At 38.9% G+C, this 72,089-nt stretch overlaps 1 protein-coding gene across 3 annotated transcripts; it reads left to right on the top strand.

Annotated features, from left to right (window-relative positions):
- The first annotated feature begins 18,264 nt into the window (after positions 1 to 18,264).
- On the top strand, positions 18,265 to 50,599 carry TIPARP (TCDD inducible poly(ADP-ribose) polymerase). Of its 3 annotated transcripts, none has more exons than XM_025377197.1 (6): positions 18,265 to 18,719; positions 21,602 to 22,559; positions 37,954 to 38,122; positions 40,060 to 40,220; positions 47,573 to 47,851; positions 48,529 to 50,599. In XM_025377197.1, the coding sequence occupies exons 2-6, from the start codon at positions 21,643 to 21,645 to the stop codon at positions 48,974 to 48,976; spliced, it is 1,974 nt and encodes a 657-aa protein (XP_025232982.1). In that variant the 5' UTR covers positions 18,265 to 18,719; positions 21,602 to 21,642; the 3' UTR covers positions 48,977 to 50,599. The 3 variants fall into 3 exon arrangements, with proteins under 3 accessions (XP_025232982.1, XP_025232983.1, XP_025232984.1); XM_025377198.1 differs by lacking the exon at positions 18,265 to 18,719 and adding an exon at positions 18,768 to 19,297; XM_025377199.1 differs by lacking the exon at positions 18,265 to 18,719 and adding an exon at positions 20,575 to 20,599.
- The last annotated feature ends 21,490 nt before the right edge of the window (positions 50,600 to 72,089 follow it).

Here is a 72,089-nt window from a genome sequence, read left to right as displayed (position 1 = left end):
AGGCTTATTTTCCTTTTTTCAAAATAACTTTAGCATACACCTACTCAAATAAGCTACCAATCTCATATGAACTGACTCATTTGTCAATAATAAATGCAGACGCCAGTGTGGGGGCTGACTACTCCATCAAGAACATATAAAGTATATTGTGTTTTTAGCTTAAGCATGTTGGGAAGCAGTAGACTTTTCTTTTTCTTGTTGTTCTAATGGCATCATCCACTGATTCGAACATGGTTTCTCTGACCTGAGAGAGACTGTAAGTTCATTGCAAAGGGGACAAAAACACAACATGGGCCGAATGTAGGAGAGATGATTTATGGCACACCAAGAAAGAAATATCTCAACTTTATTGTATTAGTTTCCCAGGGCCTCTGTAACAAAGTATCAGAAACTGGGTGACTTAAAACAATACAAATGTACCATCTCAGTGTTGTGGAAGACAGAAGTCAACATTAAGGTGTCAGCAGGGCCATGGTTTTTCTTAAACCTATCAAGGAATCCTTCTTTCTCCCTTCATAGCTTCTGGTGGTTTGGCCTTCCTTGGTTTACAGCCGCATAACTCTAATCTCTGCCTTCATTATCACATGGCATTCTCACTGTATGTCTCTGTGTCTGCATGTGGCCATCTTCTTATAAGGCCAATTATATTGTATTAGGGACCCATCTTAACTGATTACATATATTTCCAAATTATCACGACTCTATTTCCAAATAAGGTCATATTTGGAGGTACTAAAGGTTAGGACTTCAATAGATCTTTTTCAGGGGAGATACAGTTCAATCCACAACACTCATATTCACAAAAAGAAAAAAAAATGAAAAAGAACAGTTATCGATAATGGGTTGAGAGGCTAGTTGTCCCTATTACTGTTCTTAGACTAAAGAAGGACTACTCCTTCTTTACCCTCATGTAATAAAAAGAAAAAATTGCTTCCTGGGAACTCCTGCTCTTTGGCTAAATTGCTCTGTCTTCCTTTCTTCGGGTAGATATGGTTGTATACTTATTGATCACTTACTACTCACCACTAAATATTGGGTAGAGGTTCTCAAATGTTGTTGTATATTTCATACTACCTGAGAACTTGTTGAAAATATACAGAAGCCCAGGCCCTATCCTACTTCAATAAGCCTGGGCCCCTCTATCTTCTAATGGCTCTCTAGGTGGATTCTAATACACTCTAAAGTTTAAGAACCACTGACTTTGGGCTTGCAGTCTTTAAACCCCAACTTTTGCCAGCATCGTGGAAGAATTCATTATCTACAAAGATGACTCAGCCATCACCAAGTCTTCTCATACCTTGACTTCTTCACCCTCAATGACCTTCTAGTCCACTCCATCAGGGCCAGCTACATACACAGCCACATTCTGGACCTTGTTATCATTATTTTACTAACCTGATGCAATCAGTATTATAGTGAATGAACTGAATTTTATAGAGTAGAACGATAATACAAGTTTGGGTTTTTTTTTTTTTTTGGTCTAAATCACTCTATTAGTCCATTCTTGCATTGCTATAAAGAAATACCAGAGACTGGGTAATTTGTAAAGCAAAGAGGTTTGATTGGCTTATGGTTCCGCAGGCTGTATAGACAGGATAGCAGCTTCTGCTTCTGGGGAGGCCTCAGGAAGCTTTCAGTCATGGAGGAAGGCAAAGGGAGAGCAGACATCTCACACGGTAGGAACAGGAGCAAGAGTGGGGAGGTGCTATGCACTTTCAAACAACCAGATCTCACGAGAACTCACTATCTTGAGAATAGCATCAAGGGCAGTGGTGCTAAACCATTCATGAGAAACCACTGCCATGATCCAATCACCTCCCACCAGGCCCCACCACCGACATTGGGGATTGCAACTGAACATGAAATTGGGGTGGGGACACAGATCTAAACCATATCCATCACGCTTTTCCAACTCCTCTATAGGCTAGTTGTTTTTTTGTTTGTTTGTTTTCTTTGTTCCTAGTGCAGACTTACTTTCCTGGCTTCTTTCAGGTCATAAAAATTCTCCTGGTAACTCAGCCACAAGAATGGTCTCAGTTCAGTAATTAAAATGTTCAATAAAATTTGAATGACACTCATAAAGTTTGAGCCTCCCCACCCCCATCTTGTTGCTGCAGCAGACTGGAAAACCTGAGGGGGTGGGGAGAAGGGATGAAAATACAGATGGCTGCTTCTTCCCTCTCCCTACTCTCTGTCCACCCACACCCACCTTCTTAACCCCCCAATTAACTACCTCTGTGTCCTTCAAGGGTTGGATCAGGAAAAGGGAGGAGAGGTCATCAAGGTCCCACTTGGTAGGCAGAGACACAGTCACCTATGGAAGCCTCTTGGCATGGCAGAATCCTGTTGCTCACTCTTTCCTTCACTGGGTATTTTTGTGAATTTCAGGGAGATCTTCCCTTTGGAACATCCAACTATTCTCCCATTGTGAAGGCAATGACTCTCCTCAGGCTCGCCCCCTACAATTCTCTCCTTAGCCCCTGGCCACTCCCTTCCCTGTGGTCACATACCCCCTCCAGCCAGTTTTGGCATCTGAGGTTGCCCCAGGCAAGCTTCTCCACAGGCCCACATCTGGCTCAGGAGAAACAGTCACCCACCCTTGCCTCACTGCTTGTGGATGCGCAGTTTGCTCCCAGTGCCCCTGCCCACTTCTCCCCTTTCCTCCCCACCTTCTCTAACCTGGATGATTTGCACAGAGCTACTTGTACCAGTCCTTAATGCTCTTCAAACTCCAGAGGCACATTTAAACCTCTTCAGGTGATTTCGATACAGTATCCTTATTTGAGCTAAGGAGACAGGGATACCACTACCTTTCCCCGTGAGAGAGGGAAAGAAACACCCAAGGCACTCCAACAATTCTCCAAAGAAAACAGGTCTCTCAATTTCTCAATTTGAATACTTGTACACATTACAGGTGGTTAAGGAATTAAGGGTCACACAACCACACTGACCCTCCCTTGGCAAACGTCGCCAAGTGATATAGCTCCTCATTTTGGCACCTACTGTTTTCCTTTAAGGTTTTAGGGTCTCAGTCAAAACTAAAAGAGAAAGGGCCCCAATTGAACATCCTGTTCACACAGCACATTGCTCCCCAATTTAGGAAATGATCAGCTTGCTTATTAAACGCTTCTCACTAGGACTACTACAATGGCCTCAAGGAGATCCTTCTTAATTCATGGTCCCCTCTATTTTCTCCCTCATCACTAAGCCCTCTCCTACGACCTACGACTAATTCCCTCCCAGGTTAGATTTCATGGTACATACTTTCAGTAATCTCCTTGCCAATACCTTAAATTCTCTTGTCTATCTTTTCCTCACATCCATCTGAAAAAATCTCAATCCTGGATGAACTCAACAGCTCACACTCTCCATGCCTGCGCCAAGGCAGCCGAGCCACTGGCAGCTGAAGTAAGAAACACAAAAGGGCAGACTGATAGAACTATAATTTTAAGGTGAGCAACTCTGGGCCCTCCACACTGCCAACAATGCTGTTATAGTTCTTTGGCCAGCAGGCTCTCTTATTCTGTGCAAGAGTCATCTCAAGTCTTCCACGCTGTCTTCAACCTCTAATCCCCTACTGTGCTGTCCATGCTCAGAAGATGCCTCACCTTTTATTTCTTGGAGACTACAAAATTAAATAACTTCTTCTCCCTAACAAATACACTATCCAACCTATACCTTCACCCATCCTATTCTCTCTCCTTCCTGTTAAAATAGAGATGGTCTTAGTGCAAGACCAACTCCTCTGTTTCTTGTTTGGATCCCATCCCCTCCCACCTTCTTAAGAAGGATACACCATTAACTATCTCTTCTCCTAGCTTCAACCTCTCTCTTCTGGATTCTTATTAGTATCTAAAGATAGTAAAGTCTCCCCCTCTTAACACATCTGTACACTTAGAATTACTTCATATATGAAAGTTATTTAACCATCCATATTACCCTATGAAGTAGATATTCTTTTAGCCCTAATTTTTAAGAGAAACATATTAGATAACAAGAGATATTCCATAACTTGTCTAAGATCACATGGCTGATAATTAAAGTGAGATTCAAATCCAGGTGGTTTGATTCCATAGGATTTTCTAGTCTCTGGATTCCCTGTTTGTCTGTTTTTATTATCTATTCTTTCTCTAGATTTTCTATTGCATTGTCTTATCTCCTTATGATCTGCTTCCTTCCCACTCTCCCACCCCTAACTTTTATTAAGATAAATTTGAAAGTGACAGAAAAGCTGCAAGAATAATACAATGGGCTATCTATATACCCTTTGTCTAGATTCACACACATAACTATGTATATATGCACATACATATATATACACAAAGGCAGTTACCCAGTGACATGATTCAAATTTCAGTGACTATGCTTACTAAATGTAATTACACAAAGTACAAACTTCACTGCAAGAACTTCAGTCTGCCAATCACTATGTAATTAACAAATGTGCATCATGATCAGTGACAGCGACCAATCATTCACTGCTTTCAAAATCTGTCAGCAATTGATCACTGCACATATGTTTTTCAGTTCATGCACAGACAGCAAGACATGAAATTGTGTTACTTCTTTGTCTCCCAGTGATAAACTCACATAATATTTTATAAAAATAGATATTAAAGGTTGGGCACAGTGGCTCATGCCTGTACTCCCAGCACTTTGGGAGGCCGAGGCAGGTGGATCACAAGGTCAGGAGTTCAAGACCAGCCTGGCCAACATGGTAAAACCCCCTGTCTCTACTAAAATTACAAAAAAAAAAAAAAATTATCTGGGCATGGTGGTGCCTGCCTGTAATGCCAGCTACTCAGGAGGCTGAGGCAGGAGAAATGCTTGAACTGGGACCAGGTAGGCAGAGGTAGCAGTGAGCACCACTGCACTCCAGCCTGGGCTACAGAGCAAGACTCCGTCTCAAAAAAACAAAACAAAACAAAACAAAACAAAATAGATATTAAAAAGAGGAAATTGGCCAAGGAAAATGAAAGTGAAGGAAAAACATGAGAAGCAGTAACATTGGAAGTGAAATTCAAATCAAACATAGAGTTAAAGAAAAGATAGTTGGCTATGGCAATGTTGACACTGTGATCATTAGAAAGACTAAAGGTATGCAGTCAGGGGAACTTAGTAAAGGTGAAATTCTTGACATTAATGAAGACAGTGGCTGTGACAAAAAAGGATGAAGATGTCCCAGAGGAAGTGACATTGCCAAAAAACTTCACAAAAAAAGTAGGTAGTTTGATAGAATTAGAAAATCTCTTTAGAAACATTTCACAACAGTGAAAATGCAAAGGATAAAATAATGCAAGCTAATCCAAACTTAGAAAGGAATATGATTTGTGAAAGTGGAGAAAAGATGCTTCATCCATAAGATAAGTTATATAATCAGAAGCAGCAGCACTGTTCAAATTATTCTTGGTAAGTTTCTTGTTGTTGATGTTGTTTGTTTGTTTGTTTGTTTGTTTGTTTTTGAGACAGGGTCTTGCTCTGCCACGCAGGCTGGAATGCAGTGGCATGATCATGGCTCACTGCAACCTCTGCCTCTTGGGCGCAAGCCATCTTCCCACCTCAGCTTCCTGAGTAGCTGGGACTACAGGCACACACCACCACGCCTGGCTAATTTTTTTATTATTTTTAGAGACACAGTATTTCACCAGGTTGCCCAGGTTGGTCTCAAACTCCTGAGCTCAAGCAAACCGCCTACCTTGGCCTCCCAAAGTGCTGGGATTACAGGTGTGAGCCAGCACGCCTGGCCTTTGGTAAGTTTTAACAAAGAAATAAAACACTTTAATCCTCAATATTTCTAATGTTTTAAATTACAGTGCACTAAATACAAGTTAGTTTTGCTTTTTTTTTTTTTAATAACAATTTTCTGCATTTACGACTGACCATAAGAGTGTTCTTAATGTTTTGGTTAACATTTTTAAAGGTGACAGAACAATTGTGATTTTCCCCATTGATTATTAAGATCACTTTGTAGTTTCAGCTTGCATGGTCATTTTTATAATCTTGTACTACCGTATCTTTTTACAGTCCTGCAAAATGAAGACTGCATGCATATGTACAGATACAGATATTACAGAACCATTTGAAAGTCCTCTACATATAAAATGATGTTTCATTTCCTACACATTTCAACATGTATCTCTTTTAAGAACAATGATATTCTCCTACATGATCACAATCTCTCTCTTATCGCACTCAAGAAATTTAACATTGATACCATAATATATCTAATATTCACTACATATGCAAATTTCTTCAACTGCCTAAATAACATCCTTTATAGCATTTTAAAACATCCCGTATCTATATTAGGTTTAGGCATAGCCTTTACTTTCCTTTCATCTAGAAGAGTTCCATTGCCTTTTCTTCCCCCTCTCATGACATCGATAGTTTTTAAAGAGTTCTGTAGAATGTCTTACTATTTGGATTTGTCTAATGCTTGGGTTTAAATTAAATATTTTGGCAACAACACTACATAGATGATGGTTTGTCCTCCTTTATTCATTAATATCAGAAGGCTTGTAATGTTCATTAGTCCCATCAGTATTCATTTTTAAGCTTGATCATTTGGTTAAGGTGGTATGTGTTGGATTTCTCTACTGTCAGATTATCTCTTTATGTTATTAATGAGTAATGTATAAGAAGATACTTGGAAACTATGACTATTTTCCAACCTCTCACCTAGTGGCATTAGTATCCATTGATTATCCTTTCATTGTCAATGAAGAGCCATTCCCGGCTCTTCAGTATACCTCATATACTATTATTATTACTTTTGTAATTGCAAAATGGTGATTTTCCAATTCTGTCAATCTGTCCACATTTATTAGCTAGCATTCTTCTATAAAGAAAAGCTTTCCCTCTTTTTTTGTACCCCCTCTTGCTCCTTTTTTTTTTTTTTTTTAGAAAGAGTCAGGAGTTCAGTGGCTACTCCTGCAACCTCTGTCTCCAGGGTTCAAGCGATTCTCCTGCCTCAGTCTCCCAAGTGGCTGGAATTACAGGCACTTGCCACTATGCCCACCTAATTTTTGTGTTATAATAGAGACAGGGTTTCACCATGTTGGCCAGGCTGGTCTCAAACTCCCAGCCTCAAGTGATCCACCCATCACGGCTTTCCAAAGTGCTGGGATTACAGGCATGAGCCACTGTGCCAGGGCCCCCAACTTTTTCTGAGTATTTTTATAGGCTCATGGATTTTCTTTTTATCCACTATTTTTTAATGAATTACCATCATTATTCTTTTTATCATTCAAATTGCCCTATTTTGGCCTGTAGGAAGACCTTCAATTTGATTTCTTTGTCCTTTGACTTGTCCCACCAGTTTGTGAATGCTTTCTTGGTTATTTTTTATGAGTGCTAGATATTGCATTTGGATCATTGTAAAAATAGTTTGAGACCAAGAAGAATGTTATCTTTCTTCAAGGAATTTTTATATGTGCTTCTAGTAAGAGATTAAGGCCAGTAGCAATCCTACATCACCTTAATTCAATCCAGTTGGAAGGCCTGAGAGAATCCGAAGTGGGTGGTTCAACCCTCCAGGAAGGTTGGCCTATTTCTGGTTTACCCTTACTTTCACGTAGTCCTTTGGGTCCCAACCCAAAACCTGGCATCACTCCCCTTGACCTTCCTTGAACTTCAGTTTTATCTCCCTATCCTTGTTAGTCTGTCAAAATTTCTATTCAGCTTCTCAGACTCCTATTTGGAAAAGTGGTTCTAAATGCTCTACTCACATGTCTGAGTTTCCTTCTCCCAGGTATTATTCCAGATGTTGTCATGTTAACTCTCAGAGTAAATTTCAAAATATTTTGTCCAACTTTTGTGGTTTTACTTGGTAAGAGTGTTAGCCGAATTGCCTAATTCATTACTGGAAGTGAAAGTTCCCCTCATTACGGTTTTACTTTTAAAAATTAAAATATGATCATGGCATTTTCCTAATTAAAGCACTTCAATGACATCCATTTTTCTTCAGAATTCTTAATTAGGAGGCCTAAAAGTCTACATTTCCAAGTAATATCCAGCCACTCTCCTTCTCACTTTCTATTTTCCAGACACAGTGGTTCTCTTTGGCATGCCACAGCTTCACGATTCTGGCTTTGCACTTAACATTCTGTCCCCTGACCACCATTAGCTGCTCCCACCCGTATCCTTTTGATCTAGTTCATGCTTACTCCATCATCAGAGCCAACCAAATGTTTCTTCAGCAGGAAAGGCTTCTTTCAAAGCACTTATTAAAGTTTACGGTTGTAAGTTGATTTGAGTGGTTATTTGAGTTAATATGTCTTCTTCCATATGCAACATGAAGGCAGAGATCATGTCTGCTTTTCTCACCATTGTGTGCCCAGCAACTACTTGTAGCAGGCATTCAACAAAATAGAGGAATAAATAAAAATTATGTCAACCAACAAGTTCTTTTCTGGGTCACTTATCTGTGTAACCATACTATTTATTTTCACCAACTCCCTGTACCTAGGGTTCTGTCAATGCAGCTAACATTTCCTGCCTTTCAACTTTGAGGTCTGATAAAAAGTTTTGGTTTCCATTTCTCTAATGCTGACATTTACTTCATTTCAATAGAGAGTTATTTTTAACCAAAGTAACATTGTTTTTTGGTGACTTTGCAAAACTTTCAAACCAAGAGGTTATCTTTGTTTCAATGTAAACACACTGATAATTGAGAAAAAGTCATTCAGAGTCTTGATTTCTAATTTAGCTAACTCTTCAGAAAGTGAAAAATAAAAACCAAAGAGTCTCAGGCAGGTGATGAAGTAAAAATAATGCATACAGTAAATAATGCTGCAAGTGTTTTATTTGGCTTAGTATAGATTTTCCTGGTACCATAAATTTCCATCTGTTTTGCATTTGAAAATAAAAGACAGCTGCTTCTTTAAAGTCTGTAGGCAAGAAGCCAATAAATAATGGGAATGCTAATTGATACTATAAGTTTTTGTTTTAAGGCCAAATTTAGGCTTACATTACTAGGAACTTGCATGAGCCTGTACTGATATTTTATTTTCATATGCTTGGCCTGGCTATTTTTTCTTTCTAAAGAAAGAATATGTCACATAACACACAAATATCAACTGTTTGATTTCTTTAGCCTCAAAGTCATTTCTCAGTCAGCTTCCCAGAATGGGGTCATCAGGTCACAATTGGGTAATGGGAACTTTAAATTAGCTCATGTTTACAGGGATTACAGCTTCCTTCTGTAAGAGAAATATGATATGAGTGGACACACTACTGGGCAACACCTCACTCCCAGACTTCGTGAAAATAAATCTCCCTCCTCTGCAAGTGCAGAATATGGCCCACTGCTCCTCTTTTAAAAAACACACTTTTAAGACCTCTTAATTAACCTACATGTAAAATGGATGAATGAACATGTTTGCTACGTAAGTTTGGCAATGGGGACTTTCTTAGGTATGGTTGCAAGTGGCTCCAATGTCTCCCCTAAACTTTAGACTTAATTATGCAATTTCCCACTATCCCACTTAAATATCTAATATGTCTCAATCTTAACAAGTCCAAAACTACATTCTTGTTTCTCCCTGTTCCCCAAAATGTGTTCTTCCTACAATCTTCACCATCTAAGTGAAAGACAGATCCATTCTTCTAGTTGCTTAAACCAAAAACTGAGGACCCATTTTTGGCTCTTCAGTTTCCTTCATACACCAAATCCTCTCAGCTTTACCCTCAGCATGTGTCCAGAATCTAACCACCTCTCTCTATTATCATGATCCAGGCCACCACCATCCCTTGCTTGGTCTATTAACTAATCTTCCTGTGTTCACTCTTTCCATCCTCTCCACACAACACCAGAGTGATCCTTTTAAAAGGTAAATTATATAGATTTCTGTCTCAGGGTAAAATCCAAAGTCCTTACCATGGGCCTAGCCTAAAAGATCTTATGAAATCTGGCCTCTGGACATCCCTTTGACCTCATCAACAGTACTCTTGTTCATTCCACTCCCATCAAACTGGCTTCTGTGATTTCCCTCTAACATGCAAAGCTTGTCCCTACACATGCTATTCCATCTACCTGGAATGCTCTTTCCCTTATGCCTTCATTGTCCTCAGGCTTCTACTTAAATGTTTTCTTTCTGGGGAGGCCTTCTAGTAACAGCACATCATATTTTTGAAAACACTTCATTTCCTTTTCCACAGTACTCTCTAACACCTTATGTAGAGTGACCACATATCTTGTTTTTTCCACGAAAGTCCTGATTTCAGCTGTACTATATTGACATAATTGTGAATAATTATTCTCAAAGTGTCCTTTTTTGATAAAGTATGTGGTTGTCCTATCCTTATCATGTCGTTTTATTTTTACAGATTTCATCGCCACCTGATACCACCTGATACCACCTGTCTTCCTCTTATTAGAATGCTAAGAGTTGACCATTTATTTTATTCTCTACTGTATTCCTAGCACTTAGAAGTACCTAGAACACAAATGCTCAAGAGTATGTGTTGAATGAATAAGTGAAGTCATTGATTACATGACTTATGTCCAGTGCCCTACTGGGAACCAAAGAGGAGAAGACAAATACAACACAGTCCCTATTCAACGGATATCCTAGGGCCCATGAAATTTAAATATATATATATATTTATATATAGTAAATGTATATTTATTATTATTTACATAATAAATGTATTTATATAATATATATTATTTATATCTATTTCTTTAAAGTGGCTCAAGTGATTCTCATGTGCAGGCCAGTTTAAAAACCCAGGAGCTATCTACCTAGTGGAGGAGTCAGAGATAAAAGGCAGGTGAGCATCAGAATGATCTCTCTTTAGTGAATGGCTAGGATGTCCAGTCTGCCAAAATCACCATATTGAATTTGGACATCAACATGAAAACATATGCCGTGTACAGGAGACTGCGTAGTGAGGCTGCCAAGGAATATTAATGAATTCAATTTCTAAATTCTATTACTGTGCTGGGGGAAAACAAAACAAATAAACCAAAAACCTTCTTTACTATAAAAACAGAGTATTGGCTTTTCAGTGCCTGAATAGCAAAAATGGGAACTCTTCATGTCCCAGAATGTCTTTGACAGTATAAGAAATGGGGAGAGGAAAGCTTTCCCACAGAGAACTGTGTCTGGGGCTGGATGAAAATGAGCACTCAGTCACAATTTATTTGCTGTAGGAAAGAGATTTGCAACCAAACCCATGCACATAAACTCTAAGTATATCCTCAGGATAAATTCACACAAGTAGAAGTGCTGTTAACTCAGATGATCTCTGCACACGATTATCAAGATCTTTAATTGTAGTTGGGAATTCACTTATTTTTTAAATAGAGGTTTTAAATTTTTTTTTCTATTGGATTTTAGATGTACCCCAAGTAAAAAACAGCTGAGTCTCTTAACATTCTAAAGAATAATACTTCTAGCTACTTCAAGAAATCTGCTGATGGTAATCCTCTTCTCTGACAATATAGTTAGACTTAATTCATCATCTCTATGCAACTGTCCCTCGGTATTCTCAGGCACAAGGTCCCAGGAACTCCCAAGATACCAAAATCCATGGATGCTCAAGTCCCCTACAGAAAACGGTATAGTATTTGCATACCCTATGCACATCCTCCTATCTACTTCAAGTCATCTCTGGATTACTTATACTACTTAATAAAATGCTATGTAAATAGTTGTTATATTGTATTTTTATTTGCATTAATTTTTTTACTGTTTTCTTTCCTAAATATTTTTGATCTATGGTTGGATGAATCTGTGGATGTGGAGTGTGCAGATGCTGAGGGCTGACTGTATTTGGCCTTGCATGTAAATCTCTATTATGGCACTTACCATGCTAGTGTGTTTGTCTTCCTACTTGGCCACACCCATAAGCCACCTCCTCCCCACTCGCAAGTGTTTTAAAAGACTATGAGCTCTTAAAACAGTAGTGCCTAGAGAATTTTTGCAAAGTGCAGATTCTCCTGACCTGTTCTCTGAGATTCAGGAGGACTAGGGTGGGACTAGGGCATCTGCAGCAGGCTTTCCCAAGTGATTCTGGGTGGTCAGTTCACAGACTTCCCTACAAGAAACTGACAAATGGAGACTGTCTTAGTCACCATTGCATAACTACTACTAGATAAATGTGTGTTGAATCAATTGATTGAATGATCAGGAAAACATCTGGGGATTTCTCTGAGGAAATCATCTCATATAGAACTAAAGCTAGTTAGATGAGACAGTACTTTCAGTATGTGCTGTAAGAATTACTCAACAGGTCCAAAACTGAAGGGGATCGAAGAGAACACTTGACTATTAGGGATCTTGAGAAAACAAAACAGTCAAGCAGATGATTAGGCAATTTACAAATGCAAATCTTAGATAATCAGAATAGTTTGTGATCTTGCTTAAGCGTTTTAGAACTTGTCCTATTCACACTTTATCTGTTTCATTTCCTACTAGGCCTTGGAACCCTCACCTTTCCCAGACACAAGCACTCTGCTGCCTCGTCAGAGGCAGAGAAAAAAGTGAGTTTCAAGAGGGAGGAAACTATAACTGAGAGATATTTTTAAAACTTGGAAATGGTCTGCAAAGTGCATCACCTTGTGAAAATATGAATTTTAAGTTTACATTTATCAAAGCATGTTCATGACAGGCTCTAAACCAACCTACCTTTGAGGTTACCTTTAATTCATTAATTCCCTACCTTGCTGCCTGACATATTCCCTAGGAGCATTTTCTAATCTTCTCCCACCAACATCATATTTAAAACCTACTAGAAGTAAATAAATTACAGCCCAAATCTTATCTTGTTCTAGAATCCCACGAGTGCAGGGAAATAGGAAATCTTCCTTCGGGTAAGTTCCAGGAGTTAGTTCATTATAACAACATCAAGACATTATTTTTAATAATAAATTTTATATGTTTAAAAACAACAGTACGGCCGGGCGCGGTGGCTCACGCCTGTAATCTCAGCACTTTGGGAGGCCAAGGCGGGCGGATCACGAGGTCAGGAGATCGAGATCATCCTGGCGAACACGGTAAAACCCCGTCTCTACTAAAAATACAAAAAAAGTAGCTGGGCATGGTGGCGGGCACCTGTAGTCCCAGCTTCTAGGGAGGCTGAGGCAGGAGAATGGCGTGAACCCGGGAGGCGGTGGAGCTTGCAGTCAGCGGAGATCACGCCACTGCACTCCCGCCTGGGCGACACAGTGAGACTCCATCTCAAAAAACAAAAAACAAAAAACAAAAAACAGTACTTCAGTTGCCTAGATAATAATAGTTTCATTTTATTTATTTATTTATTTACTTACTTACTTATTTGTTTATTTAGACAGGGTCTTGCTCTGTTGCCCAGGCTGGATTGCAGTAATGCAACTATTTATTTATTTATTCATTGAGACAAGGTCTTGCTCTGTTACCCAGGCTGGATTGCAGTAATGTGGCCATGGCTCACTGCCACCTCCTCGGCTCATGTGATCTTCCTGCCTCAACTGCCTTGTAGCTGGGACTATAGGTGCATGCCACCATGCCTGGCTAATTTCTTTTTAAAAATTTTATTAGCCGGGCATGGTGGCTCACGCCTGTAATCCCAGCACTCTGGGTGGCCGAGGCGGGCGGATCATGAGGTCAGGAGATGGAGATCATCCTGGTTAACACGGTGAAACCCCGCCTCTGCTAAACAATTCAAAAAATTAGCTGGGCGTGGTGGCGGGCGCCTGTAGTTCCAGCTACTCTGGAGGCTGAGGCAGGAGAATGCTGTGAACCTGGGAGGCGGAGTTTGCAGTGAGCCGAGATGGCGCCACTGCACTCCAGCCTGGGTGACAGAGCAAGACTCTGTCTCAAAAAAAAAAAAAAAAATTGGTAGAGATGGGGTCCCACTGTTTTCCAGGCTGGTCATAAACCCCTAGCCTCAAGCAATCCTCCTTCCTTGGTCTCCCAAAGCACTGGGATTATAGTGCTTTGTGAGCCACTGCATCCAGCCTCTTTCACTTTAGATATATGAGATACATGCACATATGCAATTTTGAGTTAAAGAATAAATTACTCTTACATATACACTCATAGAAAACATTATAGCTTGGACTTAGCCCTCTTAGATAAGGAGTTGTCAGTCTGCCATTTACACAAGTTGGCTGTATTTCCCATATACAGCATGGGAAATACTGTATTTTAGTACAGCAAAGCTAAAAGACAAAGCCTTTGTTTTCAAATCTCGGGTTTTTCATTCTGCTCTGAGTCATGTTATTCACTGTTTCCTTATGTGGTAACAAAAAATGATTATCTTTCCACAAGAAGGATGTTAGGAAATTAACAATTATGAAAACAGAAAGCAATAGAATATTGGTATTTGTATTTACATTTGATAGCACTTACTGTTAATGAAAATGAAAACTGGAGGCCTTGGGTCACTTGAAATTCAAGTAAGAAGGAATGGCTTTTATATTAATAAACTGTTCATTGTAAGTACTCTACTGATAACTGATCAGTCATGCTAAAGGCAAATCCGGCAGATAAGAATGACAGAAATTATCAATAAAAGGAATTGGAAATTAAAATATTTCCATTCTATAAGCATATTTAAAGATAATTTGGCCAGGCGCAGTGGCTCATGCCTGTAGTCCTAGCACTTTGGGAGGTCCAGGCAGGTGGACTGCTTGAAGCCAGGAGTTTGAGACCAGCCTGGCCAACATGGTGAAACCCCGTCTCTATTAAAAATACAAAAATCAGCTGAGTATGGTGGCCCACACATGTAATCAAAGCTACTCAGGTGTCTGAGGCAGGAGAATCACTTGGACCTGGAGGTGGAGGTTGCAGTGAGTCAAGATTACGCCACTGCACTCTAGCCTAGGGGACAGAGCAAGATACTGTCTCAAAAAAAAGAAATTTAAAAAAAAAAAGGCAATTAAATAGCTTATTAAATAGCTTAGAGTCACATATAAAAAGTATACACATGCATATGCCATGTATACATATATATTGCATCTACATATGTGTCTTTTGTAGTTTTGAAGAGTGCTCAGGGAGGAACCACATCTTATTCATCTATGTGTACTTAAAATATTTAGTCCAGTTACTGGAATGCAGTAGATATGCAGTGAATAAGTTATGAAAAAAAGTGAATTGACATGTGCAATGAGAATGAACTAGATAAGCAAAGAATATAATTACTTGGAACATTAAACAGCTATTTGTTTAAAAGACAATATTAACATGGAAAGCTGTTTATGACATAATGTTAGGTAAAATATAGAAAAATACCTTGAATAAATAAGACAGATCATAACTATATCAAAGTGTTAAAATGAGATTTAGAGACAGGGTTTTGTTCTGTTACCCAGGCTGGAGTGCAATGGTGTGACCATAGCTCACTGCAGCCTTGACCTCTTGGGCTCAAGCAATCCCCCTTCCTCAGCTTCCAAGTAGCAGGGACTAGAGGTGCATGCCACCGTGCCCAGCTAATAAAAATTTTTTTTCCATAGAGATGGGGGTCTTACCATGTTGGCCAGGCTGCTCTGAAACTCCTGTCCTCAACTGATCCTCCTGCCTTAGCTTCCCAAAGTGCTGCGATTACAGGCATGAGCCACTGCGTGGCCAAAATGAGACTTTAAAAGGTTCAACTATGGGCATTGTTATTTCTTCTACTTCCTGTTTTTCTTTAATTAACATGTTTCTTAATCTTACAATAATTTGGTATATTTACAGAATTATCAGGAAATGTTACAGGAGTTGTATTTGTGACTGTTCTTCTATTTCTGACATACCAACTCACATTACTATCTAACTGGCAGAGCCTAGAAGAAGACTAGTTAGGAGACATGATAGTTTATTAGCTAAGAATGTGTTCATCTATACAGAACAGGCAAGTTTAATAAAATTGGGATTTACTTTTTAAACATATTAAGTCTAGAGGCAGCCAGTCTAGGATGGCTACAGCAGTTTCAAGATGTTATGAGTGACCCAGTTTCCTTCTATCTTTCTGCCCCAGCATCCTTAGTTTGTTGCTTCCATCTTTATATTTTCCACATCATATTCACCTTCATTTTTGTCATGAAACTCCATCTCCATCCTGTTATTATTCTAGAAGAAAGAACAAAAGGAAGAAATTCAAGGGGTGACTCTGTATTAGGAAAGGAAATGCTTTTCTAGAAATCTCAAGCATGTGTCTAGAAGTGTATCTCACAGCCATCCATAACTGCAAGGGATCTAGGGAAATGAATTTTTCAGGTAGGCACATTGTCATCCCTCTTTCAAAAAAAGATGGGCCACATCCAAGGTAGAGATTGTAGAGGATACCTTTTCTGGAGCAGTAAAACTTCAGCAGTCTGAGGAGCCTAAATCCAAGATTTTGAGTTCAGAGTTTGGTGCCATTTTTCCCTTTGAGGCAATTAACATTCAGAAAGCAGTAGTGGAGAGAGGCTGAGAAACTAGCCAGAGTTTTCAACTGCCTCAAGGGGAGTGGGTGTGGGATTGGGCGGGTAAAAATTTTGAGTTCAGGACCTAAGAAGAAAAGATTTTAAGTTGGAACTGGGTTATACCCTGGAAGTAACTTTTAATTATTCTCCGATTGGATTAAGGTGGTCTGTCCCTAATCTAAATGACTACCAATATGTCACACCTCCCAATATTCACAATCTTGTGTAGTTCCTTCCCACACTGACGCTGAGCTTGGCCATGTGACTTGCTTTGGCCAGTGACACATTAGTAAGCATGATAAAAGTAAAGGCTTGCACATTGAGGCTTGTCTTTTTGGAATGTCCCCTCTTGCAATCCTAAGATTATGATGCTGTGAGGAAGCCTAAATTAGCCATATGGAGAAGCCATGTAGAGAAAAACCAAGGTATATAGCTAACAGACTTCTTTCTGTTCCAGCATCCTTAGCTTGTGGCTTCCATCTCCATATTTTCCACATCATGTTCACGTTCATTTTTGTCATGAAACTCCATCTCCATCCTCAAGTCCCAAGACTTATGACCCTAGTTAAGCCATTCCAGCCAGGCCCCATTATGCCCACACTAATTGAAGCCCCAGACATTATGGAGCAGAAATGAACCACCTGTACTATGTCCTGACTGAATTCCTGTGCCAGAGAATTCAGAATCATGAGCAAATAAAAGAGCCATTGTTTTAAGTCATTATATTTTGGGGGTAGTTTGAACACAGCAATAAATAACTGAAGTACTACTAAAAGCATAACGAATGTATAACAACCTAATTGTTAGAAGGGAGTGGAATTAAAAATAATCTACAAGAAGGCACAAAAGGACAGAAAAGAAACAGAACAAACGAGAAAAATAGAAAGCCAAGAGTAATACGGTAAATTCAAATATGAGCTTCTAGGCAATTCTATGTGTGAGTAGTCACAGACCAAGATCTGTCTCAGTAAGATTTTAAATATAAAGTTTTTCATCTTTTACCTATTATCCTCTGAATTCCGCCCATATCATTTTCACCTTAGTTTAATGGCCCTGCCTTGATGCAATTTGAAATAAGCTGCTGAGGAGATAACACCCTTAATCTATTCATTGCTGGTGTGCTTACCCAGTCTGGTTTAGAACAGTTTAATAAAGGCTTAGAATCATAATGTCTATGATTATTACCTTTTAGCTCCTAGGTTTTACTGACTTCCATGTCTGGAATTACCAGCACTTTTGTTTTTTCACACATACGGATTATATGAACTAAATGTATTGTTTCTTCCTTCACTACTGAAAATCTATTCAATATATGGAGTTACACTTTAAAGTATTTTACAGCCCAGAAAATATGGCCATTCTGTATGTGCTGTGTATTTCAGAGGTGCTCTGCAAGCTCCATGAGGACAGGCATGAAGTCCAGGCTACATGATTGGTACGTAATAGACGCTCTGAGAGACATTTGCTGAATGAATAAATTAGTCACTACGGCGTTTGTGGGCTTTAAAACACAAGTAAATGAGCTTCTATCATCAAAACCTCAGAGCTAGGTTCCCCTTCTGCAAGGTGGCGTACAAGGCCCACGAAACAGTCGGCCGCCGCAGGTGCGCAGCCCGTCCGGCCTGTCCGGCGCGGGGCAGGCGACCTCGTCTGGTGGCAGTGGCGGAGGCAGCCGTTTTTTTCCTCACAGGGTGCGTCGACATCAGGGGCTGGAGGCGTCTGGGGAGGAGGCAAATAAACAAAGCCAACCGCACCGAAACGGGTCGTTCCGTTTCACATCCTCCCTCGGGTGCCTGGGTCTCCTCGGAACAAAGTGACCCACCATCTGTCCGCAGGCAGGTGGAGCCCGTCCCACGCGGCACACGCCTTCCTTTCTCACAGCCGCGTGGAGACGCGGACCCGCGGGGACACCGCCGGCGCAAGAAAGGACACGCCCCCTCGCGGGAACACAAGTCCACGGAACACAACCTGCGCGCCTCCCCTCGAACGAACGCGCACGCGCGCGCAGGGGGCGGGTCTTCTTCTCGGCACCCACTGAGCGCCCGGCCTCCTCACCCCACCCCACCGCGCTCCGGCCGCCCAGGCTCCGCCTCCGCGACGGGCCGTCGGGAGGAGGCGACCGGAAGCCACTTAAAGCAGAGATCGAGGTGACAGGCGAGCTGGCTGGACTCGGAGCGCGATCGAGGCTTTCTGCGTTCACGGCGGCGGAATGGCCCGTGCGCGGCTGGCCGCGTCGCCGCTCTGTGGTCCCTAGACGCCGACTCCCGCCTTCGGCGCTGACCTCCGGCGCGGACACTGCTTTCGACTCGGCTCCTGTCGTCCGTTCTCTCAGGGTCCCTTTCAGGTAAAGGGCTCCGGGAGGGCACTGAGGGGCTGAGGGACCCTAGCGGGGAGTGCGAGCGCCGGCCTCGCGGCTCCGGCCCCGCGCCGGGAGTGTGCCGGGCTCTCGCGGATCGGGTGATTGATTTTGAGACTGCCCTTTGTACCGAATTCACTCGGGTCCCGTCAGCATCATGATGGAATTGGTTACACTTCTTAGGCACTTACAGCTTCTGGCAGGTGTATACATCAGACCGAGGCGCCGAAGGATTTAGTTGGGGTCGCCGGCGCCTGCCCCTTCCCCGTTGGTCAGGGTGGGGGCGCGTCTATGCAGCCTCCCCCGCGGGCCGACCCCGGGTGCTCTGAGGCGCCGAGGAGCCCTTCCCAGAGCCGGGGGAGGGCACGGCGGCTGCGGGAGTCTTCCGGCTACCCCGCGTTTCGGGCTGCAGCCCAGAAGTTTGGAAGCTGTTTTCACGTTAACTTTGAGAGCGCGCAAGTCTTCGTCTTCCTCCCCGCCGCCGCGGGAAGCGCCAGCCGCGTTTCCCCGGCGCTTCGCAGCTCAGTTCTGCGAGCCCCCAAGACCCGCTGGACGCTCTTCGGGAGGTGGGCTGAGGGGATAAAAAAGAATTAAAGGCAGAAGGCGCTGCGAGTGGCCTCTCGGATGTAGGGAGGCCGGGGCGGGTCGTTGGTCCGAAGGAGGCTGGACAGGGGTTGGGGGGCGCCCAGGCGCCTGCTGAGGGGAAGGCGGGGGCGGGGACGCCCGGGAACACCCGGAATTGCAGAGCCGGGCGGCGCCTCAGCGGCGCTGCGCGGAGTTGGCGCGGCCCGGGACCAGGAGCTGAGCAAACCGCCGCGGCCGGCAGGAGGCGTCGCTCGGACCCGGGCTCGGCGCCGGGGTGTCGCGCGGCGGCGGGCGGGCAGGCTTTGGAGCGGCGGTTTCTTCCGAAAGTGCATTCGGCCGGGAGTGCTGGAGAACCCCGGCGTCACGAGGTGAGGGGTGTCGCGGGGTGTCGCGGTGTGTCGCCTGCCGCTGGAGACCGGAGGATGTGTCCTTCGCATCTTTATTTTTCTGTTATGAAAACTAATTGAGGAACTAGGTTCTAGTGGCTTTCCTCCTCCAGCCACTCCTCCAGTTCTCTGCTGCTTCCTCCCAGTTTTGTTTCCGAGTTTGATGAAGGGCAATAATAGGAAAAGTTGCGCGCGCGCTTGCAGACACACATATAAATAAAATCGATTTAGTGTCTCTTTTACCTTGATTGGGTTTGATAGGAGTGGTTAGAGTGTGTGCGCGTGGGGAAAGCGCAGTCCGGTTTGGTATGGTGGAGAGGGAATACCAATTCCCTCTGTGCCAATTGTGCCTTGAGGCAATAGCACCAAATGATGAATAATAACGCCTGGCTTGGCTGCTTTCCAGTTGATTTATGTCTCATGTCAGATCCCTTCTTCTTCGTGAAGCTTTCCCTAACAATGCCAGCTCACAGTGAACTCTCCTTTTTCTGCCTTTTCCTTTTGTACTTTTGTACATTTAACACTTTGTTATAAACTGTGCTTTGTATTTTACTTTTCTGAATGTGATGGACTTCTTACACATAGATTTATGACTCTCTCCAATTAGATTTTTAATATTCACTTTTGGGGACACTCAGTTTTATCTTTCGTTGCTGACCCACAAACACCAAAGAACTAAGCATTTGATATGTGCTTTTCTTAAGTAAGTCAGCCGACAAAATATATGTGGAACACCAGCTGTGTGCATTGTGGTAGCTAGGCACTTTACTGGGCACCTAGGATGCATATTTGATTAAGTCATGGGACCTTGCGTCACAGATCTCTCTCGGTTTATTGGACAAGAGAGAAGAGGATTAATTGCTCATCACCACTCCTTTCTCACCTGGCACAATCTCAGTAAATGTTTTCAAATTTCGGTTTTTTTCAAGGGGTCTGATTCTTGGAAGAAAGGACTTTTTTTGTCTCTTTCAGTAGTTGATTAGGAATCTGAAATTTGGTGCGTGTTTTATATTGTTGTTTTGTTTTTCTATAATATGCCTTCATTTGCCCTTTAAAAATGTATATATGTAATTTTTCTAAGGACGAGAAATATGCCATTTGCCCTTTAAAAATGTATATATGTAACTTTTCTAAGGACGAGAACTAGGAGGCTTTTTCTGTGTTACCAAGTTGTGCTTGTCTTCTGACACAGTGTGCAGTGGTTGCTGATGGGGCTTCGTTACTAAACACACCCTTATATTCCATCAGTAATGGTAATGTTTTTGGGGGTTGCAAAAGTAGACTCAACATTTTTGGATAGTATATTAGAGCTTTCTGAATATAGAAATGCTTAACAAACTCCTGGCTTTCTCCCATATAGTATTTCAGTTGAGAGCCCCTGTTTCTTGTGTATATTCTTATACCCTTAAATTCACTCACTGTTTAAGTTTGAAGTTTATCTTTCATTTGATGAACTTTTAAACTTTTTGTCAACTCATGAGATAGGTGATACATCAACAACTATGAAGAGAACCGCAAAGCTGAGGGGAAGTGTGGTTTCCCTGCTGTCATCATCTAGACACAGTTATTTCTACCTCCCATTTCCCACCCCACTCTAGCCTTATAGTAAAAATTCATAACCTGGCAGAATTTCAAACTCTTGTGTATTCAGCCCACAAATGCATGCCAGTGGCCTATTGAAAGACTCTTCTACTTTTACCTGCTGGGTGCTTTTGGATAGCCTTGGGTGCTTTGGAGCCTTAATTTCTCAATAAAATTTAACATTGACCTGTAAAAACTAAATATAGTATAAGAGGAATGGTTTCAGGGAATTAGGACAAAAACAAAACATTTTAGTGAATGAATGAAATCCACTTGCTGTCAGTTTGTAAATGAGCATCTTCCTTCCTTTCCTCGTAGAATTTTTAGACTCTGAGGAGCAGTTGGAACTAATCCACATCATGGAAATGGAAACCACCGAACCTGAGCCAGACTGTGTAGTGCAGCCTCCCTCTCCTCCTGATAACTTTTCATGCCAAATGAGACTCTCTGAGAAGATCACTCCATTGAAGACTTGTTTTAAGAAAAAGGATCAGAAAAGATTGGGAACTGGAACCCTGAGGTCTCTGAGGCCAATATTAAACACTCTTCTAGAATCTGGCTCGCTTGATGGGGTTTTTAGATCTAGGAACCAGAGTACAGATGAGAACAGCTTACATGAACCTATGATGAAGAAAGCCATGGAAATCAATTCATCATGCCCACCAGCAGAAAATAATATGTCTGTTCTGATACCTGATAGGACAAATGTTGGGGACCAGATACCGGAAGCCCATCCTTCCACTGAAGCTCCAGAACAAGTGGTTCCAATCCAAGATCATAGCTTTCCATCAGAAACCCTCAGTGGGACGGTGTCAGATTCTACAGCAGGTCACTTCCAGACTGATCTCTTGCACCCAGTTTCAAGTGATGTTCCTACTAGTCCTGACTGCTTAGACAAAGTCATAGATTATGTTCCAGGCATTTTCCAAGAAAACAGTTTTACAATCCAATACATTTTGGACACCAGTGATAAACTGAGTACTGAGCTCTTCCAGGACAAAAGTGAAGAGGCTTCCCTTGACCTCGTGTTTGAGCTCGTGAACCAATTGCAGTACCACACTCACCAAGAGAACGGAATTGAAATTTGCATGGACTTTCTGCAAGGCACTTGTATTTATGGCAGGGATTGTTTGAAGCACCACACCGTCTTGCCATATCATTGGCAGATCAAAAGGACAACTACTCAAAAGTGGCAGAGTGTATTCAATGATTCTCAGGAGCACTTGGAAAGATTTTACTGTAACCCAGAAAATGATAGAATGAGAATGAAGTATGGGTATGTATTTATAACAATGTGTAGAACTGTTGTTAAATGCTATAGAGAAGGTAAAGAAGCCTAAAAGCTTAGTAGGGTGGTTTCTTTCAGTAGTAACAGGTTTTCTTTTTTTCCACTATTATTCTTTTGACTATGCTATCCTGATTTTTCATGGTGGGTGAATGCAGGCTATTAACTCAACCAGACAATGAAGGTTTTATGATTTGAACAATTCATATGTCACTCAGTTCAACGTGCGTGTGACTGAGAAGTTGCACATACATTAAATATTGTGAATTAAATACTGTTTTAATCACCCAAGAAAAGCTGGCTTTTGAAAGAAAGTCTGGTGAATCTTACTATAACGTAAATAATGAACACCTAATTTGTTTAATTTTAAAGCTCTGCACATTGAGTAGCTGTTATTTTTTAAAGAAGAATAGTATTGTCAGAGATGTTTGTGGCCCTCTTCATTTCGAATGGTATAAACATCTTTTCTGTGAGTGATTCAGAAGTTCTTCCCATACTTCTGGATCTTTTTATTAGTTTCCTTGGAGCTTTTCTCCATTAAGTTTGTATTATAGATAAAATAAATTTTTCCAGAATTTAGGATACTTTTTTTTTAATTTGGAAGAGTCCTTTAACAATCGGTGAAGGGATGAATTTATGTTAAGGTATGTTTATTACTCAAACAATTATCCTTGAGTTTTGGTATGCAAGATGTGTGTATACACATAACTCAGTTCTTTTAGTATGGATGTCTAAGCAGCATTCACTGGCAGGGAACTGGTATTTCTACATCTGAATTCTTCTTTAAAATTTAAAATGAAGAAAATGATAGTTGCCTGATGTAAAGTTGCTTATGCAAAAATGGCTATATAATAAGCATTAATCTTTGCATCTCTAAGTTATTTCTCCTGTAGCATAGAAGGAGCTAAAGTGTGTGGTGTTAATAGCTATTTGTGTATGACCAACAGTAAGGATTAAAATTAAAAGGGAGAGGAGAGCACTTCTGTCCATGCTGCCTGATTGGGGAGGCCATGAGGGCAACCTAACACCTTCATAGCTACTGAATGGCCTGGTATAGTACTGAGATGCATGACCCATATTGGGGGTGGGGAGAGGGGAGTGGAAATACACTGAATATACCATCCCAGAAGTCCAGGAGAAAGCACTTCCTTAAGAGTCATCTTTGTTCACAGATATGTTGGTTTACACTACCCATGTATTTAGAGAGTCAGCAAATGGTGGCAGTAAACCATTTCCAAGTTGTCTGATTCTGATAGTTTTCATGTCAGCCTTCTGAATTCTGACTGGTGCGAGAGCTTGTTCACATTACAGAAACTTGTTCTTTTTTTTTTTTTTTTTTTTTTTCATTTATCTCGTTCCCTTCAGTAATGGGTAAATGGTTGTCTTTTAATAATTTTAATATTTCAGTTATATAGTACAGAAATCCATGTGTCTTTTTAGCAACTTAATTATCATGAGACTTGAACTTTGCATTTTGTGTTTCAAAAGGGAAGTGTGGAACAAGAAGAGAAACAGTATAAAGCCCAAATTCAAAAGTATTACATAGAAGACCCTATGAGATAAAAGTAAGGTCATATCAAGAGTATAGTTTTCCTGACTGTAAATGTATTATCTTGATAATATATTACATTCAAGATTCCACCTTGCTTCTGTAGTGAAAGTCTTATAATACAGCTAAGTACTTTTAACTTACTTTTTCAAACCAGCATTGGAAGAGAAAAATGTTTTTCCATTTTATCTTAAAAATATTTTTAATAAGGTATTTTCCAAAATCTCTGTTGCCCATGAGCTAGCAATTCTAATTGCTATGTCAAGGGTAATTAATTTTATATACTCTCAAAGCCACTCTAATCCTTCTATCTCCAGATTGCAAAACTCTGCAGAACAGTGGCTCCCACTTCACTCTCATGAAGCAAATTTCCAGTCCGCTGAGTACTTCAGCATCTTGGTACATTAAGTTTCTATCTGTTTGAATTGATCAGGAAGAAACTAGCAGGATTATTGGCCAACACATGACATTCTGTTACCATGAGAACAAGGCAAGACAATCATTTTGATCCTAGAAAATCCAGGAATTCTTAGGTCAGGAGCATATGGGTATTTTTTATCCTTTGGTAAGATTATTTTGCTTAAGAACAGACATAGATATAGGCCCATAAGCATGCATTATTGTATTATGAGGTAGTTGCAATGGGTGCTTGATTTCCAAATCAGTTTTAATGAAGTAAACTAATGTTTATCTGACACTTGGGAAAAGAAAAGTATAAGTGAATTATTATAATTATCATTGCTCCTACTACATTGTTAGTGGTAATAAGTGGTCCTATCCTGGGAAAATAACAAAAAGTGTTAACTGTTAAATTACTAGTAAAGTGAAGTTCTCTGAAGATTACAGGAAGAAATGTTGTAATATAGTAGATAGCTAAGTGTCAAAAATTAGGCTTTTGGGAAGTTGACCTGTGGTCATTGCAACCTGGTTTTCCTTGTATTCTAAAGCGATGTTGTGTTTCCTGGCAACAAGATGCAGATAACGGCATGTTGAGCCTTGCTGAGAGATTCACAAACAAGCTGAAGCAGCCCAGGTTCACATGGTTACCACATTATTTGGCTAAAGCTATTAATCTCTGTGGTCAGGCCTGTAAAGCTGGTCTATCTGTGCAGATTGCACATAACCAGGAAGTGTGTGTTCAGCTGTGTATATGTCCAAGTTGGAACCAGCAGTCTTTGGATTCAGAAATAATGAATAATGAATGGCAGTTGTTTATCCCACTGTTTTCAGTAGTTTATATGGTTTGGTAAATCATTATATTCTGTATCCATAACATCTTCATTGTGTGATACTTGGGGAAAGTTCATAGTTCTGAGTCTCTAGCAGAGACGAAAGTTCATAGTTTCAAACTGTACAGATAAAAATCTTTTTATTTAGCTTTGCAAATGTATTGGATTTAATACCTAAATCTCAATTAGATGTATAGTGTTCATTTTATTCTCAGGAATGAAATTGGAAAGGAAGTTGAACTAGATAAATTCACAGGACCTTTCCAACTTTTTAGTCAAGATGCTCAGATACTAAAAGCACATTAAGAAAGGATTTCAATAATACATGCTTATTTATTCCTTGTAATGAAATTATGATGTAATCTCACTTTGCTTTCTCATTCTGCTTTTGTACATCTACAAACGTTCATTGCCAACATCAACTGCATACTAGTGTGTATGAACTTCCCAGATATAGATGCTGAGGCTTCTTTTTTGCACACGAGATGAGCCTTGGAGAATTTCCAAATTCCAAATATACAGTTGAGAAACAACATTGAGTGTTGTGTTTTAGATTAAGAAAGCACAGTCTCGAACAGTGTAGGCACTCATCCTTAGTAGACGATGACATCGGATGGCAGAATTAAGCAGTTTTAAAAGAGCCTTGCACACTGTGGAGTACTGTTGTGGATAATTGAAATTATGGAGGTTGTGCAAATCTCTCTTTAGCAAACAAGATCACCACTAGTTTCATATTACATTCATTTTAAATTGAGCCAGAACAATTTTCTAGTTATTTCCACCTATCAAGAAGGGACACACTGCAAACCTTATTTTGGAGGCTACCTGCAGGTGCACATATGACCAGTGATTATTTCTAATTCTGAATTTATTGAAAGAGAGTGGAGGTGAAGAGGAAGAGGAAAGTTGTAAACCCTGAATCCATTATTAATTTTTTTCAGAGGACAGGGTTTTTTTCTTTTGGGATTAATGCTCACTGATAGGGAGTTTTAGTTGCTTTAAGGCTTAAGGCTAGAGTGTTGTCAGTTTTAGTTGCTGAGTGATTTTGATTGCTAATTGCCCTTAGAAGTCTATTTTTAAAATCTGTCCAAGGGACAATACCATTAGATGACTTCACAGAAACTCTATATAAAAGAGAAATGTATATTAATGATCATAAAAAGCGTATACTGTTATAATCCCTATATGACTTGCATAGTGAATTAGCTAAACTAGAGCAAGCTCCTGAACTCTACTGGAGTAGTTAAATTAGCCAAGTTAGCTGTGGCGTGCACAGCTGTGATGATGTATGAACTAACTCATTATGTGTTATTGATAACACTGGAGAGAGGAAAACAGCTGAAACTTACTATGCCTTGTGACTTTTGGTAGTTCTTGAATATACACAGCTGGATGAGTTTAAATTTATTTTAAAAATTTCTGCCTAAGAGAAAGAGAGCTCCATAAGCAAGAACTGTGTTTGAAGTGACTTTCAAAATGTGTGCCTTGTGCTTTAGGATAAAGCAATCCAATGAATTATTTTTTGTACTTCTTTATGCTACTATTTACATATGAAATACAACTAATTGGCTTCTATCTATACTAATCCAGAGAAGTTACTGGATCTGTGTAGAGCTATCATGGGAATCAATAGCAATCATTTATTCCCTTTTTGGTTTTTCGTCAATACGCAGATTAGACTTTTTGAAGCAGCTGCCACCTGGCTTCAGGATGGGGTCATTCTTTTCCTGATGTATTTATGGTAATGAAAATGAACCTTGTCAAAAAGATTTATAACTTTTAAATCAGACAGTTGGAGGAAATAGCTTATAAGGTTATGTGGCATACCCTAAAAATAATTGCATGATACATTATATATTTTATCATTGAGTTAAATCCAAAGCTCTTACTTTTTATTGTAAGTAAGAACAAAAGGGAATACGGGTTGAATATTCCTTATCCAAAATTCTTGGGGACCAGAGTGTTTCAGATTTTGGATTTTAGAATATTTGCATAGTGCCCCGGTTAAGCATCTGAAATCTGAAATGCTCCAGTGAGCATTTGGGTATCATCTTGGTGCTCAGAAAGTTTTGGGTTTGAAGCATTTCCAATTTTCAGATTTGGGGTGCTCAATTTATAGTAGTAACTCCATTCAGTATTTAAAACTTCATTCTGCACATAATGGGCATGAAAAAAAAAATGCTACTTTTGACTGATAGCTCTGTTGTGTCCCTGTAAATCTACTTTGTATTATACTAGAATTATCCTATTATACTAGAATTTCTAGATCATAGATTTACAATCTACTATAAAGCAAAGATAAACTTCATAAGTTCTTCTGTGTATTTCTAATCGTGGTTAGTGATCCTCAGTTTTATTCTGGGTTTGGGTGCTATTCCTAAAGGGTAAAGCAGTATGTAGTCCATGCAAACCTTGACTACTCAAGGAATGCTACAAAAATACAGCTATTTGAAATTATGACTTTCTTCCCATGGTTTCTTTTATTTTTATTTATTATCTCCTGATTTGAGACCACCAGATTCTGCATCCTTTGTCTGATGGTGATGATTCTGGACTGCATTTAAATTAGGACCTTAAGTCCTCTTAACCTTGGCCAACAACCTTTAATAATTATCAGTCTCCAATTTGTGAGTTGCAGTTGTCTTTTTGTGGAAGGAAAACTTAGTACATGTGTGTGTCATTTTTTGCAAAGGAAAAAACATTTCAAATTGCAAGATAATTATTTTGGCACAACTTGTATGGCTAGTTCAAATTGGACACTGTCAAAGTTTTGAAAGAAACTCACTTTGTAAAAGTAGTAGAGTTTCCCTTTTATAATAAGATTGGGATCTTAAGGTAAAGTGAATTCGAAATATTTTGTATCTGAAAAAGACCACAGCGCCAAAGGTTAAGCCATTTTCCCTTTCATTCTGGGTTTGAAATAGGTGATAGCCTGAGATCTTAGTTTTACCTCTACTTTGCAACACATTAAACATAAACTGTACAAGGAATGAAATGCTTCTGAAGTTCACCATTTCTAGGAGCAAACAAGCTACATTTTAGATGTGAAGGATTTTTTTTTTTTTTTTTCTTTTTTTTTAAGACAGAGTTTCACCCTTGTTGCCCAGGCTGGAGTGCAGTTGCACCATCTCAGCTCCCGCAACCTCTGCCTCCTGGGTTCAAGCGATTCTCCTGCTTCAGCCATCCTGAGTAGCTGGGATTATAGGCATGCGCCTCCATGTCCGGCTAATTTTGTATTTTTAGTAGAGACGGGATTTCTCCATATTGGTCAGGCTGGTCTTGACCTCCTGACCTCAGATGATCTGCCTGCCTCGGCCTCCCAAAGTGCTGAGATTACAGGCGTGAGCCACCGCGCCCGGCTGATGTGAAGGAATTTCTTTAACAAAACTAAATAGGGCTCATTTTTATATTTATAGATTGTTTATGACAGTGCTTTCTAGGGACTGAAAATTATACCGTATACAGACTCACCCCAATTTAAAATTTCTTCCTTCAAACATTAAACCTAATCCACCCCAATCCCTGACACAGTAACTGAAAGCTTCAGATTTTTAATATAAATAATTCCTTGTTAATAGGGAATTTGACATTACAAGTGATATATTCTGAAATACATTTTTGAAAATTAAGGATTTTATGTACAATAAATTCTGTTTGTAAAGATTTATATTCAATCTGTGAAGAGGACAGTATTGCAGACTTGAGCTAAATATAATCAATTCCGTGATTAGGAACTCAAATTTTAGAAGTTGATGACATTAATAAACTTCTAATTGTCATTTGTGAAACTTCCAATTTTCCTTGCTGACTTAGCTAGTTACTGTTACTAAGGCAAGCATAGAAGAGAGTTAACTAAGCATTCCTATTTGGGTTTCCACACAACAAAATGTATCTGTCTCCTAGATCTTTCTCTGCTCTATGCTGTTTACTTACTGGTAACACCCACTGGACAAGTAAAGAACCTTTGCATGGTCATCACAATGAAAGGATAAGTTCTTACAAGAGTGAGAATGCTAGAGCAACTATTCCTTTTCACCTTCTACAGAAACCAGTGACTTTCGAGTATGTGTACCACAAAAAGTTGTGTAAGGAGTGTGTTGAGAATCGCCCATGACTAAGTTGTCTGAGGAAGAGTTCAGTAAATTTGTATTCTTTATGCAAATTGAAGTCCTCTGTTTTGGTGCTATTGCCTCTGATTTTAGGAAGGATTTGTGAATAATCTTATGTTGAAACGTACTTCTTGTAATGATTAGAAAAGATGTTTAGGCTACACTTACAAGAATTTCTCTTTATTACATTAGCTTTTTTTTTTCTTTTTGAACTAATTTGGAGAATTCTTAAATTGTCCCACTTATATGACATAGCCAAAGAGTTTGGATGATCATCTTTGGTCTAATTTTTCACCAGCACTTGAATGGCAAGGGTGGGGATCAAAGGGTGAACTTTGCTTGCAGTAGTGCATGTGCTTTCAGAATCTTGCATGCACCCTGTGATCTTCACAGTTCCTGCAGCTGATCAAGGTATAGAGAGGGCAAACGGCACAAAATACTCTAAATAATTTCCTGCTGTGGTTGGTCTTTGGTTTCTGACTGTCACCTGGCTTAGCTCTTTCATTTCCAGGCATTTAGAGAGTAAAAATTAGCACAGGATAAACACTGGGTTTGCCTTCTAAGGTTTAATTACTCATCCTAATAAAAGAAAGACATCCCCAACAGAGTCAGGGCAAAGTATGTGAAACAGAAGGACCTTTGCTTGCTTGCTTTCTGACATTTGGATTATCCAAATGCTGGCGGACTTCAGAAGCATTATGTAAAGTGTTTTACAAATTTGTTACTCAGAAATAATTTCGACTCTCTTAACTGATGAAATTGAATGTATCACAGAAACTTGGCTTTGTAGAATCCAACTCCCTCAGAAAAAGTTACCAATTTAAGACTATGTTGAAAGGTTTTGTTATAGCTTATAAAACCTAGACAATAAAAAGACTCTTTGTCTTTTCTATAGGAAGTCTTTTTCTCCAGCAATTTGTTTAAAGAACTATCAGAGTGATGAATTCTCTATATATAGTTTGCTTGTATGCATTCAAATCTCTAGTCTCCTGAAAGCTGTTTACTCATCTCTGGGTTATTAGCATCAAATACATAGTAAGTCACCAACGAGTATATTTCTGATTCTTTCATTGATCAGTTAGTTCATCTGGACTAATTGGGGAAAAAGCCAAAGCTAAATAATAGAAAATTCTGAATAAAAACCTGTTTATGGGAATCATTTGTAATTTAAAAGTCGAAGCAGAAATAAATTAAGCTAATGGTTTATATCTTACTAGGCATTATTAGAAAATATTTTTATGATAACTATAACTAGTATTTATGTGTAAATGAGTGCTGACTTGAGATATTTGAAAGCAACTTATTTTTAAGTAATTTTATCATTTACATATAGTATTATATTTATGTAGGAAAAATTATAAACACATCTATTTTATTCCTTTTTAAGGGATGTCAAATTCTATATTCAAAAAATTGAATTAACCACTATTTGTGCCTCGAATACATGGGAGACATTTTTTATTGTTTACTTTGAGATTAGATAGAAACCTTTCAGTTTTAAAAATATTTTTCTTAACAGAGGGGATAGCTACTCTTCTTTATAAAAATCAGTGATTGCATAATATAAGGTAGTATAAGGCATGCTACCAACTTTTAAAAACTAACCTGTGCCTTCTATCCCAGCTGTTCTTACAAAAATTAAGTTTCACTTTCTCATCAGGCCATGATTGAGAAATCTGTCTCACTTATAGTGCCTTCTGTGATCTTAGGACATGTGACTGAACTTGAATAAAAGTTAAGACTGTATGACATTTCTGGTACCTTCATGGTGCAAAATTTAGTCCCACACTACCATAAATAGATGGCAATGAGATCTTCTGATCTTATAAGTGTAATTTTTATTTATGAAAGATTTTAGACTTATCCACATTTTATTGGAAAGTCTTTTTGTGTTCTTTGCTTTGATCTGTAGTTTTGTAATAGAAAACAAACAACAAAAAAAGCCAGCATAACAATATTTTAGTAGGTTCTTTTCCTTAAGTAGATATTGTAATTTGCTTTTAGTGGTTGCGTTGGGGCCGGTGGACTTCATTGTGTGGTATTATTTATTAGGGGTTTAGCAAACATCTAGATGTATGCAAATAGCCATGTCTTAGTATCAGTCTGTTTTGAGAATAAGCTGTGTTATGTTTGTTTAGTTCTCCGCATGCTTTTGGAGAATGTATAATTAAAAAGTTTAAAAACAGATTATCTTTTTTCATTTAGGAAACTTACCTGCCTCTCTTCTATATCTTATCCTTTCTTTTTCATTTCACTGGGTTCACTTCTAGAATGACTTTTAAGACTACAGATGTCTAACAATTTACGAATCAGACATGAGGTTTGGCACACAGATAAATGTGATTTTAGACAGCATCCTTCCCACTAACTTGCTGCCTTCTTGGAAGCAGGAATTTCCAAGATGTCTCAGGAGGTACCAAGGGAGCAGCAACATAGAATTTTGCCTCATGATCCCTTCTTCAAGAACTGATCCCGAGAAATACATTGTATCTTAAGGTGGGGAACACTTTTACCTACCCAAAAATCTTTTGAGGTATTTAGATAAATCCATGATCTGAGTTTTATGTTAATAGTTTTATAGTGTCATAGTGTGGTAATTAAGTATAGAATTTTAAATTCTGAGGCTGGGTGCAGTGGCTTACACCTGTAATCTTAACATTTTGGAAGGCTGAGGCAGAAGGATTGCTTGAGACCAGCCCGGGCAACACGGCAAAACCCGGTCTCTACAGAAAAATACAAAAATTAGCCGAGTGTGGTGGAGCGTGCCTATAGTCACAGCTACTGGGGATGCTGAGGTGGGAGAGTAGTTTAAGCAAGGGAGTTCAAGGTGGCAGTGAGCCTAGATGACACTATTGCACTCCGGCCTAGGTGACAGAAGGAGACCCTATCTCCAAAAAAAAAGTGAAAGAAAAATTTAACCTCTGGTGAGTATTAAAAGATGTTGCTTTGGATGTAAGCATTTATGAATAAGTTTTGTTGCCGCCCCCCACAACAGTCCTCTGCTACTTATTTGAGGCAGTGTTAGCAAAAATCTTAATTAGCGACAGAATAAATGACAGTTTTGCTTCTAAAGAAGCAAATTACAAATACATAGTTTTCTGAACTTTAATAATGACACTGTTTTCACGAAATGTGTTGGTATTGTGTATGCCATGGCTTTGATTCTCATTACCTTGTAAAATACTTGAAGGGATATAAGCTTCCAGATATTGCTGCATTGCTAAATGAGTCCTGGAAATATCAAAGCCAGGTATCAAAAACCAGCTATGTTTTGTTCGCCTGTGAAATTCTTTAGCAGCGGCAAACATATCCCATCTGTCATGCCTGTCTCAAGCCAGTAGCAGAACCTCAGTACTCTCCACATTGCATTTAATCTTTATCCTTCTATCATTATGACACTCTGTTTTGGGAGGTATTTTCACTTTACATCATAATAATAAAAGGGCACTACTAGTTGTATATGGTGAGTCTAGCTGATTAAGGTATGTGTTAATTAGTTTGAGGTCACAGGCTTATCCTTGTAGAAACCAGTTAACTCTTACAGGCAGGAAGCCACAGTTCTGAAGTCTTACCGATCTGGTTAAAACTGTGCAGAGTAGGGTTCAGAAAACTTTGTATTTAATCAACCTATGCCAAAGTCTGAGTTCTATGTTTTATTTCTATCACCTTGCCACTTAAACCTGCTGTATGTCTTGTAATTTGTCTCATTAATAGCACCATTATCCAACCACCCAGACCAGAAACATGGGACACATCCTACTCTCATTTCACTCTCTTCTGCCCCACATGTAATTATCCTTCATGCAGTTAAATTCTAACTCTTAAATACTTCAAATCATTCCTACATTGCCTCCTTAGTCCTCTTTCATCGTATGTCTCATGTGCAGTTCTAATAACTAGAGATGATTGTTCATAGAATAATATTGATAAATATCCTAATATTTAGCAGATGAATGGTTTTCTCTATCAACTGCCAAAAATAAATAAGTAAATCATTCTTCTATACCACTACAATTGGAGTGACCTTTATAAAGGCAAGTCTAGACTTTGTTGAAAATTCACTGGTGTTTCCTACTGCCCATAGAATCAAGACCTAACAACTTAACACAGTAAACAAAACTCTTCATTATCTGGCCCAAGCCAACTTATCCAGTCCAGTTTTATCCCTTATTTCTCACAGATACATATACTCTAACCTCCCACATGAACTGGGTGTGCCTCTTGCACACTATTCTTGTGTGCCTTGTTTGGTTAGCTTCTACACATGGAGTCACTCTGCATGTGGTGTCCTGCCTCCCATTGTTTGCCTGGTAGCTGGACCTTGCTCACATTTTATCCACTCTGGGATAACTCCTTTGACCACCTGTCTTGACACCTTTCCCAGCAGAGGTAGGCCATCTGCTTCTGACCACCTTTTTGCCACATTTCCCACTATGCCACAGGGTTTCCTTTCCCCACTCGATTGGTGCTCTGTGTCATTTTGCCTTTTTCATTTTTTTATGGCCAAAGCAGAGCCCAGTACCAAATTAATGTGTCTACTTTAAGTTACTTTGCTTTTTTTTGGTCTCATTTTCTTCTTGGTTATAAACACTTTATAAATAGAGAAACTGCCTAAAATGGTTACACTCTTTACTGAGCTCCCAAATGCATAAACCCAAGAGCTATTTATCTGAGAAAGAAGTTGTGTTCTTACTATTTTCTATTTCATTTAGCATCTTTTTCTTTTTTAGTTTTGGTTTGCATTCCAACTCTGTTTATTATTCATGTCATAGGTCCTTTTTACTTTCTCTTCAGGATCTTAAATACTAAGATATTAGTATACTTGTTAAAGAAATGTGTGTGGCATACTTTCTGACTTAGTGTGGGTGTTGGTGCTCTGTGCATTGGTAATGTATGTCGGAAAATGTTGGCTTAATTGGTATGTGTAGATATTTGTTGAATAAGAGGAGAACCATTGTTACAAAGCATCTAAATTATGAGAATGGGCGTCCTTTTCAGCATTTTAAATTAGTGTTGTATATGGATTCTTATAGTGGGATGTGTGGTGGTGTGTTGGTGAGACATGCAAAAACAGAATTGTTAATATTTCAGCGGTTCAATTTCATTCTTAATAGCAAAAATCAGCAGTCTGTTCACAAGGTTTTGTTTTTTTCTAGTTCATGATAGGGCTGTATCTTAGATAAAAGAATACTGATGGATTTAGCCATGTGATACAAATAGCAAGATATAAATCCTCCTGTAGAGTGGCTATCACTCATACTCTTTTTTGGCCATCCCTCAGAGATGCCTTTAGGCCAGATGGAGTTTTCATCCACAAGGATTATTGCACCTTGCTTTTACAAAGACACCCTCAATCTCTAGCACTGGCTCTCTTGCTCAGTTTCCAACATCCTGTAATTACTGCTTTGATTCTAACTTATCTGCTCAATACTTTAAATTCCTAACCTTATATCTTAAGGCTCTGACACCCTGGACTTAAGCATCCTCAGTTCGTTGCCTGAAGTCTCTCACATCGCTTGTTTTATCCCCCTGTAGGAATTTACAGATTCCCATTTCCTCATCTCTCAGATGCCCCTGTTTAGAAGGTCTCCTTTTCCAGCTACTTATACCAATCCTGTCTCCACTTGTCTTTCAAGAAGCAAAGTGCTTGGAGACCTCTTTTTCCTTGTTCTTACACACAGCTCTTGACTTACTAGTGATATTTCCTGTTATTTAAACTGCTCCTAAGATTCTTTTTCTGGCAGAAAGCTATCTTGGATTGATAAAGTAAAACCTCTTAATTTTCCTGACCTGTATCCATTACTGGATGCCAATAACCACCTCCTCTTCCATATTGCTGCATGTTTATTCTTTGTCTCTTATTTCCTGAATGTACTTGCCACTGATGAATTTAGACAGGCAGATGTACTGCTTCTTTGGCTACATTTTGTTAGTTATTCCTCTCTTAACATTCCTAGAAGACAGGGACTACATCTGTTTAATTCTTTGTGTATTGCCCAGTAGAGCCCACCATCGCGATTATCACATATAGATGACTCGTAACTGCTTTCTGATAATAGGAAACAATAGTTTGGTAAAGAAGAATGTGGTGGCTGTTGAACATTTGGCATCCATATTGCACATATTTATGCTGATGCAGATTATGGAGAAAAAAACCTGTTGGCTTTAGATTTTTAAAGCATTCACTGTTTAAGGGAGAGCAGGTGGTAAAATTAATCTCACAAAAAGATAATTTAATGTTTTTCAAATTTGTGATTTTGTCTCTGTCAAGTTTAGAAAAAGCATATTGAAAATCAAATAGAGCTATAACAGTACTTTGATATATCAATCCAAAGAACAGTTGATTATAGTAAATTAGGATTTGTCGTAGAAACTTCATAATGCCCAAAGGACTGACATGCACGAGAATGTAGCAAAAGCTGCAGTTGTAGATGTCTTTCTCATGCAAATCATTATCTATGAAGTCTCAGTAATACAGGCTTAAACAGAAATTGCTAGAGTGATGTCCAGAATAAAATCTGACACTAAACAGCAAAAAGCATTGGCTGTTTATATTATAATGCATGTTAACATAATGACTGCTGTTCTAAGAACTCCTTAAAGGAAATAGTGAGGATTTGTGACTCATAATTGGGAACAGTTGCTGGGCGATAAGCTTAAAGCAGGAAAAATATGTTTAGAAACTTGAAACAGTCTTAACAGGGAGAAAGTTTTTTATCTCACTTCCCAATCATAACATCAGATTCTCCTGAAGTTAATGAAAATTGCTTAAGGCAACTTGATAAGACGTTTAATTTAGGCATAGGAGTTCCAGTTTTCAGGACTTTTTTGTTTTTTTGTTTTGTTTTGTCTGTCTGTTTCACTTTTTAGGATTTCCCAGAAACATTTTTCTGTTTGAATTAAATATTCCTATTTACCATAAATCATTTTAAAACAGTGGCCAAATATTATTTTAAACTATGTTATATTGTCTTATTTCATGCTTAATTAAAACTATATGTTGTTTTTGAGACCACATCCAACTAGTTAGTACTCTTACTAAGCAAGAAGTTTGGGGTTTATTGGCAAGATCTTTAGGAATTTTAAAGGAGTATACTGCTTTTTATAAGTTCCATACTTTTTGGCATCATCGGTTGTATGATTGAGTGTTTTTTTCAGTGTAGAACCTGATTCAGAAATTGTGAACATTGGGATGGAGAACGGCAAGTATTTGCATAATCAGTTTTTCAAATATTTGACTGCAGAATCTTTTGTGCACAGAATACCTGTTAATAGTTTTTGAAACAAGTATTCCAAGAGCAGATTTTGGAAAATGTGCTAGCTAACAAAACCCATAGATCAATTTTTTTTTTAGACAGAGTTTCACTCTTTTTGCCCAGGCTGGAGTGCAATGGCACAACTGTAGATCAACTTTAATATCCTTTTCAAAATCCTAATTTACAGCAAGGAAATAAGTTAATTATTGGGAAAATCTGTCTCAGCAACTAGACTTCACATGTACTTTCTGAATGCCACTAGATCTAGAGTATTTCTTGTGTTGTAGACATCCATTTAGAAATCTGTGGTAGACTATGCTACAATATCTATGCTGTTACCATATATTTAATTTTTTATATTATAGTAACTTTCAAACATACACAAGAGAAAAGAAAGAAGAATACAATGACCATTATGCCAGTTATTTGAAATAATGGTTCAAATATTTCCAACTGTAATGAAGTTCCATAAAAGAGGAAACACAAATGTTTTTATTGGTCTACCTTTTATAAATTATTAAATGAGTCTGATTCATATAGTGGGACTTCCCCTCCAGCAGTATGGAGACATTTGTAAAGTAATGATTCAGCAGCAGTAGACCAGATAATAAGATGACCAAAATATTCTCAAAGCTAAACCTCATAATAATCCAAACTATTTTTTTTCTTCATGTTTTACCAACATTTTTCAGCCCACCGGATAAAAGATAATATTGATGTTGGGTGGATTAGTACTGGCTTTATCTGGATTCATTTTATTTTTCCCTTCTTTTATTGTCTTTGATCAGGCAATACTGTGTATTCCTATATTGGCAAGTAAACGGATGGCCTCTGAAAAAAAGGTCAAGCTTCAAGAGAAATTTTCTTTTGTCTATGTTTAGTTTCTACATAGCTTCATAGTAAAACTGACTCCCTGATTGGCTGAGGCCAGCCCACCGTAGAGTGGAGGGTGGACTTATTTTGATTGGGTTAGGCCAGTGGTTCTGTGGGGTTAAATCAATCTTACTGTAATTCCATGGCCTAGAAATTTTGGTCTTGATTAGAAAGGGCATGTAGGAAATGGATGCTGTGGAAACAACCAGCAATAAATATGCTTTTACTCCAAGTAAAGCAAGTTTAGAAAATTCTACCAACAGGCTATGCTATATATTTTTAATGTCCAATGAGATTTTTGGATATTTTTGTTTTACAAATGTATTAACAGGTTTTTGGTGTTTTTTTGTTTGTTTGTTTGTTTTTTAGAGGACAAGAATTTTGGGCAGATTTGAATGCCATGAATGTGTATGAAACAACTGAATTTGACCAACTACGAAGGCTGTCCACACCACCCTCTAGCAATGTCAACTCTATTTACCACACAGTCTGGAAATTCTTCTGTAGGGACCACTTTGGATGGAGAGAGTATCCTGAGGTATTTACAGGTTCTTTGTTAACAAGTACATTTTTCAAATTTATTTATTTTTTCTTCCTCTATTCTTTTATTCTTTCTTTACAACAATGACTAGGCAGAACTATGCATATAATCAAATAGCTTATGAGTGTCAATGATACAAGAAAACTTTTCTCTTTTTCTTAAAATGTATTTCTTTCCATTAATTTGAAATCCAAAGATAACATACCACTATTATCAGATAAATAAAATGCTTTCCACAGAATCTTACATTATAGAGATGAAATACTTTGACCTGTTGCCACCTATGGAGTAATTTTCACGAGATGAGAATTGGTATAACTTTTGATTATATCTGGCTCCTGGGCTTATGGAGATTGGATCAAGTGTTACACTTAGCATTTTAGAAGCCCAATGGAAACAATAGCTCATGTCTCTGGAAGAAGTACTTGGAAATGTTTATTGAGCTGTGGTCAGATAAATCAGTTATTTACAATTTTCTCCTATGTGCACTTGCATCCTTAGTCTGAGACAGTGATAACAGCCCTTCAGTCTCAAAGCAAGGTTTTAAAATGATGATGGTTTACTTTGCTTCTGAATGACAATTGTGAGTCGTTTAAACATCCTCAGATGGACTTTAGAGATTCATTTCACATTCCAAAGATCTGACTTTTTCAATTTAAGTTCATTTCCAGCATTACAAAAGGGGGGAACAACTTACCTACCTTACTTTTATTTTTAAAGACAATAGCAAAAGAAGAAAACCTAGTATGTTAATTATTGTAAAACACAATATTAAATTAAGTAAGCTTAAGTAATCACTAGTATCTGCCTTCCAAAGAGAATACAAGGCTGTTTAAAATGTACTCTCAGAATACGGCCGGGTGTGGTGGCTCACACCTGTAATCCCAACACTTTGGGAGGCCGAGGCGGGTGGATCACGAGGTCAGGAAATCGAGACCATCCTGGCTAACATGGTGAAACCCCATCTCCACTAAAAATACAAAAAACTAGCTGGGCGTGGTGGCTGGTGGCTGTAGTCCCAGCTACTTGGGAGGCTGAGGCAGGAGAATGGCATGAACCTGGGAGGCAGGGATTGCAGTGAGCCGAGATTGCGCCACTGCACTCTAGCCTGGGCAACAGAGCGAGACTCCATCTCAAAAAAAAAAAACAGTACTCTCAGAATACTTGGTAATCACTAGTTATCTACCTTCCAAATAGAATACAAGGCTGTTTAAAATGTACTCTCAGAATACTCAGACTGTTCCTGTGTTTTTCCTCTGAGAAGTTTTTTGGGTTTAGAACTTGAACTTTATATACCACCACCTTTTCAAATTTTATGTATTTATTTATTTATTTATTTATTTTGAGATAGGCTCTTGCTCTGTTGCCCAGTTGGAGTACAGTGGCACAATCATAGCTCACTATAATCTTGAACTCCTGAGCTCAAACAGTGCTCCTGCCTCAGCCTCCCAAATAGCTGGGACTACAGGTGCATGCCACCATACTCAACTAATTTTTATTTTTTTATTTTTTGTGGAGACAGGATCTTGCCATGTTGCCCAGTCTGGTGTTGAACTCCTGACCTCAAACAGTCCTCCTTCCTCTGCCTCCCAAAGTGTTGGGAGTGGCTCACAGGCCTCTCACAGGCGTGAGCCACTGGGACTGGCCAACATCACTATCTTTAGTTCCTGTTTTGAAAACTCCCTTAAGAAATATGAACGAAAACTCTCTATAATATTATTAAGGCTCAAAATAAAATAAAATAGTTCCCTGGGCCCTACATACTTGGAAGGAAAAAAAAAAATCTTAGCATATAAAGGAAGTTAATTAGACTCACTGTACTTTATTGAAATTCCTGTGAGGTTAACTTTTGCCTTTGGTTAAATTTTCATTTTTAACCATGATTATTAACTTTCCTCTTTTTTTTTTGTTATCTTCTGTTTTCTCCTCCATAGTCTGTCATTCGATTGATTGAAGAAGCCAACTCTCGGGGTCTGAAAGAGGTTCGATTTATGATGTGGAATAACCACTACATCCTCCACAATTCATTCTTCAGGAGAGAAATAAAAAGGAGACCCCTCTTCCGCTCCTGTTTTATACTGCTTCCATATTTACAGTAAGTGTTGAGTATAAAGTCTCAATCTTTACTTTCATTTTATGTAAATGCACTCCTGAATACTAGAGAGAAAAAATACCTTAAATTAAGAGTCTACCTTGGTTAGCACCCCTAGAATGTGAAATTTCAGATTATTCTTTGGATTTTAATTCCTCAATAAATGGAGTGCAAATAAGCTACAATAAACCCAGTTACACTAAAAGAATGAGTATCTTACTGGATTTTTTAGAGTTAACGTTTTTCCACAACTTAAATATCGTTGTGTCTGGAATGAGGCACAGAACTTGCATTCACCTCCTTCATGGAAGATTTTTTCCTTCCATGAAACTACTTTCAAGATGAGACCCTTCTGTGTTACAGGACAACTTAGCCAAACTTCCAGGTTAAGTGAGGAGAGTCCTACAAGGTGATTTCTTGATTTCCTTTTACTTGAGTGAATTTGAATGGGAAAAATTCATCTTTTCAAATAAGGTACACTCTCATTTGCTAGGTAAGCCACCTCTTCTTGTGATACTCACTAAAATTACTTGTCATACTGAGAATACAGCTTTCTTAATATGAGGTTAGGACTGAACTCACCCTTCTGAATTGTAGGTGAGCTTTTCTTCCATTTTTCCAAGCGTCGTTTCTTCCTTTCGTCTTCAGACAACCCAGTGGCACATCTTTATAGATACCAAAAGGTGAGGCACATTACCATTTGCATGCCCACCTTTGAAAATTAGTATCTCTAGGGAAATCATTATCTACCCTAGTCAGATATACTATTTTTAGAGACGGATTTTGAAAATGATATAAGTTTACTTGGTTTTATGAACTTTAGAGGTCTAGCATAATGGTTGTTTTTTTGTGCTGATCTTTGAGGTAAAGATACCATTTTTATATTCCTACTGTTTTTATTCTAGCTCAAACTGTTTTCCCTAAGTTGTTATGACAGAATCTTAGTGATTCTAATCCTGTGATTGATTGCAAGGGGAACAGTAAAAACAAAATACAAATAAAAATTCCTGAAATGATCAGTATCCAAAAGAAATCTGTAGTAAGACTTATTTTAGAAATATATATTGAATTGGGTTAAGTGTGTTCTTTCTTCTAAGTGCCAGTTGGAAAAATTTTACCTTGTAGGGTTTCTTAAAAAATTAGAACTAGTAAAAATGCCATTTCTGTGATTTTACTAGCACAGCTGGAGATAGTGTCAGTGTCCAATAGTTAAGAATAGATTGTCCTCCTGGTGAGATAGTAGAACTCATTAGTGAGACCAGCAGCTTGGCATGCTGAGCCAATCAAGGAAGATAAACTTCTGTGTGAGGTTAAGAATGCAAGTTCTGCATTGTTGGAAAGTTTTAGTGAATGGTGAAAATGCATCTGTTTTGATCTCAAGATAAGTAATTATGGAATATGCCCTCCTTTTTTATTTATTTTTTTTTGAAACTTAAGCTTGTTTTGTAAAAGTATGAACTATAAAGATAAGCAGCAATACAATTAATGCCACAAATATACCTTCATTATACAGGCATATCTTGTTTTACGGTGCTTCGCTGTATTGTACTTCACAGATCATTGCGTTTTTTACAAATCGAAGGTCTGTGGCAGCCCTAGGTCAAGCAAGTATGTTAGTGCTATATTTTCAACAGCATGTGCTCATTTTGTGCCTCTGAATCACATTTTGGATATTCTTGGGATATTTCAACTTTTCATTACTATTGTATCTGTTATGTTGATCTGACCAGTGATCTTTACGTTACAGTTGTTTTGGGGTGCCTAGAACAGCACCCACATAAAACAGCAAAGTGTTCAAGTGATAGGAAGAGTTATACATCTCTAACTTTAAGTCAAAAGCCAGAAATGATTAAGCTTAGTGTGGAAGGCATGTCGAAAGCTGAGATAAACCAAAAGCTAGGCTTCTTATGCCTTAACATTAGCCAAGTTGTAAATACAAAGGAAAAGTTCTTGAAGGAAATTAAAAGTGCTACTCTAGTAAGCACACAAATTATAAGAAAGTAAAACAGCCTTCTTGCTAATATAGAGAAAGTTTTAGTGGTCTGGATAAAAGATCAAACCAGCCACAACATTCCCTTAAGTCAAAGCCTAATCCAGAGTAAGGCCATAACTTTTTTCAGTTCTTTCAAGGCCGAGAGAGGTGAGGAAGCTGCAGAAGAAAAGATTAAACCTAGCAGAGGTTGGTTCATGAGGGTTAAGAGCCCATCTCTGCAACATAAAAGTACAAGGTGAAGCAGGGAGTGTTGATGTAGAAGCTGTAGCACGTTATCCAGAAATCTAGCTGATATCATTGATGACAGTGGCTAACCTAAACAAGAGATTTTCAATGTAGACAAAACAAACTTATATTAGAAGAAGATGCCATCTAGGACATCATAGTTAGAGAGATGTCGATGCTTGGCTTTAAAGGACAGGCCTGACTCTCTTGTCAAGGGCTAATGCAGCTGGTGACTTTAAGTTGAAGCCTAAGGCCCTTAAGAATTATGCTAAATCTACTCTGCCTGTGTTCTATAAATGGAAAAACAAAGCCTGGATGACAGCACATCTGTTTATAGCATGGTTTACTGAATATTTTAAGCCCACTATTGAGACCTGCTCAAGAAAAAAAGATTTCTTTCCAACTATTACTGCTCATTGACAATGTACCTGGTTACCCAAGAGCTCTAATGGAGATGTACGGGAGATTAGTGTTTTCATGCCTGCTATACAACATCCATTCTGCAGCCCACTTATCAAGGAGTCATTCTGACTTTCAAGACCTCCTATTTTAACAGTATATTTTGTAAGGCTATAGCTGCCATACGTAGTGATTCCTTTAATGGATCTGGGCAAAGTAAATTGGAAAACTTTTGGGAAGGATTTACCATTTTAGATGCCATTAAGAACATTGTGATTCATGGGAGGGGGTCAACATACCAACATTAACAGAAATTTGGAAGAAGTTTATTTCAGCTCACCTGGATGATTTTGAAGGGTTCAAGACTTCAGTGGAGGAAGTCACTGCACATGTGGTGGCAATAACAAGAGAAGTAGAATTAGAAGTGTAGCCTGAAGATGTGACTGAATTGCTACTATGTCGTGATAAAACTTGGATGCGTGAGGAGTTGCTTCTTTTGGATGAGCAAAGAAAGTGGTTTCTTGATATTGAATCTACCGGTGAAGATGCTGTAAAGATTTTTTAAGGGGTTTAGAATATTACATCAACTTAGTTGATAAAGCAGCAACAAAGTTTGGGAGGATTTACTACAATTTTGAAAGAAGTTCTGTGGGTAAAATGCTTTCAAATGGTACTGCATGCAATAGAGAAATCTTTCATGAAATGAAGGGTCAATTGATGTGGCAAATTTCCTTGTCTTGTTTTAATAAATTTCCACTGCCACCTCAACCTTCAGCAACCACCACCCTGATTAGTCAGGCCATCATCAAGGCAAGACCCTCCCACCAGTAAAATTACTACGACTCACCAAAGGCTCAGATGATTGTTAAAATAAAGTATTTTAAAAGTAAGGTATAAATATTCTTTTTTTAAAGAACTAATGCTATTATGTACTGAATAGACTGTGATATAGTGTAAACATAACTTTTATATGCACTGGGATACTAAAAAATTGTGTTACTCTATTGCAATATTTGCTTTATTGCAGTGGTCTGGAATAGAACCCTCAATATCTACTAGGTAGTAATATATTCATAATATAGGCTTACAGGAGAACAAAAATAGTTACTCTTTATTTTCTTTTTTCTTTTAAAAATTTTCTATTTTAATCTTTCTGTCTAAAACTGATAATCAGATATAAAGTAAGAGATCAGCAAATCAAAGAAATATTAGGTAGATAAACTTTAATGAGAAAAGAGCAGAGAAATAGCCAGTCTACCAGGGTGGGATGGGTAAATGCAGTGATCCTATCTACCCTAGAACGTGGGGCTGAAGGACCTAGTAGGGAGAAAGATGAGGGGAATTGGTTCCAAAAAGCATATTTTAGAAGTAGATTCCAGAGGCTATGATCTTAGCCAGGGAGAAAGTTTCTTTTTTAAGTGGTTTTTGTTTTGTTAAATCTTTAAAACTTTTTTAGAGACAGAATTTCCTCTGTCGCCCAGGGTAGAGTGCAGTGGTATGATCATCATAGCTCACTGTAACCTTGAACCCTTGAATCCTGCTGCTTTAGCCTGCGAAGTAGCTGGGACTTACAGGTAGATGCTGCCATCCCCAGCTAATTTTTTCTTTTTTTTCTTTGGTAGAGACAAGATCTCACTATGTTGCTGAGGCTGGTCTTGAACTCCTGTCCTCAAGCAGTCCTCCTGCCTCAGCCTCCCAAGTAGCTGGGATTACAGGCATGATGTTTTGTTTTTAAGTGTTTTTAAATGCAAAGGGTCAAAAAAAAGGAAAAAAAAAAAAAAAAAACCAACAAAAAAACATAGGTGTTAAAGAGGCCACAATTCTCAGGGAATCAGTGTCTAAGAGTGGAAGGAGTGGGGTAGGAGGTTGACTTAATGAATTTTCTACAAATTCAGCTGTTTTTAAAAGGTTTCTCTCGCTTTTTAATGGGGCTGATAAACAGGAGTTTATTCTTTAATAATCTTAGAATACTTGAATTGAGACTGCATAAGCAAACAAAGCTTAGAGGTTTGGGGGTTCAGTGCTTTCAGTTGAAAGAACATTTATCCCATGCAGTCACCTCATGGTCATGAGAATGCCTGGCACAGTTTCTTTAATACCCCCTTCAAAAGGATAAAATGAATTAATTTGTATTTCATCGCTGAAATTGATTTAGTAAACATCTTTCAAAATGGTAAGGGGAAGGAGGGAGATAATAAAAGGTGACTTTGGATTCTGAAAGCTCATTCTTCAGAGATCCTTGTGTAGAAGCTCAATTCCCTTTGACTTTGCCTCTCTAGAGAAGGCTAGTGTCAGTCTGTGAAACATGCAGTATATCTTTGGAATACCCATGAGGTGAATACAAACTCATCATTCTCAGAAAATAAAGGCACATTTGCAATTGCTTGAAATATATTTTTTAACCCATGGCAACTAGAGTGTTGAAGCCCATCAGACAGATGTGTATATGCATTTTTATGTTTTAGGCAAGTTAGGATGTTGGCTTGTTACAAGTAAGCATTTATGGGTTGAAATGGATGTTAAGCATATACATAGTCCAGTTTAATATGTTAGAATGGATAGGATTTATTTATCTCCGCTCATCTTCAAGCATATGTTAGTAATAACAGACCTCCATCCCCCCCCAAAAAAAGAAAAAGCTGTATTTGAAGCTTTCATTTTATGGAACGGGTCCATAGTAGTGATATCAGAAAGAAAAGGGGCAGAATCTCTTCTGTTGTCACAGCTAGGTTTGCTGTACAGGCTGACAGTCTGAAACCTCTAGGGAAGAGTGTTTGCAGAGAATCTTACCTTTCTCCTTCAAACCAGAAGACTGTGTTGGTAACTTCAACCCCTGATAATAATAGAAAACCTGGTGGGCTGGGGACTTACCCTTTTGTTTGCAAAGCTGGATAGAGGGAAGAGCTATTAAATAAAAATAAGGGGCTTATATTCTTTGCTTCCCCGCCATTCCTCCAGAATAGTGATGGTTTTTTAAGGAGTTACAGATATTTGAGAATCTGATTAAAGCAGTGAGGCCTCTCTTCAGGAAAGTGTACCAGTGAAAAATGTACCATTGTACCAGAAAAATGTATCAGTACTGAGGATCCAAAGGAATCTGTGTGGGCTCTGAGAAAATGCTGCAGAGGACAAGAACTGTTGTGCCTTTCGTTGTGAAGGTTGGATAAATCAGCAGCACTTTAAATCTGTCCCTGTACTTCAAAGCACCTCGGAGATTCAGTAAGCCCTGGATCCACCCATCCAGGACTCTCTGTCTCACCAAGAGACTTTGAGGCACATTAAATTAAAGGCACAGTCACTTGTAGAAGGTGAGGGTTAGAGATGGCAGTCATGCTTCCGTAACTTTTAGCTTCTTGAAAGTCATCTCTTAAAAGACTGTGTGTTGATGATGATAATGTGGTGGTGGTGGTGTCAGGCAAAACTAGGTTGGAATCCTAGTATCCTGTTGATCACTTTCTAGCCTTGTTTTTAAGAAAGAAAAAAATATAAATTGTGAAACATGCGGAACTGAAAAGAGTATGAGATTAGAAACTATCTAGATGGGCCTGGCCTAGATTCAAATTCTGTCTTTGCTCTTTGCTAGCTATACTTGGGCAAATTATTTAATCTCTCTAAACCTCAGTTTCTTCATTTGAAAAGTGGGGATAACCAAGTCATCTTACAGAGTTATTGTGACAATTAGTGACATTGTATGTAAAAATGACTGGCACATAGTATTAATTGGCTATGATTATGATGAGAGAGATGGTCAGCTATGCTCTTTGGAGATGAGACACACAAAGCTGTAGTCTCTGTGTCACAAAGCTCTTACGAAAATTTCAGTTTCCTAATCCATTTTGGCACACATTACTTCCTTGTGACCAGTATGTGCCAATGAGTGTTATAGCACCTGGCCCTGAACTAGGTCTCAGGGTCAGGATTTCCTCGCTCTCTACTTCTTCTCTTTTTCTCCGTTTCAAAAATGGCCAAGAAATATGATTTAAATTTAAGCATTTAACTAGGCAGGAATAAGTAACTTACCAAAGCTGCTGCTTATCTAAAATCATTGTTCAAAATAAAGACATGAATTTAAAGGCTCACGGATATGCATTCTGGTGTCTAGAGTTTATAGTGATTAGCTCCCTCTTAAGCACACTCAAAGCTGTAAAAGTTGAATAGTATTGGTGGTTTTGTTTCTATATGTGATCTTGGAAAATGAAGCAAATGTCAAATATTTATCAGCATTCAGGTCCTGTTCCATAATTTTTGTTTGTTTTTATACAGAAATTAAAGTAGCTTTTTTTTTCTCCCTATAAGCTCCCTCCTTGCTTCATGCCTTACTTTGTCTCCCACCCACACATCCTTTGGTAATGAAATCTTTTCTGCTTAGTATCAGCACATTTGGAAGAAAACATATAACAAAGTTTCTTTAGCTATAGGTAATAAAGAGGAGTCTAAGATTCAAAAGTAAAGGTATTTGTGAATTGGCTCTTGCTTGTTTGCCTTGTAGCTATACATTCCAGAATTTTCTCCACAGGAAGGAGGCCCAGAGAAGGCTAATAATAGGTTATTCATGTACAGGCAATGTTTGCTGTAAGACTTTTTTTTTTTATTTAATAGATAGCATTTTTTATGTTTTAAATAAGCACTTAAGCTATACAGATTATAATATTAAGTAGACACTGATATAGAGCACTATAATGTGAGGCGTACTTACTTCTTAATGTTTTACATTGATGTTTCTTCCTCTCCATTTTAGGACACTTGGTGGGGTTCCCACACAAGCTCCTCCACCTCTTGAAGCAACTTCCTCATCACAAATCATCTGCCCAGATGGGGTCACTTCAGCAAACTTTTACCCTGAAACTTGGGTTTATATGCATCCATCTCAGGACTTCATCCAAGTGCCTGTTTCTGCAGAGGATAAAAGTTATCGGATCATTTACAATCTTTTTCATAAGACTGTGCCTGAGTTTAAATACAGAATTTTGCAGATATTGAGAGTCCAAAACCAGTTTCTTTGGGAGAAATATAAAAGGTGAGTCAGATGTATGAAGTTCAAGAGAGCTTTATTGTAGCTAATGTCAAATGAGGAACATAATAGTAAACATTTGCACAGCATTTATGTTCGTATTTTCTGTGTATTAACATATAATCCTCATAACAGCCATAAGTAGGATTATTACAGTTTACATTTTACAGAGAAGAAGAAACTGAGTCACAGAAAGCTTACTTGCTGCAGGTCATGCAGCTATTATGATACGGTGCTGGAATTTGAACCCAGGCAGTCTGGCACCAGAGGCCTTGCTCTTAATCACTTTACTGTGGTGCCTCTCAAGTCAACAAACTAATGTAGTACAAAGGGAAAGAATACATTTAGATTTCAGGAATCTCAGAATCTAAGAGACCCTCAGATTGGAGGAATTAGGCAAGGAGGGCATCCGGAGGAAGGAAAACATATGAGAACTCTTAATAGATTTAAGATGAAAGAGAAAGCAAGTGAATGATTGGTGGAGAAAGAAGGAAAAGGGCTTTTCTACAGTGGAAAGGTAAGTTTCCACTTTTAATGGAATCTTTGATGGCATTTTGCCCTTGATAACTAGTTTAATATTTCCTACTCATTAAAACCATAAAGAGAAGTTTATGACTACATCATGCCTGTTAAATTGACCTGTATTTCATCCTTCTGAATTCCCTGTCTGTTCTTTCCATTAGGAAAAAGGAATATATGAACAGGAAAATGTTTGGCCGTGACAGGATAATAAATGAGAGACATTTATTTCATGGAACATCCCAGGATGTGGTAGATGGAATCTGCAAACACAACTTTGACCCTCGAGTCTGTGGAAAGCATGCTACAATGTTTGGACAAGGCAGTTATTTTGCAAAGAAGGCAAGCTACTCTCATAACTTTTCTAAGAAGTCCTCCAAAGGAGTCCATTTCATGTTTCTGGCCAAAGTGCTGACGGGCAGATACACAATGGGCAGTCATGGCATGAGAAGGCCCCCTCCAGTCAATCCTGGCAGTGTCACCAGTGACCTTTATGACTCTTGTGTGGATAATTTCTTTGAGCCTCAGATTTTTGTCATTTTTAATGATGACCAGAGTTACCCTTATTTTGTTATCCAATATGAAGAAGTCAGTAACACTGTTTCCATTTGAAAAATCTTGATACTGCTAAATTATTTGATATGAACTCAATCCAGCATTTGTAGCAGGTTTTGAATGGGTGGGACTGGGTGGGGAACAGCATTGGACATTAATAGGGCACTTTTCAGACCCATTTTTTAAAGTGCTAGAAAATGTTTTTTTTAAAAAAAAAAAAAAAATACAAGTTTTAAAATGACCACTTACTCTTTAATTATATACTAATTATTAGTGTACTCAGTGTGGAAAAGACTACAGATTACACACTCTTTTCATTCACACTTGTACATATAGACAGCAATGTTATTAGGAGCATTAAATTGAAAAACTGAACAGCCTAATTTAAATGTGGCTTGGGCCTGATAGAAGTTTGACCAAATGGAATGGAGGCTGTGAGCCATGTGAGGATTCTATTTATTTATTTACATTTGATAAAACTTACAGGAACTAGTACTACCATGCATATTCCCTGTCCAAAGCATCACTGCTTTGGTATAAGTTCATGAAATTCTGGTGGGTAGAAAGAAATTTTTATTTCTATCGGTAGTACTAAAATGTATCAGCCAACCAGAGAACATCAGTGACTTTAACTTCTGCAGAGTTTGCCCCAGAATTCAGAGTTCTGTTTAGAGGAAGTTAAAACAACAAAAAACCATTTGAAAAATGTTTGTCACCAGCAAAATTTTTCACTAACTAGTGATATGTGATTTTTGTGTTGTTAAACTTCAACTTTGGAAAACTCAGTCTCTTTCACTATCATCCGTTCCAATTTGAAGGAGTTGGACAGCTAATTCGGTTAAAGGCAGTCTTCAGGATTAGAAGTATTACTTTCTTTTGGGGTTCTAGACTTCGCTTGTGACTGAAAGTTTTAGAAAAAGGAAGTACATCTACAGCCGAATTGCTAAGGTTATTACTGTGTTTTGCACAAGGTATATTAGCAAAAGTATTTGCTGGAATTATTGGTAGATGGCAGTTCCACTCCTATACCTGCTTTGTCAGATAGAGCTGGGTTCCCTGGCTGACTACCTTACTTACACTACTTACTTAATAGAAACACAAACTTGGAAATTGTGCCGGTGGCCCAGCTGGAGCACAGTGTTTGGTGAATATGCTGTTTCCTCAGTTCAGAGAGGTAGCAACTAGGTATACTCCTTATAAAAAGCAAATACCTGGATTTACAAAAGTGAAAGTAGTTGTTCACAAAAGGATTCACTATGGAATTCTTTCAGTTACCAAGCTCTCCTGGTATGTTTGTGGTTATATCATTTACACAGAACTTTTCAGGAACTTGTATTGTTTAAGCAAGATGTATCTGTACTGATGTCTCAGTGAATCAGTCTGTTTATTAAGCACTTATCAGGGCTTCCACACAGTTATTTATTTTGCCCTAGTTAATCCTGTTGTTTGCTGCCATTGGCATGAAATGGCCAACTGTGGCTGTTACAGTTCTTTCATTCAATTATAACTTGTAAACCAGTGACTCCTAATCTTTTTCAAGTTAAGACACCTTACCATTGCTTATTTGGTTTTATGAGACTTGTTCCTTTTTTTCTCCCTAAGGAAAAAGAAAGCTTTATGACATATTTATTTTTTTAATAAAACTAAGCAAAAATAAAACTTATGGTAATTCTTTAAAAATGTGTTGTGTTTTGGTTCCATTTAAGATCACTGGATTAATACATAGTTGGTGATCTGTAAACATTGATTGGTTGGTTAAATGTATGATTGAGTGACTGAATGAACAGACCTAACCAGAACTTGCAGCTTAAACTTTTCTGCAGTGGGAATATGCAGAAAGTACATTATCTAGCAGTCCACTATCATTCACAAGAGAAGAGTCAATATTTTATTTTGCAGGTAATACTTGGAGAAAATGGACAAGTTTTTGTTTGTTTGTTTGTTTTGAGACAGAGTCTCGCTCTGTCACGAGGCTGGAGTGCAGTGGTGCGATCTTGGCTCACTGCAACTCCACCTCCCAGGCTCAAGAGATTCTCCTGCTTCAGCCTCATGAGTAGCTGTGATTAAGGCAGCCGCCTCTATGCCTGGCTAATTTTTTTTTTGTTTGTTTTTTGTTTTTTGTTTAGTAGAGACAGGGTTTCATCATGTTGGCCCAACTCCTGACCCTCAGGTGATCTGCCCACCTTGGCCTCCCAAAGTGCTGGGATTACAGGTGTGAGCCACTGCACCCGGCCTCGAAAACTTTTTGAGCATCAACATGATACTGAAAGACAATGCTCATTGAAACATATCAGATTCTGGATTTTCAGATTAGGAATGTTCAACTGGGAAATACACAAATACTTAAAAACCTGAAATCCGAAACACTTCTAGTCCCAAGTGTTTCCTGTAAGGGAAACTCAATCTGTATCAGCAGACAGCTGCAGAGAAAAACATAAGCAGGTTGTCCCCTTCACTGGGTGTGAAGGAAATATAAAAAGGAATTGTATCGCCAGGCATAGTGGTTCATGCCTATAATCCCATAATTTTTTTTTATTATACTTTAAGTTCTAGGGTACGTGTACACAATGTGCAGGTTTGTTACGTATGTATACATGTTTTGGAGGCTGAGGCAGGCGGATTGCTTGAGGCGGATTGCAGGAGTTTGAGACCAGCCTGGGCAGCATGGCAAAACCCTGTCTCTACAAAAATAGAGAAATTAGCCGGGTGCAGTGATGTGTGCCTGTGGTCCCAGCTACTCAGGAGGCTGAGGCTTGAGCCCAGGATGCAGAGGTGCAGTGAGCCAAGATTGACTAAATAGAAACCCAATACCATACTGTCAGTTTAAATGAGAGGTTTTTTCCTCCTTCATTTAAGGAAAATAAGATTACTGCAAATGTTTCTAGATTTCCTTAGTTTGAATCTAACAGTCAAAACACATTTTAGAAAATCCTACATAGTACTTTTCTAGAATCTAATCCATACTACATATGTTGTTGCTATTACCGTGTGGTTTAAAAAAAATAACTTAAGCTCTTCTATTGTAACTAAACTATACAGCCTTGAACAAATCACTTAACCTTCCACATGGTTAATTTTCTCATCTTTCTCGTCTTTGACTTTTTAAAATGACTATAAATGATGAGACTGTCTAACTTTAAAACCCTACATTGCAAATTTTTTTTGTAAAGTGCTATACAAACAACTTACAGCATGTACTTACAAATTAAAAGCCAGATACATTTTCCATTAAAAGATAGTTTTAAAAACAGTCCCATCTAGTTTATTGATTTAAGTACTCTTATTACAGCCAGGTTGAAGAAATTAAACTACTTTTTACCTTCTTTAACTTTCTAATCTTAGTTACTTGTAAGTTATTGTTACATAAAGAAAAAGATGCTATTGAAAGGTTTCATCAGCATTAATTAGTTGGTCTTATTTTATTGCTTGACTCACTTCTTCACATGTCTTTTGGAAGACTTAACTCCCGTATAGAACTGTCAGATGGCAGCTCTTTTGAAGCTTTAATCTTACATGAATGGAAGTATTTGTGTGGTAGAAGTGTTTCATGAACACTTGCCAAATTCTTCAAGCTAGAGGAGCAGTGCCCAGCCATTTTAAATATGTCTTTCTCATCGATTATCATAGTAATTATTAATTGCCTAATGATTTATAAAATGCAGAATGACCAAAAGCTACCAGGAATTCAATGATTTTTTTTTTTTTATCAAACTTGGATTACTCATCACAAATGTATATATCTAAGTTTGATATGCAGGATATACTTAGTCTATAGACATATTTGATGCTTAAATGGATTAACGGTTCCTTATGATAATTCCCATATGCTACTGGTGTTCATCGTTAACAGGCTGGAACCACTGGGCTAGACTATTTATTAATGTTTCAGTAATTTCCTTTTGTAACTAGGTGCATGTCCTTAATTATATCCAACCTTAAAATAGCCTTAAATCAGATAGCTAATAGGTTCAACCCAGTTCAAGAGCCTCTAACCCTTTTAATGCTTAGCAAGTCTTAGGTGCCGAATTGTCTATTTGGTGGGCCTCATGTTAGATACATCAGAGCTGCTCTTCAAAGTGTATCACAGTGTATTGAGGATCTCATTTAACAGATCTGAGTCGCAAGAGTACACTAAACAGGTGCTACACAGCACAAGATAATATAGTACTCTTCAATAAGAATAAGAAATTATTGTGCAACCATCAGTTTATAAATTGTTTTTTGAACAGCAGTGATAGATTTGGGGCATTAGACAAAGGTCTTACTTGAAGGTCGTGCATTTTATAGTATTTTGGTCAAGAGTTAAGTCATAGTTTCTAAACTGGGTGTAATTAACTATTCCCTGTAGGAGTAGCAATCATGAGTCTAATTAGCATTAGTCTCAGTGATCTAAGCTAATTGAACCCAGTATATATAAGCATTAGTTCCAACCACTCATAAATGCAGCTGGATTTCTAAATGCCAGTTTCTATCCATTACTATAGATTTATGACTATATTTTCTAAGCTACAAGTTTGTAGTCTTATTTATAATTGTTGATAACATAGGCACATACAAGTCAGTGCTAGACAAGAGTGGGAATGCAGATTTTGTGAGTCATTGTTAGGGGAACTCAATTTTGTGATAAATTAGTGTCATTTACTTATCACAAAGCAATGGCTTAGTCACAAGCCTGCCCAAGAAAGTTATTTGCACAATTTGAGTATGTGGCTTGTGGGCTGGGATAAAGAATGTAAAGCAGAAGAGTGCCTGGCTCTTGATATACAATCAAATTTTAATGAGTGGTAGTAAGAATAGCAGTAGTAGCAGCAGCAGAAGGAATAGTAAGTACTGTGGTAGGCCGAATAATGGCCCACAAAAGTGTCCAAGTCCTAATCCCAAGAACCTGTCAATATGTAACCTTATATGGCAAAAAAAGCACTATTGATTAGGAATCCCGACTCCTGAGGTAGGTTATCTTCTAGTGAGCCTAGTATAATCACAAGGGTCCTTATAAGGAGACAAGTCAGAGATGGAAAGATGCTCTGCACTGCTGACTTTGAAGATGGAGGTTGACACCATGAGCCAAGGAATGCAGATGGCCTTTAGGAGCTAGAAAACATAAGAAAACACCTTCTTCCCTAGAGCTTCCAGAATTAATGCAGCCCTGCCAACACCTTGATTTTGGGACTCTGACCTCCAGAACTGTAAGTATAAATTTGTGTTGTAACTGTAAGTATAAATTTGTGTTGTTTAAAGTTGCTAAGTTGTAATTTGTAATAGCTGCAATAGAAAACTAATATAAATAGTAAAAATAATAGTAATGATATTGGAGAATCATCAGAGAACTGTTCCAATATGAATTAATAATTAAAACGAGCTCTACAAATGTGAGAAATTCACAAAGCCTGTTGAAAGTGTTAAAAGTTGTGTGAAATTCCAAGAGAGTAGACTACCAGTGGCTTTCCAAAAGTGGTACATCTACATGCTGAAGACAAACCCCATTTAAAGTAAGATTTCTTCAAAGCAGCAGTTAAATACTGAATAATGGCAAGCACTACAGTTAGTCAGACAGCCCAGTAAAACAGATCTCTTGTGGAAGATGGGGGAGAATGCAAATTGGTTAGTGAAAAAGATGTAGGATGAAAAATCTTAGCATTGAGATTGTCTAATAGTAAATTTACTTTGCAGATTCAAGCGTCCTTTAGGTGTTTTTACCTGGGGAAGAGAACCAAGCTAGTTTGAAAGTTATTAACTAGCTCAGAGCCCAGGAAATTCCTTTCTCCAGGATATAAAATAGCTTTCTTAAGCTTAGCAAGGTACAGAGTTTTCTTTAGCCCCTTGTTCATAAAGAATATTATCTTTCAGAAAGATGTTGTTAAGGTCTCAAACCTTATTAAGAATAATCCCAGCTCTAACCAGCTTTTTATTGTTCATAATCAGGAACTTCTTACCAGAAGACCTTATTTGAAGCTTTGCTTTGAAGGATGGGACATCCACTTAACTTTGTTCTCTATTGTACCTTTCTCCAAAGAGTCTTGTGGAGAGGGTCACGGTGATTAGATGGTTTCAGTAAAGACACATAAAAGTATCTTAAATTATAATTAATATAATGAATTCCATATCTCTCCTAACAGAAATCTAGAACAGATTAATTCAAGATTGATTAATTCAAAGGTGCAACATTTCCAAGGATTCTGTGTGATTCTCTTGGCTCTTCCCTCATGATTGCAAGGACTGCTCTGGCTCCAAATACCACATCTCGTTTGCAACATCCAAATGTAGAAAGGGATGATCCTCATGAAGTGCCTTTTTTTTTTTTTTTGGTCTTATAAGAGTTGGAAAAACCTTAGAGTAACACTCTAGTGGACTTTCATTTATGTCTTGCTATCACGGGTTGCATCACAAGACCATGCCTAAACCAATCCCTGGCAAGGGGAGAGATTTCATTATGAATGCTTTGAACTAACCAATATTTACTCCCTAGGGAATAGGAGTTATCCATTAAGCAAGTGGTCACCCATACCTGAACAAGATTGGGCTTCTATTTGTAAGGGAAAAAGAAAATACAGTTTGGCCTACAAGCCGTAATTTGCCAATTCCTATGCTACTGCAACATTTTACAACTTCCCTGAGCCTTCTTATGACCACCTGGGAGTGTGAAAACTAGATTCTGGACCCTTTCTCAAACTTCCTGAATTTTGACAAGCATATTAGATGATTCTTAGAGAAGGCAAGTTAAGAACCCTGTGCCCTGTGAGGTCCTCTCCCTCATATTGTGTGATGGAAAAGACAGAGGAGCCCTCCACACTAAAGTAGATGCTTCAGCTCTTTCTTATCCAGACATGGGCTCACAAGAACATTACTGCTATGATTGTATCTGAAAAAGCCAAGTGACATATAACTGAAACAACTTTTGGGATAATAGAACTCATAGGTGCCAGACACTGTTCTAAGCACTGTTCATTCATTAACCATTTTAAGCCTCATAACTTTGTGAGGTAGGTACTGTTATTATTCCCATTTTACTGATGAACAAATTAAGGCCTCAAGAGGTTAAGTAACTTAATCAAGGTCACATAAGTAAACAGAGGAACTCAGTTTAAACCCAAACAGTTTGGTTCTGGAATTTGTACTTACAGTCACTGTAGCCTGCTTCCACCTATACTATATACCACTTTCATTCAATTCGCGTAATTGAACCAAAAGTTAGTTTTTGATTTGTTACTTGAGATGTTCAGGTACTGTTTCAACTTTTTGCTTCTAGCTCCTATCATAGAAGTGCTTCTAACTACAGGGAAAGCATTATTTTTTTTTTTAACTTGTTTTTGACATAGAACCTTTTTCTGTTGCCCAGTCTGTAGTGCAGTGGCGTGATCATGGCTCACTGCAGCCTTGACCTCCCGAGTCAAGCACTCCTCCTACTTCACCCTCTTGAGTAGCTAGGACTACAGATGTGTGCCATCACACCAGGCTAATTTTAAAACTTTATTTTGTAAAGATGAGGTCTCACTATGTTGCCCAGGCTGGTCTCCAACTCCTGGGCTCAAGAAATCCTCCTACCTTGGCCTCTTGCATGAGCCACCATGCCCGGCCTACTTTTTAAAATCTGATTTCCATTCCCTCTCTGTTCTGTATTAGACCATATTCGGTTTAAAAATAAAATGGAAAGGCTTTAGAAAGGCTGTGGCTTTGTGGCCAATGTTATTTGTGAAGGCATGCCACAATGCTTATATTTTCCACTCGGATCAGTGATGGATCATGAAGCTACTGCAAGAAGGCTTCCACCATTGCACTGACACACCCTCCAAGTGAAGGCAGTCCCAACCCTGCTGTTCTTGTTCAACAGAAACCTCCCATTTCTGGAGGGTGAGAAACCAGCTGGCTCCAAGAGTGGCAGATGTTCAGTCTCTTAATGGGATGCCAAGTGGATTGAAAACTTTCCTGGCTAGAGTTTTCTGTCACAGGATAGCCAAGCACCAAAGGAGCCAGTAAAGGCAAGGGGTCACTTACAATTACCAATACCCCTTTTCACGAGTTAAAGAGTTGTCTGGATGGCACTTGGTCCAGGAAATAGAACAGGGAGTTTTCTCCAGAGACAAAAGGAAACAATAGGATGAAAAGGGTAGAAACAATATTACGGAAGCTTGGTTACATGCTTAACAAAGCTCAGGATCAATCCCAAACCTGAAGATGCCAATGTCAGAGCCTATAGTTGGGCTGGGTGGAAGCGAGAGATCAGGACTTGGAAATGAGTTTTGTTCTATCCTTTTCTCTAGAAATGAGGGGAAAGGGTATCTGGCTAATACACAAAAAAACTCAGAAGCAGACAGCTGGCAGACATGCCTATAGAATTCCCAAGATAAAGAATTTAGAGAGCTTTAGCAGCTTTTCAGACAATTGCCACAGGGCCTCAGAAAAGCCAACAAGTAGGTAGCAATGACTGTAGTGATAGTGATCATTATTGTTGGGGTGATGATAGTGGTCCTTCATGTTGATGGTGATTGTGATGTTCATGATAGTAGTGATGGTGATACAGCTGACCCTTGAAAACCATGGGAGTTATGGACACTGACCCCTACACAGTTGAAAATCCACATATAACTTTTGACTCCCCCAAAACTTAACTACTGTTCACCAGAAGTCTTATTGATAGTGTAAAGTTGATTAACATACATTTTGTATACGTATTATATACTGTATTCTTACAATAAAGTAAGCCATAGAAAAAATGTCATGAAGAAAATTATAAGAGGAGAAAATATATTCCCTATTCATTAAGTGGAACTGGATCATCCTAAGGTCTTCATCCTCATCATTTTCACGTTGAGTAGGCTGAGGAGGAGGAGGAAGGGGGGGTTGGTCTTGCTGTTTCAGGGATGGCAGAAGCGTAAGAAATTCATATGTAAGTGAACCTGCACAACTCAAACTTGTGTCTTTCAAGAGTCAGCTGTATAGTGGTGATTGAGATGGTTATGGTGGTAGCAGGGGTGGTGATGTTCATGGTCAGGGTGATCAAGCAGGTCATGATGATGGTGAAGGTAATCATAGTATTGTTGCTATTGGCAGTGGTGGTGGTGAAAAGGGGAGGAAATCTAGACACATAGGACTTGATTGAGAAAGGGGTTTAATAAATGTTTTATTGACCCAGTTCCAGCATAGAGACTTGTAGAAGGGAAGTACAAAAATGTTGACCTTGATCTCTGCCTAATAATTCAATCTAATAACTTTGGAGTCAAAAGCTTCTATTAATTGTTTGTTTAGGGAGAGATAGTGACCTATAGTGAATGGCATTTTTATTTAAGATACTCTTAGCTGATGGGCTTCTTGATTTTGAAAGTGAAGTTTTTGCATTCACCCCATTCTTGATGGAAAGAGGCAGGGCTATCTTACTGTACAACTCCAGGGAGCATTCATTATTCAGTTGTCAGTGTGAATGGCACCCCCAGATAAGTTTAGTGTCCAGACTGCAGCTGTACTCATGGCCTTGGCATAACAGAGTAGCCTGCAGTAGTCTGAGAAACTGGGGGCTGGGGTCTGAATTCAGGGAACATTTAGGAAGACAAAATTTTCTGAAAGGAAAAGAATAGTACCAACAACAGGGAAACAGGCCAGGCTCAACACTGGACAGAATTATTAAGACATTCTCAGCAATGGGCAGCAGTCCATGAACTTAGGAAGGGCATTGTTTGATACCTAAATTTTAAATTCTTTCCAGTTCTTAATTGTTATTACCCTGCGTTATTCACAAGACTTTTTTTTTTTTTTTTTTATACTTTAAGTTCTAGGGTACATGTGCACAACACACAGGTTTTTTACATATGTACACTTGTGCCATGTTGGTGTGCTGCACCCATCAACTCGTCATTTACATCAGGTATAACTCCCAATGCCATCCCTCCCTCCTCCCCCATCCCCATAATAGGCCCCGGTGTGTGATGTTCCCCTTCCAGAGTCCAAGTGATCTCATTGTTCAATTCCCACCTATGAGTGAGAACATGCGGTGTTTGGTTTTCTATTCTTGCGATAGTTTGCTGAGAATGGTTGTTTCCAGCTGCATCCATGTCCCTACAAAGGACACGAATTCATCCTTTTTTATGGCTGCATAGTATTCCATGGTGTATATGTGCCACATATTCTTAATCCAGTCTGTCACTGATGGATATTTGGGTTGGTTCCAAGTCTTTGCTATTGTGAATAGATCCACAAGTCTTAAGGAAAGTCTTACAATACTTACTCTTAGAGTCATGTAAGATAAGGAATAGATAAGCCTGCAGGTGATAGAGAACTGAGCCAAGAGAGGGACATTAGGCAACCACAAAAAATGTAACATAGCAGAAGAATTCAAGTACTGCTCTAGGCTGAATGTTTGTCTTCCCAAAATTCGTATGTTGAAATCAATCCCCAGTATGATGGTATTTGGAGGTGGGGTCTTGGGGAGGTGATTAGGTCATGATAGAGCACTCAGTGGGATTAGTGTCTTTATAAAAGAGACCCCAAAGAGCTCCGTCTTCCCTTCTGCCATGTGAAAACACAGCGAGATGATACCTGTCTTATGAACTAAGAAGTGGGCCCTCACCAAATCTGCCTGCACCTTAATCTTGGACTTTCCAGACTTCAAACTGTGAGAAATAAATTTCTATTGTTTATAATTTCCCAATTTATGGTAATTTGTTACAGCACTCTCAGTGTACTCGGACAGGACTTTCTACAAAAAAATCAGGGGCATATACTAGCTTTCCCATAAGTGGGATGGGAGGAGTTGAATTATTTTATTGAAATATTAAAGAAAAGGGTGACCCTGGAAACCTGGAGAACTTGGAGATATATAGGTACAATAATTATATTTACTGATATTTATTGAACATTTACTATGTGCTAGGCTTTGTAGTAACTGCCTTATGTGCCTTATCTCAATTTACCATTAAGAAAATAAGGCATACAATAAATTATTTTAATCAAGAGAATGTAGCCAATAAGTGACAGAGCCCTATTTAAACCTAAATCTGCTAAATTCCAAGTTCACACTCCAAATTTTTGATCACTAAATTTTTTGACTATACATTTCTATCACTGAAAACTTTGAGAGCATCCACTCCAATGTATGTATATTTATATATTCATAAATTATATATGTATTTTCTCCATTAATAAATACATTATAAAACACAAAAATAGAAATAAATTAAGAAATAGATTAAGTAATATAAAATAAAAGATAAAAAGATTTTTTAAAAAGAAATGTTAGTATTTTCATATTTATTAAATATGCACAAAATACTTTTTTGTTCTCACTAAAAAATATTAATAGTAGCTGGAAAAAGAATATCCCAAAGATACGTCTGAATGGAAGAAGCCCATCACTGGCTGAGCTTACTAAATCATAATACCACTTTTTCATTCTTAATCTCCTTAAGCAAAAATTTCTGTTGAAAATCAGCTAGCAAACATGCATATTTCTAGACATCTATCAGTCGTCCTTGCAAACTAATAGAAAAGTGTATTTTTATATATTTTTGTTTGTTTGTTTGTTTTGAGATGGAGTCTCGCTGTGTTGCCCAGGCTGGAGTGCAGTGGGGCGATCTCGGCTCACTGCAAGCTCCGCCTCCCGGGTTCACGCCATTCTCCTGCCTCAGCCTCCTGAGTAGCTGGGACTACAGGCGCGCACCACCACGCCCAGCTTATTTTTCTGTATTTTTAGTAGAGACGGGGTTTCACCGTGTTAGCCAGGATGGTCTTGATCTCCTGACCTCGTGATCCGCCCGCCTCGGCCTCCCAAAGTGCTAGGATTACAGGCTTGAGCCACCGCGCCCAGTGTATTTTTATATTTTTAACATATCTCTTCAAATTTTACTGAAACTCTTCATTTAGATAGCTTTTAAATGAAAATTCTGCTTCCAAGTGTTTCTAAGAATGCAGATATGGACATTTGTATGTGATAATACTTTTTAAGAAACAATTACATAAAATGGAAACACAAAAAAACATTATTTTTCAAAATTTTTCATAGTAGGTTTCTTGTGAAATTACATAGATTTTTCTCACTCACTGTTTTAAAGTGTTCTTTTACCTTGAAAAGACAGTTTAAATTGTGAGTCTTTTTTCATTTTTCCCCCAAAATATCTTCTAGGTCATTAGAATCAGCTACTTGTCATCAGGGGGGAAAAAAAAGATCAGCAACTTTGAGATGTGTGTTTTCATAAAATAAAAATATCATGAGATAACCTGGGTGTAATATAAAGATTTTCATGGGTACAATTCTCCTTCCCACTGTCATCACCCCCTCTCCCACAGTCTTATAACATTTTGCAAAAGTGGAACTATTTAGGACAAGGTTTGGCAAATGTTTTCTGTAATGAGTTTGATAGTTAATCTTTTAGGTTTTGTGGGACATATGGTCTCTGTCACAACTACTAAACTCCTAAACTCTGCCATTGTCTGAAAGCAGCCATAGACAATATGCAAAAGAATGAGTACACTGTGCTCCAGTAAAACTTAATTTGCGAAGATAGGCAGCAGGCCAGATTTGGCTCAGGGAACATAGTTTGCCAACCCCTAATTTAAATTATATAATCCTAAACCCACTCAACCAAAAGCAAACAAAATGCAATATGTTACAACACCCTGAAAGGGAAAAAAAGGGTAGATACCTCCCTCTGCTCCAGGAACCTCTTATTCTTTCTAGAGGGTACTATGCCTACTGTACATGATATGTGCTCATTCAACAGACAGCCCTAATGAGAGTGTTAAAATATGAGGAAACAGCATTTTTTTCCTTCATTTTTTAAAGATAAAAATAAATAGATGTTATAATATTTGTGTCTTTCAATTGATCATTATATGTACCCCACTTTCAAAATACAGGCTTAAAGCTACTGCACATCTTCCTGCAAAAGCAGGTCATTGAGGTAAAAATGGTAAAGGTACACAGGACCTTTACTCTCTTCTTCCAACTTTCAGATGTGAGGCACCAATGTGATAGTTTGGTGCCTTCAAGGATGAAGTTCAAGTGTTTCAGAGATGAACTAATGGATGAAGAAACAGAACAGGGCTTGTGGCTCTTGGACAAACTTTTTAATCACCAGATGAGGTCTATCTAGACATGGTCTGGAAACCAGATGTGTCAAACACTGAATAAATAATGTTACCTTAGTGAATGACTGCAGAGACCACAGCAAGGTGCAGAAAATTTGGTACCCATTCTTAAGGAATAAGGTTAACATAAGTTTAACTTAAGACGAACTAAGACAGACATATAAAAATATAGTCTGTCTGCCAAAGTGTCACTGTGCATCACAGACCCACTCCCAAGTGAAGGAGGGAGGAAGTCACTCTGACTGAGCAGAATGGTGTATTTCACCATCTCTAGGAGATGTGTTACCTGAGAAGATATATGATAAGGCACCAGATTTTTTAAATTGTGTCCTTTCACAGATAGCCACAGTGGCAATAATTTAGTTGATTTGATCAAGACAGACTGCCAGTTTGGAAAATTCTGGTAAAACATGATCTACTTGATGTAAAATGATGTGGTTTGTTTAGACTTACTGAACTGGAAAATGCCAAATTTCTTTTTCCTTGGCACCACATGAGTATTGTCTGCAATACCAAGTGCAGAATCCCAGATCAAATCAAGACATCACCGAGCTGATGGTGCAGTGTCCTTAAGCAGCCATGGCTTCCCCTGAAGACAAAGGTTAACTCTATCTTCTCTATTTCATAAGTTTGAGCTGGAGTCAGTTTATATGTGTCAAGTATTTGTAAATCTGGACATTATTTGTCAATTAAGGTTCCTCTGATCACATTAAGTTTTGTGGGCCCTTGTAGACTCCCACCCCGACCCCCTCTGGAAATTCCTGCTCGATCAACATATTCTGTTCTCTTTGGGACAGAGAAATGGACCATACAGTTTGAAACAAAATGAATAGAAATGTGAGTAGAATGTGAAAGCAGGAAATTAATGTTACTTTTCAAGTAGCAAAGGACTCTGCCTAGAGAAAGCTTGAATTCTAGTCTCAGCTTTTCTTAGAGCTTTGACCATATCACTTAACCTCTTTAGGTCTCAGTTTCCTCATCTTTAAAAGAGTGGGGCAGATCTTTACTGTCCTTTCCAACTCAATTTCTCTTACAAGAAATTGTAAAGCTGTAGCTTAAATCATTAATAGTAAAGACTTTGACCTTAGAGACATAATAAACTTCATAGGGAATGTCATCTGATTCCAACTGAGTGACTCTAAAGAGGGATGTCAAAAATAGAAGGTGGAAAATACAAGTCAAACTTCAAGATTATTCACAATTGTCACACAGATCTCCACAGGACTCTCAAGGCATATTTGCTGCCTGTATTAGAGCAGTCCCTCCTTGGGATGGAGCTACTGTCAGAGTCTTGAGTTCTAGAATTCTTTCTGAATTATTCTTTCACTCTCTCAGGTTTTTCTCTCTCCACCTCTGCTATCTAGTGCCCACATGACACCACTTCCCCTCCCTCCCACAAGAATACTAGAGGGTATGTGTTGTTAAGAGCCACAAAAACAAAAGCCCTCCCTGAAACCTGATCATGAGGACAAGGGACCCTGGTGTGGAGCTAGCCCAGCCTTCTCTAGTGACCCACTTTTTGATAACTTCCTCTCCTACGACCAGGTTCTGTCAGCACACATAACAGGCCTGCGTTTGGAAAGGCCTGCACTTGGCAAGACCTCTTGCAATATTGACTCTGGCTTTCTCCCCTGGGGCTTGTGCCGCAGTGGAAGACCAATGGCCAACAAGCTGGCGTCCAGAAATACCTTTCATCTGTACCCTACTTCACAGAGTGGGTAGACTCTGCCACCAACTGACAGCATTCATTTCTTGAATGGAGTGTTCAAAGCTTCTGCCAACAAGATGATGAGCAGTTTCTGTCCTCTTTTCCCCTTCTTGGTCAGGTTGCGCTCTCTGACTCAGCTCCACATGCAGCTGCTCTCTGGGGTGTTACCATGGCTTTTTGAAATGAACCATTTCTCCTTTCTGCAACCCCACTGGGACTCAAACTGTAGGCCACGCTGCCAATTCTCCAAGCTCTGCCCCTGTGCGAATTCTCACATCCAGCTTGTAGTTGATGGAAATTTTTACAAGTGACTTAATTTCTCACAATTCCACTAGATACATATTTAATACATTTTTAAAATAGGTACTGAATGTCATTTCCATGGCTCTTTCAGATTATTGATGGGAAATTTTCAAATAAAACTTGTATGTGCTTAAGTGCTTTGTTTAACAGGAGACAGATTTTATTTCCACAAGAAGCAGAGATTATAAGTATTATTAGGTATCCTTCCCTGGCACAGCATTGTAGGAAACAATAGCGATTGTGCTCAAAATACAGCAAAAAAAATTTTGATTTCCATTGTGTTTCTTAAAATTTTACTGGTAGCTAAAGGCTCTTATCAATCTGTAATTATAAATGGTCCAGAATATAAATTAGCTGTGAGAACTGAGAAAAACATTTCTGCTGGAGCAAGTTCATTCTTAGAAACCAAGACCTACCCCACCTTAGAAGAGGAAAAATTATGTATGTGTTGGAAAGTTTTTCAGAAAAAAATCATCTTTTTTCAATTCTCTGTCTGAACATTGGTCAAGTTAGTTATTCAAATCTTTCAATGGATCAGAAATGAGTGCACTATCTTCCAAAGAGGATATCTCTCCTGAGAGAAAATGCCTTTTCTGCAATGTTTCCTAAGCTCAATCTTACAAAGACCATACTCAAGCATAGGCTGAGAAATGCCCATACACTGGGCCAGCCAAGAAGATAACTACACAACTGATTTTAGGAGCTTTTCCCCTTTTAACATTTAAAATTTATTCCAGCTGAAACTGTGATGTGTGAGAACACATGGAAAGAACTTTGGATAAAATATATCTGTAATTATTTATACTGCAATGCTTTATTTTGCATAACATCTGTTTATTTAAATAGCTAATGTATGCACAAGTAAAAACAATGTGAAAGTTACAGAAGGACATATAGAGGTTATAAGTATTGTTCAATGTCCTTCTAATTCTAATTCTCCCCTAACCCCTGCTGAGGCAAAAACTGTTATCAGTTTTTTTTAATATATCCTCCCAAAGATTATAGCATATGAAACAAAACACATAGTTCTTGCACCTTGCTGTTTTTCATTTAACAATTTATCTTGGACCCCAACCTCATTGTTTAATGGCCGAAAAGTGTTCTCTCATATGAATGTTCCATAATTTACTTAACCAACCCCCGACTTGCATATGTGCCATTCTTTCTATAGATTTAATTCCTAGAAGTGGGATTGTTGGATCAAAATGCATTTTGATTTCGGATAGATACTGCAGTGTTGCGCACCTTAGATATTGAACCAATTTACCAGCATTCCCTGAATACGTCTGCCCACCAAAAAGAAAGAAGAAAAAAAATAGTATGAGAGCACAATGGTCTCCTAATCAGTCTCTTTGTTCTATTTGACTTTATATCCTTATGGATTTAATTTAAAAATATAAAAGTAAATGTAACAATGTGATGCAATTAGCATAATATTATCATTCAGATCTCAACTCAAATGCTACTCCCTCAGCAAAGCTTCCCCGACCACCTCAACACTCACATCCCCAGTCGCTCTCTAGGCCGTTATCCTTTGTGCTATCTTAATATTGCTTGTCACTATCAGCAGTTACTTTGCTTCTTTGATTTGCTTATTTTTTCCCCCTACCAGCCACTCACCACTAGAAGTCTTGGGAAAGCAGGAAGCATTCATATTGTTTGCCCAGCCATTTTGAACAGTACCCTGGCACTGATCAACACTCAATAAATGTGTGTTGAATGAAACCCTGGGTCCAAAGATAATGTTGGTGCCAAAACATGTGAGTTTGCTCTGGAATGAGTTTCCAGAGCCCTCCAAGAAAGACACAAGCTTCAGGCTCAGAAGAGTTTCTAATGCATTCTGAGTATATGCTACAGACTTTGGGGGAGGAAAAAGAGGTTCCCATCAATTTCAAGGAAAACAAATGGTGCTGGTAGAAACTATCCAGTCCTTTGATTAGGACCTGAAGAAAAATAAACTGCATTATTCTTGGTTCTGAGCAAACTATGGGTCAAAATGAAATATACATTAATATTTGTAAAGTGGTTTGAAGAACAACATTTTAAAATGAAAAAGCAGAGGTCTTTGACTTTTAGTCTATGAAGCACTGTGTTTTGAGGAAGTTTTGTCAGGCAGTATCTGCAGCAGAGTGATTCACAGAATACAGGTAGTAATAAATGAGTGTTTGTCGAAGGGGTGTTTCTAAATCCTGGAAAGGTTATTCAGCTGGGTCCTGGGTGTGGCTGACAGGTTTAGCTAGGCCTAATTAATTGGATTCAGCCCTGTGGGAAACTTTAGTAATGACTGTTGGTATAAACATTTCACACCACCCCTTCACTGGCTTGGCACCAGGAAGACATGAAAATGTCATTTGAGCTTTCTAGACGTTATATATCCTGAAAGATAGAGGAGACATCTGAATTTTCCCACTGGAAAATATTTCTCAGTTTTGATTAATTAAATACCTGAAGCGGGTTCCTCTAAATTGCTGAAAAATGTGAATTTCTCAGAATAGTGAGAGAATCTGCTGCTCAGTTTCTTATGTAAAAATTGCATCTAGGCTTTTAGGCATCAGCACCATGCCAAGCAGGGGCTTTGGGACTTTAGGCCAACTTTATTACCATTGGGTCACCTCCCCCAATTCTTTATATGAACAATTGGTGTTTTCTTAAGCTTATATGAAGTGCTACAAAAGCATGGTTTCAAGGTCCAGCTGGCACCCACTTCCAGCTGAATTGCTGTTCCTAATCATCCCTATAGAGAAGACACTCCTGGGCATGGTCATCCAGACTCGAAGTCAAAGGAGGAAGCAGCCATCCCTGCGCTGTCTAAGGACAGCCTCATTTGTCAGGTTCTTCTTCTGAGGTTCTTCTGCTGGTCAGAGGTACCACCTCCAGGAAATTTATTCTTAGTAGCCTTTCATAGAGTTTTCTGCTGTAATCTCAGTGAGCCCAGCCATCTAAGTGAACTTCTGACTTTGTGGAAGAATGTGGCGGGACTGGGTGATCCTGTGTGGGACAAACCAGCAGCACTTGGTTTAGGAGAACTTCTCCAAGTCTGCCAAGTGGTTTCTTCTCAGGCTCAGGCTCTACGAGTAGAAACTTCCAAATATTAATATTTAACACTTAGCAAAAGGGCCTGATTGTCACACAGGACCCTCACTCTAAGGGCTGTACCAAGTTCTGACCCCTCTAGACCTGGGCACTTGAGCAGCTACCCTCTCCAAAGCTGGGAAGAAAAGATAATGTAGAACTGGGAGTGACCAGAGGCATTTAGGATTTCTTTGAATCACCTGATTTCTAAGATATAAGGACCAAAGTTGATCCAAAGGGTTAATACTTCTTCACATAGTATATTTTCCCTAGCCCTTTTGTAAAATACCTTTCAGAGAAAAATGAGCTACACATTTGGATTTAAGAAATGTACAAGACTCTGAAAAGAGGAAATGCTAGAATTCTGCCCTACGGAAGATTCCCCAGTACATTTCCATACAAGTTATCAAATATCTATCTGCCTGCCTTAGATTTTCTATCCAGGAAATAAGGATTTTCCTTCAACTAAAGTTTCCTGAAGAAAAAGGTAGAGAGAAACAGATACTTCCTAGCATGTGAAATGGGGAGCACTGTTCGATTCCCACTCACACGAACCACCAAGATGTTTCTGAAACAAAATCCCATCGAATTGAGTTGCCCCTTACAAATGCTCATTTTGCCAAGCCTGGCTTAGTCCTCACATTGTCTGCCCTTCAAATGAATATCTCATATCTGTGGATCAACTCTGTTGATCAATCTATGGATCAACTCAGTTCTGCAGGGCTGAGGGCACAATGGTGAGGATAGGGCTTTCTCTGTAGTTTCTAAACCTTCTACAGGACTGTTCAGTCCAGGACCTGTGGACAGCCAGCGTGGCTACAGCTATAGCCTAATCGTGAGGCAAAACTGTATTTAAAAACCCAGTGTGGGGTATCAAGTCAGGAGATCTGAGATTTTGTCCCAGCTGAGGGAGTGTGAACAAATCATCTGACCTCTATATATTTGTACTTTGTGGCATAGAGGCCATTCTATGAATGGCTATAAATAGGTTTGTGACTGAGGGTCTCCGAAGAAATCACAGACGATCAGCTCAAGAGACCCTCAGTCACAAGCCTATTTAAATGCCCTTTCTCACTGAGGTGGGTAAGAGGAATGCAGGGTTCACAGGGGCACCAGCCAGGCAAGGCCTAGCTGTTATCCCCAGTGGCTAACAGAATGTAGTCAAGGTTCATTCATCACTTATCTAGTACTTATTGAGTCCCTACTGACCTGAGCCAGGCACGAGTCTAGGCACTGGGGATAGAGCAGCCAAGAAAACATCATTTCCTGCCTTCATGAAGCTTCATTTGCATATGGCATGAGAGGCTGGCCCACAGTCATTCCAATACAGAGCTGGAGCCTTTAGAGAGCTAAGGTGCTAGCACTCACCCAGTGCTGCATTTTTCATATGTATATTAATGTGTTCTCCCTGTCAAGCTTGCAAGATATCCCAAGAGTGTAAGTTGTCCAGAGGCAGCAGAGCCACCCAGGGTGGGAGCAGATGAATGTAAGCCTAGCCCCAAAAGCAGCACTTGACCCTGTTGCTGACACACTTGTTGTGCAGCCCTGGACCAGCAGCTCCCACTTTAGCCCATTTCTTTGTTGACAAAGTAGGGATGATGCTATGTGCTTGTCTCCTAGGAATGCCTGTGAATCATTCACCAGCCACTATTGGAAAAGTCCATTTCAGGCATAAGGGCAAGTCAATGAAATGAGCTTTGCAACCTGCCTCCACACAGCTAACTTGCTGCTAGCCTTTCAGGAGACCCACGTGTAAACACAGGACCGTGTAATTAACCTGATGTCAACACCAGCTGTACAAAGGCACAAGGCTAAGGGGAGTCAGGTGGCCCAGGAGAGAGACAATCAGCAAGCTTTGGGAGAGAAAGAGCCCTTTTCTCTGGCTCTTTATTCAGATCCCTTTAAGGGAGGAATGACCTACCAAATGTGTGTAAACAGTTTCCAGGACTGGTGAGTTTCATTCACACAGAGAGAACAGAAAGTCAACCTGGAAGGCATTTATTTTCTGAGAGGCTATGGGCAGCCAGCGGCTGTGGGCATTTATCCAGGTTCTTCAGGTGGAAGCCTGAATTGCCCCCAGCAAATAGTTTGATATGGTGGTGTCTGTTGTGCTAAGTAGGGCATGGAAGATGCACTGCGTTTGGTCCTGGTGGCTGCTGACAGAGTTGGGGGAGAGGTGGAATTTAATGGTTAAATCTCTATCCCCCATTTTTCCCAATGTTTTTCTTCACATGGGAAAAACCTAGATATTTTGATGAGATTATTTATAGAGAATAAAGCAACTTGAAAACTGAAGGAGTGAAAGAAAGCCATGTTATAGCAACAAAAGTTGTGAAAGTGAATTCAACATGAGGTTAAAACATAAAGAGCTTTGAAGAATGTGAGGGCAAGACATAACATTGCTAAGGGATTCTTGTTTCCACAGCTTAAAGGAAACTTTTTAAATCAACTCATTATCCCTCCTCCCCTCAGAAATAATGAAAAGCTTACCCTAAGAAAGGTAGAGCATCCTAGCAAAGGAAGAAATGTCTTGGGTTTAAGTTGATATAAATTAGGAGCCAGACCTCTTGCTTATTTGTGACTAGTAGCCAACAGCCCACCTGCCCTCCCTTCCTTCATTCCTTTTCTTCTTTTTCTTCCTGTCATTACTCCCTTCTCTCCCCCTCTTCTAACCAGGATTAACAGATTTTTGTAGTCAAAGTAAAAATGGACACCTTTTTGACCTCTCTGTCCTCTGAGGTGTTCAAAGTGCATCACATGCCTAGCGTGACTGAAAAGTTACAAGACAGAGTTCCAGGTCTGGCTCTGGGAGATCAGTCCCATCACTTTGCAGTCACAGGGCATTGTTTGGGGGATTATCAGCGTCCAGAGAGGGAGCTGGGCAGGCAGGCAAGTGACTCGGTAGGAATGCGAGTATGTGGCGAGCAGTGCTCTGAGTTAGTTTCACAGTAAGCTGCCCTCATTGCCTTCACTGTGGGAACGGCATCCCGTCAGAGCACCTGGAAGGCGCAGGTACACATTAGAGGGACCGGGTGCTGCACAGCCTTCTCAGGACAAGGTGTCTGACTGCAAGGTTTCCTGGCAAATTCCACACAGTAAGAACAAGACAACAGAACCAATCACTGCTGCCATGGACTTGCGCCCTTGTGCCTTCTTTCTGTCAATCCCAGATTTCCTGAGACTTCAGTGGGTGCCTCAGAACCTGCTGCAACATACCGTTCCCAACAACACCCCCACCCAGAAGAGCCGTCTTTTGCCCTGGATTCATAGAATAAGAACTACTTGATGATGAATCCTGACTTCAATTCTAAACAGTCAGCAGAGATGAACTCTGAACTACATTGGTGGTTGGTGTTTTTTTTCTTCCTTTTCATATTTTGTTTGGGCTCTGGTCATTCTTTGTGAAACTGATCCATTTTTTATTCAACAGTTAACTTATGAACAAACAAACATTGGGAGCTGCAAGTTCTCACTGGGGTTGTTAGTATATTAGAGTGATGATTTAAGAGCAACGAGCCTTAGAAACGGCCAAACACAAGGACCACATGTCACCTTGTCAACATGCTAACACCTGAAAGGTCTTTTGGGAATGGAGAAGTCACAAATGAATGTCCTTTGTACTCTCAAATAGCAAACTTTTGACCCAGCACAGCAGGCCCAGGATTTCACCCTCACAGTGCTTTCTTCACTCTGACAGGAGCTTCTTGGACACGTAGGTTTCCGCACACGATGTGCAGTGGCTAGAAGGATGTGTTGGATGTGACTCCTCTGTGGATTTTCCAGTATCACACTATTCCTGTGCTCAGACCAGCAAGGTTCCTTTGCTTTTTGTGAAAACACGTCTGTTGGACTAACCTTGCAATGCCACCCATAGCATGTTCCCACAGCTGTTAGGAACTATCTGGCCCAGGCAGTGGACTTGTTTGTAGACACACCGTGCAGACCTATGGGACTGCATTGGGATGAATTTTGTACCGTTAGAACTTTGGGAAAAAGTCACTACTGCTTATGCATTTGTCAGGGATAAGTGCTGACTTACACTAGGTTTTCCTAGTGTATTTTTTTCCTTCCCCCAAAAGGTGGCATTATCTTTTAGAAGGTTTAAAAAAATGCTAAGCATAGGTTACCACAGAAATTATTATATTTCTTACTACTTAAAAAAATTAAACAGCATTACAAGAAGGCAGAGCAATGTGCTGACAATTGTAGGAGCTAGGGAATAGCTATTAAGAGGGCTATTATGCTATTTTCTATATTTTTAAGTACGTTTGAAAGCATTTAAATAAAATTTTTTAAAGACTCTGAACACCCAGTTGAAATGATATAAAGACAATTTTTTTCTTTATTCGACTCAACTACTATTAAGAATTATCAGGCCGGGCACAATAGCCTGCACCTGTAGTCCTCACTTTTCAGGAGGCTGAGGTAGGAACACCATTTGAGGCCAGGCGTTTAAGACTGTATTTTGCTATGATTGTGCCTGTGAATAGCCACTGCACTCCAACCTTGGCAATATAGAAAGACCACATCTCTTTAAAAAAATAAAATTAAAGGATTATTAACTGAACACTTGGAGGACATTCTATGTGCCAGGCTTTTATATGCATGATTTCTAAGCCTCACAACAATCCTGTGAAAACTGGATAATTGATCCAATTTACAAGCAACATTCATGGGAGCTAAATGATTAGCTCAAGCCACTTATCTAGTAACAGAGTCAAGAATTAAACTCAGCTCTTTCCATAAGAAGAACAACTTTCCACAACTCCATTCTACCTTCAGCTTTGTGTGAATGCAGAGTAGGTGATCACCTAGACCAGTGATTTCCAAGCTCAGCTGGTCACAAGAATGGTGCAGAACACAGACTCTTAGGTCCTTCTCCTACAGAGCAAAGGTCAAGAGTAAGGTTGGGAAAAGCTGAGTTTTACCCTCAGGTGATTCTCATCAGGAGAATTTAGGAAATGACTATACTCCAATTCTTCTTGATTGCTGGGTCTTGTATTCCTCCCTCCC

Source organism: Theropithecus gelada, chromosome 2 (assembly GCF_003255815.1).
Source record: "Theropithecus gelada isolate Dixy chromosome 2, Tgel_1.0, whole genome shotgun sequence".
Classification (NCBI taxonomy): domain Eukaryota; kingdom Metazoa; phylum Chordata; class Mammalia; order Primates; family Cercopithecidae; genus Theropithecus; species Theropithecus gelada.
Note: the sequence above shows the minus strand (reverse complement) of the source record. Positions and strands in the feature narration are given on the sequence as shown.

Bases quoted from the DNA above. Each gene is read 5' to 3' on its own strand.
- TIPARP (XM_025377197.1), top strand. From the start codon at position 21,643: ATGGAAATGGAAACCACCGAACCTGAGCCAGACTGTGTAGTGCAGCCT. The intron at 38,123-40,059 runs GTATTTACAGGT...TCTCCTCCATAG, and splicing joins GATGGAGAGAGTATCCTGAG to TCTGTCATTCGATTGATTGA. The intron at 47,852-48,528 runs GTGAGTCAGATG...TCTTTCCATTAG, and splicing joins CTTTGGGAGAAATATAAAAG to GAAAAAGGAATATATGAACA.